Source organism: Hemiscyllium ocellatum, chromosome 15 (genome assembly GCF_020745735.1).
Source record: "Hemiscyllium ocellatum isolate sHemOce1 chromosome 15, sHemOce1.pat.X.cur, whole genome shotgun sequence".
Lineage (NCBI taxonomy): Eukaryota > Metazoa > Chordata > Chondrichthyes > Orectolobiformes > Hemiscylliidae > Hemiscyllium > Hemiscyllium ocellatum.
In genome coordinates, this window is record NC_083415.1 from 49537999 (window position 1) to 49610087 (window position 72089).

At 41.2% G+C, this 72089-nt stretch overlaps 2 protein-coding genes across 5 annotated transcripts; both read left to right on the forward strand.

Annotated features, from left to right (window-relative positions):
• The first annotated feature begins 534 nt into the window (after positions 1-534).
• On the forward strand, positions 535-35474 carry cables2b (Cdk5 and Abl enzyme substrate 2b). The gene is made up of 9 exons (XM_060835924.1): positions 535-1109; positions 13418-13510; positions 17640-17717; positions 23364-23472; positions 24541-24697; positions 25360-25463; positions 30866-30972; positions 31937-32141; positions 34885-35474. Exons 1-9 carry the CDS (start codon positions 535-537, stop codon positions 35023-35025), a joined length of 1569 nt encoding a protein of 522 aa, XP_060691907.1. The 3' UTR covers positions 35026-35474.
• Positions 35475-43856: 8382 nt separating this feature from the next.
• On the forward strand, positions 43857-60804 carry rps21 (ribosomal protein S21). 4 transcript variants are annotated; one of them, XM_060836108.1, is made up of 6 exons: positions 43857-43919; positions 50747-50862; positions 50942-51005; positions 53533-53604; positions 55063-55118; positions 60711-60804. In XM_060836108.1, the coding sequence occupies exons 2-6, from the start codon at positions 50813-50815 to the stop codon at positions 60718-60720; spliced, it is 252 nt and encodes an 83-aa protein (XP_060692091.1). In that variant the 5' UTR covers positions 43857-43919; positions 50747-50812; the 3' UTR covers positions 60721-60804. The 4 variants fall into 4 exon arrangements, with proteins under 4 accessions (XP_060692091.1, XP_060692094.1, XP_060692092.1 ...); XM_060836109.1 differs by having other exon boundaries at positions 43885-43970; XM_060836110.1 differs by having other exon boundaries at positions 43889-43915.
• The last annotated feature ends 11285 nt before the right edge of the window (positions 60805-72089 follow it).

The window sequence follows — 72089 nt, forward strand, 5'->3', positions numbered from 1 at the left end:
GCCGTCAAAAGACCCCACCAATGAAGAGCCCCGCCCCAGTCCACATGCCCCATCCTATATCACAAGCCCCTCCTCAGACCAAGTGACTCAAGCCACGCCCCCGTGCACAAACGCGCCCCTTGGCAAAGGCTCCGCCCCATGCCGTGACAAAACCCTGTCCAAAAGCCCCACCACCAACCGGGTCACCGCTTTCATACTGGCCACACCACCAGAGCAAGGGCCGCCCCCAAAACCGGCGAGACCACCCCCAAGAAACAGAGCCCGCCCCCTCGCGGGAAGGTCTCTTCGACCCCCCACAATAAATGACAGAGGGCCGGCACACTGGCCCCACCCCCTCACGGGAACCACGCCCTCTCAAACGGCCCCGCCTCCCCGGACAAGTGCCCGTGCCCAGGAAACAAGGACCGCCCCCACGCACGCGGGGCTCATCCCCCACAACGGCCGCAGACCCTTCTGCGCACAAGACCCGCCCACGCGCGCGCAGGCCACGCCCCCCGGTCCCGAGCCCCACCCCCCCGGCCGTTATTCCGGATAATGGCGGCCGCGACGTGGGGCGGTTCGTTCCGCTTCTCGAATGTGAAACACGGTGTTACCGGCGGCAAGGAGCAGCAGCAGCAGGCTCAGGGAGCGAGGAAACGGAGCGACTCCCGGCGGAGGCAGGCCGCCCTCAGCTTCCTGACGAACATCTCCCTGGACGGCCGGCGGCCGCTGGAGATCAGCAATGGGTACCGGCCAGAGGTGGAGCCGCTTCAGGACCAGGACCGGGACCGGGACAGGCCCCCGGTGGCGGCGGCCAGCAGCAGGAGCGGGCCGCTCGGGCTCGGCTGTATTAGCTGTATCTCAGGGGTGCCGAGCGCCGCGGTCATCACCCAGACCCCCCGGCTCGGGCCTGCCGTCGGCACCGTCTACGTGGGGCCCGCCATCGCGTTGCCAAGGGAGCCGGCCGCCGGGCCGGGAGCAGACACTCAGGGAGAAGGAGCCGGAGCCACCACCGGCGCCGCCGTCTGTGCCCAGCAAGGGGTTTCCGGCCCGGGGACACCTCTCCCCAAGAGCGGCCTGGCGTCCGCGCAAGCGCCCGCTCTCCTCGGACTCGACTTCCAGAAACAGAGGTGGGTGGCCGCGAGGAACCGGGCTCCCCGGGGCTACAGGAGAGAGAGAGGGAGGGAGACGCAGGGGGTGGGTACGGGAAAGACAGAAGGAGACTTGGGCGGGGGGGGGGGGTGGTGTGATCCGAGGGGGAGAAGAGGGGAGACAGTGAGGGGGATACAAGATAGAGAGAGAGGGGGGGAGGGGCCGGGGTACACGAGAGTGAGAAACTGAGGAGGATAGGACTAGGAGAGAGGGAGGACGAGGGAGCCAGTGGGCAAGGGAGCGAGGGGAGACGGGGACGGGGGAGCCAGTGGGCAAGGGAGCGGGGGGAGACTGGGGAGGGTGTGGGATCCAGGGGACGGGGGAGGGGGGGAGCCAGTGGACAAGGGAGCGTGGGGAGCCGGGGGCGCCAGGGGGCGAGGGTGTCAGGGTACGGGGGAGAGAGGGGAGCCGGGTGTGGGGGTGGCGCTGGGGGTGACGAGTGAGCTGGGGGAGCCAGTGGACAAGGGAGCGAGGGGAGCCAGTGGACAAGGGAGCGAGGGGGGACGGGGGAGCCAGTGGACAAGGGAGCGAGGGGAGATGGGGGCACGGGGGGAGCCAGTGGACAAGGGAGCGGGGGGTGCCAGGAGGCACGGGGGGAGCCAGTGGACAAGGGAGCGGGGGGTGCCAGGAGGCACGGGGGGAGACGGGGGAGCCAGTGGACAAGGAAGCGGGGGGAGCCAGTGGACAAGGGAGCCGGTGGCGCCGAGGGGCACGAGGGGAGCTGGGGGCACCTTAGGGCGAGGGTGTCATGGTACGGGGGAGACAGGGGTGGGGGTGGGCGTGGAGGAGTGAGGGGAGACTGGGGAGGGCATGGGATCCAGGGGACGAGGGAGTGAGGGGAGACTGGGGAGGGCATGGGATCCAGGGGACGAGGGAGTGAGGGGAGACTGGGGAGGGCATGGGATCCAGGGGACGAGGGAGTGAGGGGAGACTGGGGAGGGCATGGGATCCAGGGGACGAGGGAGTGAGGGGAGACTGGGGAGGGCATGGGATCCAGGGGACGAGGGAGTGAGGGGAGACTGGGGAGGGCATGGGATCCAGGGGACGAGGGAGTGAGGGGAGACTGGGGAGGGCATGGGATCCAGGGGACGAGGGAGTGAGGGGAGACTGGGGAGGGCATGGGATCCAGGGGACGAGGGAGTGAGGGGAGACTGGGGAGGGCATGGGATCCAGGGGACGAGGGAGTGAGGGGAGACTGGGGAGGGCATGGGATCCAGGGGACGAGGGAGTGAGGGGAGACTGGGGAGGGCATGGGATCCAGGGGACGAGGGAGTGAGGGGAGACTGGGGAGGGCATGGGATCCAGGGGACGAGGGAGTGAGGGGAGACTGGGGAGGGCATGGGATCCAGGGGACGAGGGAGTGAGGGGAGACTGGGGAGGGCATGGGATCCAGGGGACGAGGGAGTGAGGGGAGACTGGGGAGGGCATGGGATCCAGGGGACGAGGGAGTGAGGGGAGACTGGGGAGGGCATGGGATCCAGGGGACGAGGGAGTGAGGGGAGACTGGGGAGGGCATGGGATCCAGGGGACGAGGGAGTGAGGGGAGACTGGGGAGGGCATGGGATCCAGGGGACGAGGGAGTGAGGGGAGACTGGGGAGGGCATGGGATCCAGGGGACGAGGGAGTGAGGGGAGACAGGGGAGGGCATGGGATCCAGGGGACGAGGGAGTGAGGGGAGACAGGGGAGGGCATGGGATCCAGGGGACGAGGGAGTGAGGGGAGACAGGGGAGGGCATGGGATCCAGGGGACGAGGGAGTGAGGGGAGACAGGGGAGGGCATGGGATCCAGGGGACGAGGGAGTGAGGGGAGACAGGGGAGGGCATGGGATCCAGGGGACGAGGGAGTGAGGGGAGACAGGGGAGGGCATGGGATCCAGGGGACGAGGGAGTGAGGGGAGACAGGGGAGGGCATGGGATCCAGGGGACGAGGGAGTGAGGGGAGACAGGGGAGGGCATGGGATCCAGGGGACGAGGGAGTGAGGGGAGACAGGGGAGGGCATGGGATCCAGGGGACGAGGGAGTGAGGGGAGACAGGGGAGGGCATGGGATCCAGGGGACGAGGGAGTGAGGGGAGACAGGGGAGGGCATGGGATCCAGGGGACGAGGGAGTGAGGGGAGACAGGGGAGGGCATGGGATCCAGGGGACGAGGGAGTGAGGGGAGACAGGGATGGGGAGCCAGTGGACAAGGGAGCAAGAAGAGAGGGGGATTGCGGAGCCAGTGGACAAGGGAGCCAGGGGTGCAAGGGGTGACGGGGGCGCCAGGGGGTGGGGGTGTCAGGGTACAGGGGAGTGAGGGGCGCCAGGGCTGGGGGAGCTAGTGGAGCCGGGGTCGGGGGAGACCGGGGCGGGTGTGGGATCCAGGGGGCGAGGGAGTGAGGGGACCGTGGAGCCAGGGGGCTAGGGGGGAGATGGGGAGCGAGAGTAGAAGGGGACATCTGAAAATTAATTTACAATGTCCTCCAGGGCTCAAATAAAAATTCCCTGAACACTGAAAGTAACTTTTACTTCCTCAGATGCTGACAGACCTGTTTGTTTCACTCGATTAGCTTTATATTTTGATTACTATGGTTGGAGTAATTTTGATACTAGTTTAATGCTTGCAAAGAGAGCACATTTCTGTCTAAGGAAGTGTACAAAAAGGAGTAATAATTTAAAATTGCTGTAACATATGTAATTTCACAGTCAGGCAGCACAGTGGCTTTGTGATAGCACTGCTGCCTCTCAGCACCAGGGAGCTGGGTATGATTTCAGCATCCGGCAATTATGTGGAGTTTGCATGTTCTCCCTGTGTCTGTATGGGTTTCCTCCCACAGTCCAAAGATGTGCATGTAAGGTGATTTGGGCATGTTAAATTGCCCATCGTGTTCAGGGATGTGTAAGTTTGGTGCATTACTCAGAGATATAGGTAGAGTAATAGGGTGCGGTAATGGGTCTGGGTAAGTAACTCTTTGGAGGGTCAGTGTGGACCTGTTGGGCCAAATGGCCTATAGGGATTCTATGATACATAATTTAAGTATAGCATAAGCCACCACATGCTCATCTCTATTATATGTTGTGCTTAATTTTCATAAGTTATTTCTTGGATTTGACACTTCTCAATTCTGAGAATTCAGCAATTCCAACATCTGCAGTCCTCACTTTCTCCTAGATGTTCCTTTAGGTGACCTGTAAAAACATAGTTTGGGCACTCCTTGTGTACAAGTTAATTATGTTGTTCTCAGGCAAAAGTAGCTAGGAGGTCAAATGGCCCCAGAGAAATTTTTTTATTCCTACTTTGACTTTGAATTGGATTTATACTTGATATAGCATTGAATGGAAATGTTGTGAAATTTCTTTGTCCATGGAATGTTGCTGCTTCTGCTCAGAATCAAGTTAGTTCAATCTTGGTTGAAAAATTTTAGCATTATGAACTGGGTAACATTTCATATAGCTTTTTGTAAATGCATGACACAAACAACCACCATCACTATTATGCTAATAAGAGTTTGTCCTAATCTCATGGTCTTTTTTTGGAACAAAAGGCATCCATGGGAAAAAGATTACTACAATGTTGACCCTGAGAGTTTGTTTAGAAAGAAAGAATGTCTTTGGCCTGCCTTGGCCTAATTATTCAGCTGGTATTTGAAATTGTTGAGCTAAATTTAATTTATTTATAAGTAGGATCTGTGCATATTACATACTAACCAGTAAATAGCATGGGAAAAAGTACGGGAAAGCATAGCTTCAATCAATTTTTTTGACTTTTCTTTGCAAACAATGGCAACATTTTCCACAGCTTAAAAAAGCTACTCATATTTGCTGCCTAAAATTAGTTACTGACGTTTTTGTGGTTGGATGCTGTTAAGGAGCAGTTACTCAACTGTTTGGTTCCTCGTGTTTGCAATAAATAAACATGTTGAGGTTTCCAACTTTTAAAATACCATTATGAAAGAAATGCTTCTGTGTTGTCATTTTACTTGCCTGAATGCAGTCCAGGAAGAACGAGTTTAAAAATTGGGAAAACCTGAGGCCTCAGTCACCAAGCTGCGAGTCCTAACCTAGGGCTTCCCGAACTGGAGTTCAGGACTCTAAATGAGGTTATGAGCGATGAAATAGCAGTGGCTGATCACTATATTTCCCTCGCCCTAAAAGATCATTGTTTGTACCCCACGCCGTCACCTAAGAATTGTAACAATTTTCAAGCTTTGAAATCCTAACTTGTATAAATTTCCATTCACTCACCTCTAGCTTGTCTCACCTCAATTTAAAAAGTTTCATTCTCATTACTAAATACATCTATGTCCATTCTATCACTTCCAAAAATACGCACATGTCTAATTCTCTCTGCTTGTAAGTATTTGAGTGAGACTTTGGACATTTGATAAGGTTCCCCATGGTAGGCTCATTCAGAAGGTCAGGAGGAATGGGATACAGGGGAACTTAGCTGTCTGTATACAGAATTGGCTGGCCAACAGAAGACAGCGAGTGGTAGTAGAGGGAAAATATTCTGCCTGGAAGTCAGTGGTGAGTGCTGTTCCACAGGGCTCTGTCCTTGGGCCTCTACTGTTCGTAACTTTTATTAATGGATGAGGAGATTGAAGGATGGGTTAGCAAGTTTGCTGACGACACAAAGGTTGGAGGTGTCGTTGACAGTATAGAGGGCTGTTGTTGGCTGCAGTGGGACATCGACAGGATGCAGAAATGGGTTGAGAGGTGGCAGATCGAGTTCAACCTGGATAAGTGCGAGGTAATGCATTTTGGAAGGTCGAATTTGAAAGCTGAGTACAGAATTAAGAATAGGATTCTTGGCAGTGTGGAGGAACAGAGGGATCTTGGTGTGCAGGTACATAGATCCCTTAAAATGGCCACCCAAGTGGACAGGGTTGTTAAGAAAGCATATGGTGTTTTGGCTTTCATTAACAGGGGGATTGAGTTCAAGAGTCGTGAGATCTTGTTGCAGCTGCATAAAACTTTAGTTAGACCGCACTTGGAATACTGTATCCAGTTCTGGTCACCCTATTGTCGGAAAGATGTGGATGCTTTGGAGAGGGTTCAGAGGAGGTTTACCAGGATGCTGCCTGGACTGGAGGGCTTATCTTATGAAGAGAGATTGACTGACTGAACTCGGACTTTTTTCACTGGAGAAAAGGAGGAGTAAAGGGGACCTAATTGAGGTATACAAGATAATGAGAGGCATAGATAGAGTCGATAGCCAGAGACTATTTCCCAGGGCAGAAATGGCTAACACGAGGGATCACAGTTTTAAGCTGCTTGGAGGAAAGTATAGAGGGGATGTCTGAGGCGGGTTCTTTACACAGAGAGTTGTGAGAGCATGGAATGTGTTGCCAGCAGCAGTTGTGGAAATAAGGTCATTGGGGAGATTTAAGAGAATGCTGGACATGCATATGGTCACAGAAATTTGAGGGTGCATACATGAGGATCAATGGTCGGCACAACATCATGGGCTGAAGGGCCTGTTCTGTGCTGTACTGTTCTATGTTCTGTATGGCACATCTCTAGCATATAGGGAGATTTCTGTCCCACTGTCTGCTTGTATCGCCTTTTACTTTGCTCGGTCGTTGGTTATGCCTTCAGCATTTAATCACTAGACTCTTGAAAGGGATGCTATATAAATGAAAGTTGGTGCAAAATGAATTGCACTTGTCAGGAATGTACTTGTACAAATCTGTAATCTTGAAACAAAGCAGTGACCAACAGTGATCTCTAAGCTATATGCAGTTGTGCAGCAGCTCAAAGATAAAGTGTAGTCCATTCAAACTGTCACCTTTAGCTTATACATCTGTTATGGGGGATAAAGGGCACAATACATTCAAATTAACATGCTACGCATAACAGAATTTAAAGGAGAAATTCTATTTTTTTTAATTTTGCATTGTCAAAGCCAACATTTTTTGAAGCTAAGTCGTTATCTCACAGTGATCAGTGCACCTTAGCAGTTAAGATTTAAGTATGTTCTTGCCTGTGAATGGTAATGTCACATCTCAGTGGGGTAGTGCACTCAAAATCAAGACCCACTATTCCTCGATTCATCACAGATGTGAAAAAATTTAGTAAACTATCCAAAATCACCAATTTACCTGACTTTGAACTCGAGTTAAAAGAAAGCACTCACTGATACTTAACAGAAAATAATTTTTTATTATGAACAAGTTTTGTTTTCAGTCAACAGCAATCAGTAAATAAGAATTGCTAAGTTATAACTGTTTAAATCTTGTAAATTTTCCCACTTTACAAACAGACACAGACAAAAATCAGGGAAAGGCAGGTTGATAGGAATATCAGTCTGGACCACAGATATTAATGAGATTTTCTTTCTCTTCCTTTAGTTTTTTTTTATATATCTTTGTTGATACAAGGTTGTTTGCACATCCCTACACTCTAATTCATTGGTTGAGAACTTGTCCTTTCACTGTCTTTGAAGGTATCCCCATTTCAACAGGGAATTTAGAGAAAATGAGAGAAAGCCAGCTTGCTGTTACTGGAGTTTACTGGTCCTTTTCATGCATAAGGTAGAGTTTTTTTTTATGTTTTCTCTTTGAAGGCTGGATAGTTCTATCCTGCACTAGCCCCAAACGTGCCATGGTTACATTGTCAGGAGCCATTCAGAATATTGTTATCAAGCAATTCTCCCTTGATTTAAAACCATGTCTGCTTTTACTCTCCAGACTTTGTTCTCTGACCTTCCTCAAATCCTTTTAGGAGAGAAGCTAAGCTCTGATCTAAACGCAACGCTGGTGTTTTTTCAGCATTTTTTGTTTAAAAACTTGCTCATCCTGGATTCTTTTGATCTGAAGACCATGCTCATTGTCTTGCATGTTTACTCTACTGGTTATAAACGGAACAATATCAACATCTTTCCACGAACCAAAACAGATCCACAGTCAACTGTTATCTAACAAAAAGTTGGATTTAAATCGCTGTTCTGGTAGGATTCTCTGACATTTTCTTAAGATGAAAGCCCTTCTAAGAAGCATTCAATAACCATCTACCTCTATTTACAAATCCAAATTCCAAAGCTTGCCAATATATACAAATTATGCACCCTTCATTTCAATATTGTAGTCATTTAAATAAAGGGGAAGGGCTACATTAATGCAACAAATGGATAGAAAATCAATGACAGTTGTAGGAGCAAATTATTGCAGATGCTGGAACTAGTCTGGAAAACAAAAATGTTGAAAATCACAGCAGGACATATCGAGGAATATGGAGTCAACACAGCTGCATGAAGTTAGGACGTAGATAGAGTGTGATGTTATTTAGTGGAACAAGCTCAAGGGACTGAATAATCTGTTCCTAACGTATATGAATGATTGAAGTAACAAATAAAATCTCACTTTGCAGCATTTCAGATGATCTGAAGTTTATGGCTTAAACACCTTGCGGAGATTCTGGAATCGAGTGGGGTATATTGGTGAATTTAGAGATAACAAAAATGTGGATGGGGGTGGGTTGAACTGGAGATTAGCTGAGGCCGGTGTGGAACCAAGCAATATGACAGAGCTGATCAAAGGTGGTCTTAGTAATAACATTGATTGGGGTTGTAGGCTCCTCTATGTCAATTATGACAACCGTTTTGAACATTCTGGTTCAATCTCACACATATGCAAAGAAGTGGATTTTTAAAAAAAACAAAAATAGAACATGACAAGGAAATTCAAACTGAAATATAGATTAATCACTAAGAATGAAGAAAAAAATGTCATTTATTCAAAGCATAATTATCATGGCATTTTAGTAATAACAAATATTCCCCCTTGGTACATGTCATACAGAAGGAATAAGAGAAAAAACTGCCATGAGTAGCAGTGATTGCAAAAAGATTTAAATAGCATAATCACAAACTGGTTGAGCTAAAGAATTGGGCACAGTGTTCTGTTTTAATCGACTGAACTGTTTTTAGAAAATTGATTATATAAATGTCTAAATTAAAACTATGTATTAATAATACTTATTTATAGGAGATGTATGACTTCTATTTTTGCCAAAATTGTGCTTAGGGCTGTTTACTTAGTCAATGTGTTACTTTTCCAACTGTGGTTCCAGGTATAAAAACAGGTAATCTACAAGTAGGTGTAAGTGAGGACTGCAGATGGTGGAGATCAGAGTCACGATTAGAGTGGTGCTGGAAAAGCACAGCAAGTCAGGCAGTATCCAAGGAGCAGAAAAATCGACATTTCGGGCAAAAGCCCTTCATCAGGAATGAGGCAAGGAACCAGTTTCCTCATTTCCTTTCCCTTCACCACCCCCCCCCCCCCCCCCCCCCCCCCACCCCAAACCTTACCCCAGTTCCAACCTGCCAGCTCAGCACCATCCTCATGACCTGTCCTACCTGCCAATCTTCCTTCCCACTTATCCGCTCCACCTTCCTCTCCAACCTATCTCCTTCATCCCCACCTCCATCCACCTATTGCACTTAGCTACCTTCTCCCCAGCCCCTCCCCCTCCCATTTATCTCTCCACCCCGGAGGCTCCCTGCCTCCTTCCTGATGAAGGGCTTTTGCCCGAAACGTCAATTTTCCTCCTCGAATGCTGCCTGACCTGCTGCGCTTTTCCAGCATCACTCTGATCTACAAGTAGGGTAACTAGGGTAATGTTTGGGAAGTAGAGACCACAATATAGGCAGTATGAGCAAATGACTTTTTTTTTAAAAAAAGAGGCAATTTGGGGAGAATATAATTTGAGATTTAATTCCCAAATTAAATGTTGGGACAAGAGTTGCAGAGGAATAATGATTGGAAATGTTTTTACAGGATATCGAAAGGGTGTAAATACATTATCTATTTTCAAAACAAAAGTACAGTTTTGAGATTGAATAAGATGACTGAATCTAACTTGAAACACAAAAGACCAACTAAAACAAGAACAATCACCAAGAATGTTTTGAAAACGATTATAGGGAAGGAACTTAGGGAAAAATGAGGCATTTTTTCTTTATAAAGGGCAATAAATGAATAAGTATAAAGTGAATTAAAGGGAAAGGATCAGGGTTGCACAGTAATAAAAGAACAATAGTGCCCCAAGAAGTATAGAATAACTAAAATATTTTGTACTTTGATTAGAGGTGGGTTATAGAAACATAGAACAATTAGCAGAGGCTATTATTCAATACTAAATAATTTGTTTCGGGTAAACACGTTGATATCTGATAGTTTAAATCAAAAGGCTATCTGGGTAGCTAAAGAAAAAAAATTCTGGAAACACTTCGAACATTTAAAAGACCTAGATAGGGAAGGTTTGCAGGGATATAGGCCAAAAGTAGATAAGTGGGACTAGTTTAGTTTGAGAGGCCTTGGTCAGCAAGGATGAGTTGGACCAAAGGGTCTGTTTCCATACTGTATGATGCTAACTCTGTGACTGTATATCCTTGACTGTTCGGTTACAAAAGGTGGTAGAAAGGAAGAGGACTGAAATACCAGAGGACTGGATAGTGTGAAATATAACACCCCACATCAAAGTTAAGACTCAAAGAAATGAGAAAATACTTTGTGTTGTTGACGTGTTTTGTTGCATTTTTTTGTCTGTCACTAATCGATTCAATTCACAAGATTACTAAAGTACTAAATAAAACCAGAGTGCTGAACTGTATAGCATACACAAGTTAACAATGGCTAGCTGTTAACTGCGAAACTTGGTTTACATTAAACCAGGCAGATTGCCTCTGAGAGGCATTGTCCTGTAAGTTATCATCTATTAGTTGAATTAACAGGGCACAATATGCAATATGCTCTTTCTAGCTGTGAAGAAAATATAGCATGGCCTGTGTACTGCAATTCATGTACCACGTTACTCTTTTGCTTAACGGAAACATCCTTTTAATAGTGACCGCTCATGTTGCTATTGCGTAATAGCATTGACAAACAGCTGCATGGTGATGCTATGTATGTAGGCCAAAACTTCCAAAGTCAGGCAGATTGTGGCAAACAGCAGATCCCTTCAGTTGTTCGCAATAAACAAGTTACTGATTCCACAATTAGGCAACATGTTCTTATTGTACAAGTAATTACATTAATACCAATTTTTAGTATTATCAGTGGGGCAGACTTCCATGTACAATAATATATGCAAACTAACAGCCATTTTTTTAAAAATGGTTTCGGGGTTGAAATAATTTTTCCGCCTAAGAAATTTGCAAGGTGGATGGAATTGCAAAAAATTTACTTATTGTTTCTATGATAGGAGATTTATTCAGAAACTTTGCCAAGCTATTTTACATTTCCACATAAACTCTAGCTGTGTCAATGGAAAGCAGGTTGCTGCAGTGACCATTAGTGGCAAAACCTTTCCATGATGTAATGCCAGAAGAGTTGACAAATGTGGTGTAGGTGTCTCTGGATTAGCTTGGGCTTTTCAAGACTTTCACCTTAACTTTGTCGAGCTAGGCTAAGAATAAAATCAACAAATTGCCCTATTACCTAGGCCTAAGGAAAATTTTGGTTTATTTCTAAATGTACCTGCGAACTTAATTCCATCTGAATAATTGTGTCCCCAGCAATTCCTTGGCACTGCTCTGGAAATGTCAAGACTTTGTGCACGTAGAGCTGGGACTTTAACCAATCACTATCTGACTGGAAATAGTCCTAAGGTTAATAACGTGTTCTGACTTGAAGCAGTTATATGTCAAACTGCAACGGAACCTGATTGTGATGGGTATGCAGTGAACTGAATAATGGGAATCTAATCTAATTAAGTCAGATTCCATTCTATCATGATAGAAGAAAACCCAGTTGAAAGAAAACAAATCTATTAGAGGAGCAGAAAATACAACAGGGAGTTATACAGCTGCAGTATTAAAATTTGTTCTGGCTTATTCTAAGTGAATTTTGTATATTTACAGAGTTGTTTCATTTACTGTACTTGTTTATATTTTGTGAATGTATACAAAACCCAGCTGGCTGTTGAACTGTATGTATAATAAAAGACTTGGAGTAAGTGCCTTGGCCAACAAAAGCTGCAGTTCAATGAATTATATTAGTTTTTTTAATATTCTATCTTTTCTATTATAAACTCGCTATCTATAATTTTCAAGATGTTTGCAGGAATCAACCTGTCATGCCCAGATCATTTGTTTTCTATTGCCAACTTTTTTTTTAAATGCACAAGCTATAGTTTAAAGTTAATCTGGTAAATAGCAACCATGATTAGTAGTATATGCTTAAATGTATCTGCACGGCTTAAATGACTTTGATAAATAATTTAAGCTTATTCCTTCAAGACACGACCTGAATTGCTTAAAGCATCCACTATCGTATAAGTGAAGGGAGAGGAAAAAGACATGCCAATCATTTTTAAGCTTGGAATGTCTACAGTGTTCAGACTTTAGATGTTTGAGGTATAGTGTCTCACCTACTTTTAATAGGAGAATTACATTTTACATGATTTGGCTTCCTAATAATTCTAAACATTAGCTAAGCTAGATGGTGTTTAAACTGATACTAACGTTCGTGGCAGTTAACATAGTAATAAATGAGGTGTAGATTGTTCAATGAAAACATCACTAAACTACCTAACTTGTTATTGGCACTCCAACCACCATATCCACCACTAGCAAAATGCACATTAATAATTAAGTGAAATTATCCCCACCAATCTCAAGGGGCACACTGACAAAAATGATAGACAACTGAGAGTTATTACAAATTTTGGGATTTGCTGACTTAAGATTGTCAAGATTAGACTAGTGCTGCAAAAGCACAGCAGGTCAAGCTGCATCCAAGGAGCAGGAAAAGCAACGTTTTGGGCAAAAGCACTTCAGGAATAGATGCTCCCAGCCTCATTCCTGATTAAGGACTTTTGCCCCAAACGTTGATTTTCCTGCACCTTGGATGCTGCCTGACCTGCTGTACTTTTCCAGCACTGTTCTAATCTTGACTCTAATCTCCAGCATCTGCATTACCCACTTTCGCTAGTTGACTTAAAATTGTGTTGATTCTACTGATTCATTGTGTGACCTTTGCACTCCATATAAAGATATTTAGTTAAGTGTTCAGGTGTCGTTACAAACCATAGAACGTTCTTTTGATCTATAGTCAGCTGAATGAAGGATATTCAAAAATATGCTCATTTATATAACTTACTACTTTGCTGAGTTCCTCTTTTGGTGCTCTGTGACCTAAGTCTCAAAACTGTGGAATAAAAATGTTAGATAATGGGAATGATACATTGCAATAACTATCTCAGGAACTGCAATTTTTTATTGACTGTGTGGAAACATTTTGCCTGTTCAGTTTCAGAAAAGTAACTCGACGTCTTAACCAGTAAACCTTTCTAAAATATATTTTACAGGAGCCGAACCTCTTCAGGATCCCCCCATCCAAAAAATACAAAAAAAGTTCACTTTATCAAAAATATGCGGCAATATGACACAAGAAATAGCAGGTAATAAATATGAGTTGGCATGCAAAACTCTTGACTTGTGCAATGACGTGAGAAACAATAATCTTTGATTTGGTGTATTTTTCATCTTTGTTAAATGTATGTAATTTGCTGCTTAATAGTCTATGGCTTCATGAATGTCAAGGGTTATTTACCAGGACTGTGTTCACATTGCAAGGTAGTATTAGTGCAGAGCACTTGTTTTTCCGCCGTGGTCTTGGTGTGAATGTAACCTGAGATGGGAGATCCATCTGATAGAAAAGTCCGGATTTTTGTTAAAGAAAGGGCACCTTGTCCTGCTATTGCAAAGCTTCATCCTATTAGTATAAATGGACAAAGTTATGTGGTAAAAGTAGGGGAGTTTTGCTTCACCTTTTACAGGAAATTAGTGAGACTGTTTTGACTACTGAGAGATTTACAACTTCCTTGCATAAGAAGGATCAGATTGCATTTGGAGCAATCCAGAGAAGGTTCCCTTGATTGATTCCCTGGGTTGAAGTGGTTACGTTATGATGAAGGCTTGAGCAGGATATTACCTATATCTGTAGAATTTTGATCAATGAGAGGTAATCTTACTGGACTGTATACAGTCCTGAGTGAATTTGACAAGGTGGAAGCTGAGAAAATGTTGTCCCCTTGTGGGAAGTCTAGAACCAGGAGGCACATTTAAAGATGAAGGTTTCCCACTTAATTCTGGGAAGAGGATTTTTTTTTTCCCCTGAGTCTTAGTGGGTGAAATTATTTTACTAGACAGTGGGTAAAGACTAGGCCATTTAAATTTAGATGTTGTCATCAATCAGTTCAGATGTATTATGACACACTTCTGAATTGGGTGGAACTTGAAACAATACCTTCTGTCCTGAAGTTGGGATGCTACCACTGTAATATTAAAGCCATTGTTTCTGCCCAGTTTTGAACTGGGGACCTTTCAGTGTGAGGGGAATGTGATAACCACTGCAGTATAGGGCGGCTCAGTGGTTAGCACTGCTGCCCCTCAGCATCAGGGCCCCAAGTTCGATTCCAGCCTTGGGTGACTGCGTGGGTTTCCTCTGGGTACTCCGGTTTCCTCCCACAGTCCAAAGGTGTGCAGGTTAGGTGAATTGGCCATGCTAAATTGCCCATAGTGTTAGGTGCGTTAGTCAGAGAGAAATGGGACTGGGTGGGTTACTCTTCAGAGGGTCAGTGTGGACTTGTTGGGCCGAAGGGCCTGTTTCCACACTGTAGGGAATCTAAATAGGCAGTCGTTGAATCTATTAATAGCAAAATGAGAGAATTCTTTTGATCGATAAGGGAGTTGAGATATGGGCTATGTATCAGCCATTATCTTAGAGCAGGGTTGAGGGGCAGAATGACCTACTCATGCTGCTAATTCTTGTATAAATGTATCCTTGTTTGAAGCTGCAAATTTTAGAAATTCCTTTCCAGTGAGATTACTGACCACAACAATTATGAAAGCATTTTTGTATAACAGTGATGAAACCTGAACATTTATAGGTGTTCGGACACAATTAGTATCATGTTTCGTATCTTCGTGGATACTTAAAATTTAACCAGACGGCAACCATTTACAAAAACGTGTAGTTGGAGGAGGGAGTCAACATGTTGAATATGCATCTAGCTTTCTACTTTTACATTTGATCTGAACTAAGGTCAAACTAAGGTTTTCCTAGAACAGATATAGAATGCAATTGTTTATGATTACACTTGACTAATTGTTGCAGTGAAATTATTGCATCTTATCCACTTTGACCAAAACAGTGTGTGCTCATAATCAGTGTTTATTTTCGGCTAAAGTGATATGTACATATGCTCAACCCTGATTCCACTCTGAAGTTTTGCATTATTTGTGTGACATGCATTTCCTAAATGATACTGCACTTGGAAGCAAGACAATACTATCAAAGCCATCACTCAGCCCCACTAAGGAATAATAACAGAAATGTTGAAAATGTGCAAAAGTTTATGGCACAGAAAGATTCCACTTATCTCTTCATATTTGTAACATTTCTGTGGAAAATCTATATACTGTCATCAAATCTGTAGTTTTCTATTTCCTCAAATATTTCTCCACTCATTTTTAACAGCTACTATTGATTTTTTTTTTCACTTGGCTATGGAATTCATTAAAGCACTCTAAAAACAAAATATTAATTTTGCCGTGTATTCTTTTGATAATTGTTTTGCCCAGTAGTTACAAATTCACCAATCTGTGGATATACTTCTCACATTTGCCTGACCAAAGTCTCAGTCTCCTTTAAATTCATTATGAAAGCTGGATAAAGCTGAGGAGACCATCTTTTAATTAGTCTTTAGTTGGCCTTGAGATTTTATTTCTTTGTCCGACTGTAATGTCCAAAAAAAACTGTGCCCTTCCAGTTGGTGGCTTAATCTGAGGGTCACAACACAAGGTGAGGTTGAGAAGTTGGGATTTTTAAAAACTTATTCGTGGGATGTGGGCATCTCTGGTTGGTCGAGTAAAAAATGAGGTCTGCAGATGCTGGAGATCACAGCTGCAAATGTGTTGCTGGTCAAAGCACAGCAGGCCAGGCAGCATCTCAGGAATAGAGAATTCGACGTTTCGAGCATAGATGCAGGGCTTATGCTCGAAACGTCAAATTCTCTATTCCTGAGATGCTGCCTGGCCTGCTGTGCTTTGACCAGCAACACATTTGCATCTCTGGTTGGTCAGCATTTATTGCAATTCCCTGGTTGCCCTTCATAAGATCGTCGTGAGCTTGCCTTCTTAAAACTTTGTAGTCAACGTGCTGTAGGTTAATCCACAATGCTATTTGGAAGGAAATTCCAGGATTTTGACCCAGTAACAATGAAGGAACAGTAATAATTTCTGAGTCAGGATGATGAGCAGCTTGGAGAGGAATTTGCAGGTGCTAGTGGTTCCATATATCTACTGTATTGGGCGTTCCAGAGGGAGGTGGTTGTGGGTTTGGAACGTGCTGTCTAAGGAGCTATGGTGAATTTCTGATTTGCATCTACTAGACAGTGCACACTGCTGCCACTGAGCAGCAAAGTGGAGGGAGTGGGTGCTTGTGGATGTGGTGCTGATAAAACAGGCTGCTTTTTCCTGGATGGTGTCCAGCATATTGAATTGGAGATGCACCCATCCATGCAACAGGGAAGATTCCAGCATATTCCTAACTTGTGTCTTTAGATGATGTACAGGCTTTATGAAGTCCAAAAGTGATTTACTCGCCACATTATCCCTAGCCTGTGCCCTGCTCGTGTAGGCATTGTGTTTATGTGGTGAATTTCTGATCTATGCTAACCCCTTAGATGTTGATAGTGGAGGATTCAGGGATGGTTGCAACGTTGAATGTCGAGAGGCGCTGGTTATTAGAGGTGGTCATTACCTGCTATTTGTGTAATACAAGTGTAAATTCATGAAGGTTCATAGTTATCCCAGCTAGTCCTGGAATTGTACCATGCTGTTGGCATCACACTGTATTGCAAACCAGCCTCCAGTCAGCTGCACAAACTGACAATAATATTTGTCTAACATTGAGTCCAGAAATACCCCATTCTTTATCCTCTCTAGTCTGATAGAAACACAAGATAATGATGAATAGATATTTATCCCATACCGTTCCATGCGTGCTATCATGTTCCTGGTGCAATATTGTCCAGGTGTCTCAACAAAAAGTTTTGAAGACCGATATGCGCACATATACTGAATTTCATGGATCAGAATATTCCATTATTTCCTCAGAGCTCTGGAAACCTTGTAGAATAGGTTTGACTTTTACAAATCTGAATAGGCTGCTCTTAATTAATCCTTAAAAGGAATGATTTATCCTGCATCTAATGTTTTATGGGGTTAAGTTGGCTTGCATATTGTTTTCCCAATTCCATTCTTTGAGCATAGGGAATCTTACATTCTTCCAATGCAAGTTGCATTGGTAAATATGTTTAAGCTATGTGGTCAGATTTGTGAATGGTATTATATGGACAAATCATGGAATATTGCTTGTATTCTGTAGCTACATACTCTTGTTTAAAATAGTTGCTTTTGAATAGACTTCAGATTCAAATATAAATATTACACTTAAAATTAGTTTCTGGTACGTGTGACTGTGCAATTGTTTACTAATGCTGACTTTATTGATTTCTTTTTAAGGATAGTTCTTATCTGTGCTAAAAGGTCACTGTGCTCAGCTTTTTCTGTACTGCCTTATGGAGAATTCAACACTACTGGGTAAGAATATTTTGTTTTCAACTGAAGTTCAAATATTACAATTTTCTATTGTGCTGGATAAAATCATCATTTTTTTTCCAAAACTTCATTTTCCTCAAGTGAAACTCAACTAATTTATACAGCATCAATGTAGCATCAGTTGAAAGCAGTTTTGTTTGCTACTGAAACTCATTGTGTGTATGTATAGCCAGAATCCTGACTCTGAGCTGAGGCCAGAAAGCAACCACAGATTTGGATGAAGTAATGTTGCTTTGCTCCTTTTGTGAGTTTGGACCTTACTCATCGTGTAAATTAGGACAATGAAGTTGAAACCATTGTGCACCACCACCAAAAACAACAAAGCCCAGCATTTTTAAACCCCCTTTAACAAAATAAAACATTCAGATGAAATTTTGCAGATTCTTTAACAAAAGAATGTGTGACACAGAACCACTCAGAAAATACTAGAGTAAGTAACCCAAAAATCTGGTCAGAGTTAGTTAAGGAATATCTTGAAAGAGTAAAAAGAATTGGAAAGGATTGCAGAAAGGAGGACCTTTGGTAGCTGAAGGTGCAGTTAAAAACTCATGGGATGAAATTGGAAGGACTTATTTTTAATCAGGAGAATAGAAATGTGGAAGAAAGAGTTATTTGAGGGTAGGAATGACTATTTTAAAATCAAGCATTGCTGATATGGAAGCCAACATATGTCAACAAATACAGGGTATTGGATTAATTACTTAACATAAGGTGGCACATGGACAGCAGAGTTTAGATAACCTGAAACAAATGTGCAGGAGATGAGCCAGGACTGAAATATACAAGCCTAGAAAAGACAAAGATGTGGATAAAGGTATCAACGGAAGATGAACTGAGGTGCAAAAGTGAAGATAGGTGACCTGAGACATGGTGCAGAAATGTGATCAGAAATTCATTGGCTCAATTGCAACTTCAAGATTGGGAAGCATTTCATTCAACAGACAGTTGCAGTGGAAAGGAATATTTTAATTCGTGGGATGTGGACACCATAGGTAAAAACATTTTCTCTGCCAATCCCTAATTATCCTTGAGAAGGTGGTGATAAATGACTCTAGTTCCTGCAGTATACGTTTACCATGATGCTGTTACATAGAAAATTTCATGAATTTGACTGAGTGAAAGAATTGTTATATGTTTCTACAATGAAATGATATTTGATTTGGACAGTAATTTACTGATAGCAATGTTCTTATGTTAATCTGTTGGAGTTAGTGATTAGGGATGTCCAATATTATTTGGACAAACTTTCCATTCATGGAATACTAAACATCTGACAAGCTAGCTAACAAATTTGTTGACCATGGTAGGGCAAAATAGTAGTGAAAACTGTGTGCTCTCAGTAGTGTGCTTATATGGGATGAAGCCTTCAAAATTTCAGAATTCCAAATTGAAAAGGCTATTCAGACATATTATGGCAAGCTTCTGAACCAGATGAGACTTGATTCCCAAGTCGTCATGGCCCAGAAGCCGGCATATTGCCTCCATGCCCCAATGTGTTCCAAAGAAAAATTTAAGTTTTTAATCAATCTGTTCAGACACTTTTTCACAAAGGTCTGGAAAATTAGAGCTTCAGCTTAGGCCTTCTGGCCCAGAATTAGGGACACCAGTGCATTGCACCAGCCCCCTCAGAAAATTCAGATATGTAATGGCACACCTCTTAGAGTGGGTGGGACTTGCCTTGGCCAGAGGGGCAGACACTATCACTGTGCCACAAGACCTACCAGGAAACATTCAAATAGTTTTAAATCAATTTGTTTCTCATAGGAGTGCACATTGGCAGTACAGTGGGGTCATTTCATGACCATGCGGTTATTTTAAACAATCTGTGCAGAGATGTTAGTACAGACTTCTCAAGCGGGTCGAATTTAATCCTGGTTCACCTGGCTCAAAGATAGGTACATTACCACTGTGCCACACATGCCCCTAACAAAAGACATTCATTTCTGTGGTGGGATTTGACTCATAACTTCTGAACACTAGATGCAGCCTTTTGATTTCTGGTGCAGTGATATTGCCAATAAGACTGGATGTAAATAAACAATAGACACTAAATAGGCATATTTAGTAATCGCTCTGCTCGGATATTAGATGACAGATAACACACCTCTGGAAAAGTGGGACTTGAGCCCAGGTCTCCTGGCTGTGATGCTACCACTGTGCCACAAGCGCCTTATTAAGTTACATCAAATATCTCTTATTACATTACTAAAATAACCAGTTCGCAAGCTTTGGGAGCAGGACTTAAACCAGCAGCTTTCTGAGCTAGAGGTGGGAATGCCACCAAATGAACCATAGCTGCTGAATTAAGAGAACATCTAGATTTTTGTAATCAGCCTCTTCAGAGTTGTAATGATGCACCTCTGGAACAGAAAGGACTCAATCCCAGGACTCCTATTTAAAAGTTAGGGATACCACCACTGCACTATAGGAGTGTCAACTTAAAAAAGTAACATGCATTTTTGAAAATTATCTCTTCGTGTTATCTATTATTATACATATGGTGGCTCAGTGGTTAGCACTGCTGCTTCATAGCACCAGGGATCCGAGTTTGATTCCAGCCTCTGGCACCGGAATTTGCCCCATGTCTGCGTGGGTTTCCTCCGGGTGCTCTGGTTTCCTTCCATACTCCAAAGATGTGCAGGTTAGGTGAATTGGCCATGCTAAATTGCCTGTAGTGTTCAGAGATGTGTAGGTTAGATGCATTAGTCAGGGACAAATGTCTAGTAATGGGGAATGGATTTGGGAGGGATACTCTTTGGAGGGTCAGTGTGGACTTGTTGGGCTGAAGGGCCTGTTTCCACACTGTAGGAATTCTATGATTCTTTGACCTTTAAAACAGATGGTACTTGAACCCAGGTCTCTTGGTTAAAGGTAGGGGCATTACCACTGCACTATAAGAGCCCCAAATTTTAATAAAAGACAGTCAGATATTTTCTAATCAACCTGTTCAGATATGCTATGACTTGACTCTAAAGCAGGTCAGATTTTAACCCATATTCCCAGCTCAGAAATAGGGACACTCCATTTTGTCCATGATGTGCAGGATGTTGGTGAGGCCTATTATGGAATACTGTGTGCAGTTCTGGTTCCAGTTATAGGAAGGATATTATGAAGCTGGAGAGGGTTCAGAAGAGATTTACCAGGATGTTGCTGGGTTTGGAAGTTTTGAGTTATGATGAAAGGCTGGGACCTTTTTCACTGGAGCGTAGGAGGTTGAGTGGTGACCTTATGGAAGTTATAATGTAATGAGGGGGATAACTAGAGTTGTCTTTTTCCTAGGATGGTGGATTTCAATTCCATGGGGCATGTTTTTAAGGTGAGAGAGAGATTTTAAAAAGGTGCAAATTTTGTACACAGGGTGATTTGTGTGTGGAATGAATTTCCAGAGGAAGTGGTGGAAGCAGGTATAATTACAACATTTAAAATACATTTGGTTAAGTACATGAAAAGGAAAGATTTGGAGCAACGTGGGCTGAAAGCAGGCAGGTGGGACTAGATTAGTTTAGGATCAAGTTGGCATAGACTGGTTGGACCGAAGGGTCTGTTTCAAAGCCATAAGACTCTGAGCCCTGTAAAAAGAACTTTTTTTTATCTAATCAGTCTATTCAGTCATGTAATTATACATCTCTGGAGCAGTTGGGACTTGAACCCAGGCATCCTGGGTCAGTAATAGGGCCAATAAAGCCCTAAAAAGCAACATTCAGATGTTTCCTAGCCATGTGTACTCCACAAGAATCCGAAAAACAAAGTTCAATTTTGTAACATCCAGAAGTACTCTTACAGCCAATGGAGTGTTTTTTTCTCTATCACCGTATCACCTGTGACTTTTTTTTAACCTATTCATCACCACCAAGTAAATCATCCAAGTTTCCCAATTAATTAGTTTACATAAAGCCAGTTAAAGCAATGCCAACCATCGAAGATGAGGGAGTTGAATCAAAATGGAGTTGAAAGGGGAAAAATAGCATACAGATATTTTGAATTGAACAGTTGAGATGAGACACCTTTAGAGCAGCAGGGACTTGAATCTTGACACTCTAGATCAGAGGTAGCAACATTATCTTTGTGCACAAGACCCCTTTCGGTAAAGGAACTTATTGAAAAATTAACCTATTTTCGAATTAAACTGTTCAGAGGTGTTATTGCACATCTCTGGAGCAGGTGGGACTTGAACCTGGGTTTCTCAGTCCAGGGTTAGGAACATTGCCCCTGCACCACAAGATTCCCTCCCTCAAAGAACATTCATTGTAATTGTTTAAACTAAGCCATCTATTTCTAATTCATGAAGATAAGTGTGTACTCGTTGGCAGACCAATTCAAAGTTGTATAAAGAGGAACCAAAAAGTTGATTTGAATATTGAAAGCATTGTGGGTATTTGTTTACTCTCATTGATTTTTTTTGGCTAGTAGAAAATTGCTGATGACTAGTTTAAAAATATTTGTAGCTTCCATCAAATACATTGCCTTCAATTTACACTTTCTCATCTGAACTACAATGATCCATTATTTTGATTTCTAGAGGTAGTCTATTTTTACCACTGTGCTGGATTGAGTATACTGAGAGTAGCACATTGTACAAAAATTATAGCTAAATAGCGGATGCTTAGCATCTAGATTTTCACAACAATTTCATTTGGTTGTGACCAAAAGTCTACAGATTTGTTTTTCTGCTGCTGCAAGGTGATTATGGGTTTATATGTTTTGTGCTTGCTGAAATTGTATCCCTAAGTGCTTCAGATGCTGTTACACAGGCAGCAAGAACTATAATCCATGAAATAAGACAAAAATCTGCAGATACTGGAGATTTCAAGGAAATTCAGAAATTGGGAGAGAAACTTAGGTTTGGCAGCATCTGGGGGAAAAAAGCAGAGTATGCATTTCACGTCTGGTGACTCTTCTTCATGAGTTCTGATGGGTCATTGGAATCATTGTTAACTCTGCTTTCTTCCCATGGATTCCACTGGACCTGCTGAGTTTCTCCAGCAATTTCTTGTATTGTTTACTGTAATCAACTTTTTTTAGCTTTTGCACTGTTAAATACTGAAAATATTATGCAAGTGATGAGATCTTTTGTCATTTTAATTAAGTTTAAAATTTTCAATATTCACATTTTCGTTAGTAACTATCCTACATGGAAATGGTGGAAAGGAGATGCATTCAATAATAGTCTGCTGTTGTCTTCCTTTCTGAAATTTGAGGCCACTCTGATGTAAACGGATGCTTTGAAGAGGAAACTACAGTGAGCATTCTGCAAAGGCAGAATGGAAAATTAAAGCTGGCAGATTCATTGGAAAATTATATATTGTTTTCCTCTTATCAGGAAAAAGCCTTGTTTCAAAGAAAATCCTATTTCGCTCTGAACTGGGAAAGTTTATTTTGGTAGATTGGAGTCCAAAATAACTTTGGATCAGGCACTTGCAAATTGACCATAATGTTAGTTTGATTATTTTCTCAATATGTTTTATTGTTCTTTGTGAAAGCATTTCCTGTTGATGTGCAGCTTTGATTTCTGACTGATTTGTAAAGGGAGCAAGTTCCTTTCATTGTGCATTTTGTAGCTGGTGTATGCTTTGACCACTCAGTATATTCTAGCTGCGGCAAGATCTGGATTTAACATTGTTTTCTCAGAGACAATAAGATGGAAGGACCCAGGCAACGTAACCCTTCTGGTGGCATTTCAGCTTCAACCGACATGCTGCTTGGGCTTGATGGAGTTGAACTTGGTGCAGACGTAAAGGTAAAAATTATCTGTATTGTATAAGATATTGTGGTGTGAACTTTTTAATATGATTATATTTCTGGAAGGATTTCATTCAATTGTTGAACTGTTTATGGCAGTAAAACAAATTTTCGTTGATTGTGGATTGTACTCCTCCGAATTGCCTTAACTTCCTAACTTTTACAATAACTTTTGTGCAAAATCTATCTAAGTTGACATAACTTCCTTGTTAATTATTCTAGAATGAGCTCCACTGAAAGTCTTCTGTAAGAAATGAGTTAGGGTGCAGAATGCTGATTTGTTTAAGACCCTTCAATGTCACCGTGTTTGTCTAAATTGCACTTTGAAATATTTCCCCTTGTAAAAAAATATTCAATGGTAATTTGTTTTTTGTTCTTTGTTAAAAGTTAATTGTTTCAACCTAATGGGCTGCCAAATTGTGAGGGCTCTAGGAAGAATAGTTGGGAGAAACTGTTCCACTCTTAAAGGTTTGGGAATGAGAATGCATAGATTTAAAATAATTGACAAAGGACCTTTGAGAAACTTTTTTTTTCCCTCAGTAAGTGGTTATAGTCTGAAATGTGTAGCCTGGGACTAGAGTTGAGAAAGGTTCAATTGAGGCATTCACAAGGAATTAGATTGTTATTTGAAGAGGAACAAATGTGTAGGGTTACAGAGCAAGGACATCAAAGTTTACAAAGTGAATTGCTTATTTGGAGAGCCTGTGCAGCCACAATGAGTTGAATAACTTACTTATGCACTGTTACAACAACTGCAAAGATGGTAGCTTTGTACAATTAATCAAATGTAGTTTACCAATCATGAAGTATTGAAGGCTATGAATTCCAATATTGGGTGATAATGTCCAAAATTTGTGGGTTTTTTTTGTTTTGCACTAACTTGTGATTTATAGTCAAAATGTTTTGATGTGAAAAATTTGATTGCATGTTATGACTAATGACCTTGTAAAATTAATTCTGTAACTTGTTTGTAATGTACAAAACTTCAAGTGCCATTTTTGAGGCATTGTAATAGATTGGGGAATAATATTTAATTTTATTTACTGCAAATTTCTTCCTGTTTCAGTCAGTTTCATATGCGCAGTTCCTTTATCCAACCAATGCCTTTGTCATGCCAAAAGCTCTCCCTGAGGTTCCAACTTCAATAGCACAGGTTCGAAATAGCATGCATCGGAGCTTTACACCAGGAAGACATGGAGCTGCAGCGATAGCAATGGAATTAGGTAAAATAAAAATAGTATTCAACTAAAGTAGTATTTGGAAAGAAAGTATGCATTCAGTTGCAGTTTAGAAGTTTTAACTGCGTTCACTATTTAACCTTTGTTTTACCTTTTTAAGTTGACATTGATAATTATTCATATCAAGTTATTTTTGCTGCCTGAAAATTACTAAATTCTGTTTCTTTCAAATGGGAAAAGTCATGTTTTGTATGACTGACATATAATGCTGCATATCTTGCAAGCTTTTAATACAAACATTACCTCCTCCGCTAATACCAACTTGTATCTGCACTGAAAGTTGATTTCCCCAACTCTATTCAAAACTGATTTATTTTTCCTCCTACATGTGCCAAAACTTTGCATTCAGCACTAAGCTGACCTATAGAAATTAGTAAATGCTGTCACCCGCACAGACTAAACTTGAAGGATGTCTTCATTTTCTGATTGTGATTATTTGATTCATTTGCAAACATTATTTAGTGGTGCGACCAACAGAAGAGACAACTTTGAATTTCACTAAATTACTTTTCTATTGTCTGACATTTGGCTGTTTGTGTAGATTATGCTGAAAACCAATTATTCTGGCAATGTTAAACGCATGTATAATGAGCATCTAAAAATAAAAGTGCGGTTTCAGGTCTCTGTTGTTTTTTGTCATCATCTAGGTAGTGAAGCTGGAGATTTGATAGAATATGATCCGAATCTTCTTGATGACCCCCAGTGGCCATGTGGAAAACACAAACGGGTTCTAATCTTTGCATCATATATGGTAAAATTCCTTTTGAGCATTCCTTTTCCACTTCTAATTCTAAGAGTGGAGACATAACGCTTTTTTTCTTTGATCCATTGTATGACTTCTAAACATTTTTAAGCACCAAATATCCATAATTCTGCTTTGGCTTGTTAAATACTAATTATTGAATAACTCAGTGAGGGTAGAAAAACTGATCTACATAGATTTAAAATGAAAAGTGATGTGTGATTTTGCTTTTCTTGGTGTTTTTACCATATGCGTATTATGGTAAAACTGAAGTGTAGAACATCACAACTAAAACTTGCCATGGTTCGTATAACATTCCTCGAGTAAATGATGGTTGTCTATTTCTTTGAACCACAATTATTTCACTCGAGAAAATGTACTTCAGGATGTTAAAATTCATTGAAAGCAACGAAATGCACTTGCAAAGTAGCTGAGAGCTGGCAGGTTTTGCTTTTCCAGTATTAGTACTTTAATTTGAATGCTGACCCTTCTAGTCTTACTGATAAACCACGCCACAGTGGAGAAATGATATTGCTATTGAAATCTTGAATAAAATATGAATCTTGTCTGTTTTGACAGATTCTGTAGAGTGTATGCAAATAATATTTGTTCTAATATTTTAATAGGGATTCATAATGACAAAGTCCCCAAATGCAACTGTTCTACCATGACAGAATACAGAATCACAAATGTTACATGAACCCTGATCAGCTGTGAGATATTAATTGTATTTTGTTGATTGCAATTAATGTGAATGTACAGCTCAATGTATTAAAAATGGTTGTACTAAGGAAATAATTTTGTGAGATTGAGTTTTTGTTAAACCTTATTCTTCAAAGGGCTTGAGTGATAATCTGGACTTGTCCTAGGGGAGTTGACAAGCAATTTGCTGGGGTTTTTTTCTCTCCACAAACTAGCCTGGATTTTTATCCAGTAGATCACATGGTTTTGAGAATATCTATTTGGATTGTGTAGCGCAGATGGTTTTGATCAGTGGCATTTCCCTGTTAAGTCATTGTTTATAAGCTCGAGGGCTCACTGCTTTTTATATTCACAGTAAGCATGCTGTAAAGAATACACTTTTGAAATGGAATAGTTCAGCTTGTAAGGGCTTTGTCGTACAATGGGGCATCAGTTTGTAATCCATTCAGATCAGATAACCTTTTCTTTAAAAATGTGCATTATTGAGCATGAAATTATTATTGTTTCAATGGAGGGAAATAAACTTTGTTTTTCTTCAATTATGGTGTGTTATTGGATAGATATGAATTTATTTTAGATGATTTCCTGCAAAGGAAGAATATTTAGGGTTACAGGGAGAAGGCTAATTGCACAAATTGAAAGCATTCTACTGCTTGTATGTTTTGCCACAGTAGACAATAGGTGCAGGAGTAGGCCATTCTGCCCTTCGAGCCTGCACCACTATTCAATATTATCATAACTGATCATCCTAATCAGTATCCTGTTCCTGCCTTAACCCTTGATTCCACAATCCTTGAGAGCTCTATCCAACTCTTTCCTAAATGAATCCAGAGACTGGGCCTCCACTGTCCTCTGGGACAGAGCATTCCACACAACCACCACTCTGGGTGAAGAGGTTTCTCCTCATCTTTGTCCTAAATGGTTTCCCCCCCCCCCCCCACCGTATTTTTAAGCTGTTTCTGCTGATGGGTGAGTGCTGAACCAGAGGACACATGTTTCCTGCCTCCAGAGTGTCCAATCCTTTAATAATCTTATACATCTCAATCAGATCCCCTCTCAGTCTTCTAAACTCAAGGGTGTACAAGCCCAGTCGCTCCAGTCTTTCAGTGTAAGGTAATCCTGCAATTCCAGGAATTGACCTCGTGAACCTACGCTGCACTTCCTCAATAGCCAGAATGTCTTTCCTCAAATTTGGAGACCAGAACTGCACACAGTACTCCAGGTGTGGTCTCACCAGGGCCCTGTACAGCTGCAGAAGAACCTCTTTGCTTCTATACTCAATCCCTCTTGTTATGAAGGCCAGCATGCTATGAGCCGCCTTCACTACCTGCTGTACCTGCATGCTTACCTTCATTGACTGGTGTACAAGAACACCCAGATCTCTCTGTACTGCCCCTTTACCTAAATTAGGTAAATTTAGGTATAATCTGCCTACCTGTTCTTGCCACCAAAGTGGATAACCGTACATTTATCCACATTAAACTGCATCTGCCATGCATCTGTCCACTCACCTAACTTGTCCAGGTCACTCTGTAATCTCCTAATATCTTCATCACACTTCACCCTGTCACCCAGCTTAGTATCATCAGCAAATTTGCTAATGTTATTACTAATACCATCTTCTATATCATTAACATATATTGTAAAAAGCTGCGGTCCCAGCACTGATCCCTGCGGTACCCCACTGGTCACTGCCTGCCATTCCAAAATGGAGCCGTTTATCACTACTCTTTGTTTCCTATCAGCCAACCAACTTTCAATCCAAGTTAGTACTTTGTCCCCAATACCATGCGCCCTATATTTGCTCAATAACCTCCTATGTGGGACTTTATCAAAAGCTTTCTGAAAGTCCAGGTACACTACATCTACTGGATCTCCCTCATCCATCTTCAGAGTTACATCCTCAAAAGATTCCAGAAGATTAGTCAAGCATGATTTCCCCTTCATAAATCCGTGCTGACTCTGACCTATCCTGTTACTACACTCCAGATGTGTTGTAATTTCATCCTTTATAATAGACTCCAGCATCTTTCCCACCACTGAGGTCAGACTAACTGGTCTATAATTTCCTGCTTTCTCTCTCCCACCTTTCTTAAAATGTGGTACAACATTAGCCACCCTCCAATCCACTGAACCTGAATCTAATGAACTCTGGAAAATAATCACCAACGCATCCACGATTTCTAGAGCCACCTCCTTCAGTACCCTGGGATGTAGACCATCAGGCCCCGGGCACTTATCAACCTTCAGACCTAACAGTCTCTCTAACACCAATTCCTGGCAAATATAAATTCCCTTCAGTTCAGGTCCTTCAGCCACTGTCACCTCAGGGAGATTGCTCGTGTCTTCCCCAGTGAACACAGATCTGAAGTGCCAATACAATTCTTCTGCCATTTCTTTATTCCCCTGTTTCTGTCTTCAAGCCCAATTTTAGTCTTGGCCATTATTTTGCCTTTCACATACCTAAAAAAGCTTTTACTATCCTCCTTTGTATTTTTGGCCGGTTTACCTTCGTACCTCCTTTTTTTTTCTCTCTCTACGTATTTCCTTCTTAGTAATCCTCTGTTGTTCTTTAAAAGCTTCCCAGTCCTCCATTTTCCCACTTATCTTTGCTATGTTATACTTTTTCTCTTTTAACTTTATATGTTTCTTAACTTCCCTCGTCAGCCACGGCCACCCATGCCGCCTCCTAGGATCTTTCTTCCTTTTTAGAATGAACTGATGCTGCAACTTCTGCATTATACACTGAAATATCTACCATTGTTCCTCCACTGTCATCCCTGCTAAGGTATTGCACCATTGAACTCCTCCCTCATAGCTCCATAGTTCCCTTTTATTCTACTAAATAATTGTCACTTCCGATTGTACCCTCTCCCCCTCAAATTGCAGATTTTGAAGCTTATTGTATTATGGTCACTACTTCCCAATGGCTCCTTCACTTCGAGGTCCCTGACGAATTCTGGTTCGTTGCACAATACCAGATCCAAAATTGCCTTCTCCCTGGTCGGCTCCAGCACCAGCTGTTCTAAGAATCCATCTTTGAGGCACTCCACAAAGTCTCTTTCTTGAGGTCCAATACCATCCTGATTCTCCCAGTCTACCTGCATGTTGAAATCCCCCGTAATAACTGTAGTATATCTTTGCGACAGGCCAATTTCAGCTCCTGATTTAACTTACATCCGACATCCAGACTACTGTTTGGGGGGCCTGTAGATAACTCCCAAGAGGGTCTTTTTACCGTTAGTATTTCTCAGTTCTATCCACACTGACTCTACATCCCTTGATTCTAGGTCCCCCCGCGCAAGGGACTGAATATCATTCCTTACCAACATGGCCACCCCACCCCCTCTGCCCGTCAGTCTGTCCTTACAATTGCACATGTAGCCTTGAATATTCATTTCCCAGGCCCTGTCCACTTGAAGCCATGTCTCAGTTATTCCCACAATATCGTATCTGTCAAATTCCAAAAGAACCTCAAGCTCATCCATCTTATTTCTAATGCTTTGTGCATTCATGTATAGTATTTTTAATTTGTTACTGCCCTCACCCTTCCCATCAACTCCTTTTTCACTCAACCTTACAGCATGATTCCTTTCTGAGTTTTTTGCCTCATTGATACAGTTGTCTTTCTTGACTTCCCTTGTTCTAACTTTCCCTCCAACTTCCTTCTTAAACGTCCAGTTTGTCCCCTCCCCTCCGCTACTTAGTTGAAACGTAGCTGTGTTGCAGTAGCAAACCTGCCTGCCAGAATGATGGTCCCTAACCTATTAAGGTGCAAGCCATCTCTCTTGTAGAATTTATGCTACAAAACATACCCCAGTGATCCAAGAATTTAAATCCTTGCTTCCTGTACCAGTTCCTCAGCCACACGTTCAAGTCCATTATCTCCCTGTTTCTGGCCTCACCAGCCCGAGGAACTGGAAGCAAACCGGAGATAACCACCTTGGACATCCTGCTTTTCAGCCTTCTTCCTAGTTCTCCAAAGTCCCACTGTGATATGTTCCTCCTCCTCTTCCCGACGACATTTGTGCCAACATGTACCACCACCTCTGGCTCTTCGCCTTCGTCCTTTAAGGATTTCCCGCACTCTGTCTGTGATGTCTTTAACCCTGGCACCAGGAAGGCAACACACCATCCTTAAGTCCCGTCTGCTGCCACAAAAATCCCGGTCAGTCCCTCTCACTATGGAGTCCCCTATTACTATGGCTCTGTGCCATGTCTGACTCTTCCACTCTGTCTCCACGACAACTTTTGATTGACAGACCTGGCCACCTCACGGACTGGCAGTGTCCTCAATCTCTACTGTTTGTTCCTGACAAGTACTTTCCCCGGGGTCTCTTGGACCTGTCTTCTCTCTGTGGTAGTAGTTTATCTAGCAGTTTAATTGACAATGAAATTATTTTGTCTTTGAAACTGAGGAGAAAATATAACTAGGAATGACTCAGTGTGTATTTTTTGGTATTTATATCAAAATTACTCAAGGATTAATTAATTTTACATTCTTGAAACCTGAAAACATTCAATTGCTGCTCATATGAGGTAATTTATTGGGCAAAATGTATTGTTACTAATTATACATTTTTACTAATTCCTAGCAAAGTTTATACCTATTGCTATACATGTGCAATATTTAATCATGCAGAGTAATTAAAATACACATTTTGTTCTGATAGTGATTGGCTTCACAAATGAATTTTTTTTTTCCCCAGACCACAGTGATTGAATATGTAAAACCATCAGATTTGAAAAAGGATATGAATGAAACATTCAAGGAGAAATTTCCTCACATTAAGCTGACGCTTAGTAAGATAAGAAGGTAAATGAACCAAATAAAGAAAGACCAGTGCAGTTAATGACATTTTAGTTAGTTACATACTCAAGCTGATTTAAGGACACATTTTATTTGCCTTCCATCAATTTTAGAACTTTTTATATTTTTCTTGGTGATTTTCCCCCATTTCCTAATTGTCTTGGAACCTGCTGGGTTATGGTTTCACAGGTACCAAATTTGCTTCAGTATCCATCCGATCTCGGTCCTGTCTTCTAACACCTGATTTAAGCATGTGTCTCTGAATTGTGAACCATTGTAATAGCCTTAGCTATGCACTGTGCATGGAACAATTTATGTGTAGGCTCCCAAATAGCTTTTGTGTAACTCCTCCCCTTAATTGTTTTTTAGGACATAAGGCAAGTAAATCTCACATACAGCTAAAAATTAAACTGATGAGCTTTAAATTATTTCTATCAAAGCTATCAATAAAACATTGACTTCAAACTGTATCTACTGAAATTTGTTTGTCACTAGCCTTTTTGTTTGCTATTTGCTATCAAAGATAAAAGCATTATCCCAACTCTAGTAGTGTTTCTACTCTCTCGATTGAAGTTATATTTCTATTGAGGTTGTTGTCAACATGTGTTTGATTAAATTTATGATTACTGTTTTTATGCAGTGAATTAATGGCCTGTGGTCCATATCAACTTATTCCAGCTAAATACACACTTTTTGATCACTACTGATCTATTGATTATCTCATTCTAGGTTTTTAGTGCCTACAGAGGTACATTTTGTCGACTATAGTGTCAATTGTAAAGTCAGCAATCTTGTATGTCTGTGAAAACAGTCTATCATGTAAAATAGAATAACCACCTGATAAAGCTGTAACACTAATTTTGGAGCGAAAATGTAGAAATAATAACTTAATAGTTTGATGAATTGCTGTTAATCATGATATTAAAGTTACCAAATGGTTTTATAACGCATTTTTCTGTTTCCTTCGCAGTCTGAAACGTGAGATGCGAAACCTGGCAGAAGAGTGCGCTCTGGAACCTTGTACTGTGGCTTTATCATTTGTTTACTTTGAGAAGCTTGTACTCCAAGGCAAAGTCAATAAGCAAAACAGAAAGCTTTGCTCTGGTGCTTGCTTACTGCTAGCAGCCAAAATCAGCAGTGATCTCAAGAAGCATGAAGTGAGACATCTGATTGATGTGAGTATAATGCTTTACATCAGGTTAACAACTTTTTCTTCTTCACTAGGAATTCAAGCTTCAAAAATAACTAGTAAAAAGCATGTAGGGAGGGAGAGGAAAAGCCTCATTTCAAAAATGTTATTTAGACATTTGTTGATGAAATAGCCTACATTAGTTTTTGTTTAGAAATATTCAGATAGTTATCTAGCTATACATAAAACTTGTCAAAACGTGCAGCGCTGGAAAAGCATAGCCGGTCAGGCAGCATCCGAGGAGGAGAGTCGACATTCAAGCGTAAACCCTTCATCAGGAATGACACTTTTTGACTCCGATCTCTAGCATCTGCAGTCCTCACTTTCTTCTATAGATAAAACTTGTACTTGGTTACAATTTATCACTTGAATATTTCCACCTGTGTTTTGATACTTCGATCTTTCACGCCAACATAAAATCACTGTGGATGTGGTCTTAACATCATGTCAATGTAATTTTCAGTGTAGTTCTAAATTAATGGGGACATCTAACAATTGAAGATCATATATGAATATTCAGACCTAAACCCCTCTTAAACCTAGTATTTTTTTTGTACCCAATGGCAGAATATTTGGCTGATACTAAAGTTTACAATTTTTTTTCTCACTTTTGCTTGTTTGTTACCGAGTTGCTGCTGTGGTGTTGAAATCTCTCTTGAAGAAAAATAGCTGTCCACTGGAGTCAGTGAAATTAATAGATGGGGTCCAATCTTTGTTAATTATATGGAAAGTGAGGAAGGAAGGAAGAACAGATGCTCCATTGACAACTTGCTGCTGATTGAGCTCTGCCCAGAGCCTGTGCTAAAACCATGCAATTTGATTGGTAACATGGTCTCTTTCTAGTTGCTAGTAATTCAAACTTAAATCTATATTCCAAGTACAACTCAATTAGACAGAAAAACACACAGAACCGCAGATGCTGGAAATCAGAAAAAAACAAATTGCTGGGAAAACCCAGCTGGCCTGGCAGCATCTGTAAAGAGAAAGTAAAGTTATCGTTTCAGATTCAGTGATCCTTCTTCAGGACTAAAGGTCTGTAGAAGGGTGACTGGACCCAAAACATTTACTCTGCTTTCTTTCCATAGATATTGCCAGACTTGCTAAGTTTTCCCAGCAATTTCTGTTTTTGTTTGCAATTCGATTTAGGTTTTCTGGAAAGCTAACTTGAAAGTCAATGCCATTTTAACCAAGCAATTAGCCTTCAGATGTTCATCTACACCTTCAATTGGTATCTTGTCAATAACAAATGAAGAAAGGACTTTCATAGTTCTATGACTCTGTGAGGATCATTTTCTTTGAGTTTTATAGATTTTGTCTTCTCTCTGTAGGGTTAGAATGAGAACTGTATATAGTAATGCAAAATAGTATCGGCCATCTTTTACCTAGGTTGAAATCTCTTAATCTGCTTCAGTAAGGATGCAGTTTTCTTCAATGCCACTGCTAGATGGACTAATGGGCTGCACAAAAACAGTGCTTTGTCACTATCAAAAATTAAAGTTGAGAATTGCATCAATTGATGTGGTTACATATGAATCTGAATTTTATAATGTGTAACATGAAGAATATTCGTGATCAATATAATGAGAAACTGTTAATATGGATTTCGATGAGAAAAGTAGACATGCAATTTGACAAAGTACAGGGCAACCTTGATAATCTGAAATTCAATTAATCAATGCTTGGATAATCTGAACAAGATCTCAAGGTGCCATAAAAATGGCATTAGGCAACTCCGCATTCAGTTATCAGTTAAACGTCATTATGAATTGCACTGCCGGATAACCGAGGCATGTTTTGATAACCGGCACTCATAAATTACTGCTTGTTTATGATCAGATCAGTTATCCAAACGATCAATTATCCTAACAAAATACTGCCCGCCCATCTCGTTTGGATAATTGAGGTTGTTCAGTATAGTGATCTCTTAAATGTAAGAGAAGTTCACTGTTGCAAATTGTCAGCTGTTCCTCCTGAATGACAAACCATTCCAGTCAAGTGAAATTTATAAATTATGAATGAATACTTCAGGGAAATTCTAGTGACACTCAGATGGTATTTATGCTGATGTCATCACTCACCACGAACATTCCTGCATGTGTTGAGACTGACCGACAGAACAGGTTCTTTGTCCTGACTGATCAATGTCATGGGTGTCATTGGGATGACTCTCACTGATGGTGGTTTACAGTGGGAACATGCACACTGTTTTAAAAATAAACTTGTAAAAGTTAAATTCCTGTTTCCACAAAATGAAATAAAAATCAACAAATTGTTGGAGAAACTGCAGATCTTGAGGCATCTGAGAAGAGAAACAGTCAACGTTTCAGATCCATTGACCCTTCTTCAGTGCTTTGTTCGTTAACAAAATAAATTACTTGAATATGCACACTTTCATAAAGCACAATTAAAAATTAAATACACGACAAACCATAAATCCTATAAGGATTGTAATGGGTTTTTCTGATTGTCAGTAAAAATACTAGTATTACTGATCTCTGCAATATTAAAATTTCTAGTTGGTTCATTGTGCTTTTCCAGTACCTCCTAAACCTGGCTGGTCAGATCTTCTGATTCCGTTTAAATGTGTCAACAGTTTCATGTATTTGTAAACGTATTAACATATCAAAAGCTGTCTCTTAACAAAAAACTTGTTTTTGAAGATTGGCACAATTTGGTCTGTTTTTACAACAGCTTTTCTATTTGCTTTCTTTTTTAATTTTTGCATATAGAAACTGGAAGAACGATTAAGATTGAACTCAAAAGAGCTGGTTTCGTTTGAGTTCACCACACTTGTGGCTTTGGAGTTTGGACTTTATCTTCCTGAGAAAAAAGTGTTACCTCACTACAGGCGACTTGTTCAACAATCCTAAATGCAGTTACATTCCTCCTGAAGATGACAAGCACTTGGAAGAAGCAAGCAGTTCTTTCTAAAATGCTGTATTCTTGTATTGTGATTCTGTTAGCACAGGAAGTATTGTACCAAAGTAACTTCTACAGTGCTAATTAATGACAGTCACCAATTTGTCCAATTTCTTCAAAACTGATTTGTGCTACCTTTTTTGAAATTAAAGCACCTTTATTCAAAATTGGATGAACCTTGTAAAGGAATATGTTTGGGTGATGGCCTGTCATATGAACAATGGCAATTTATAGTAATAACTTATTACCAAAAATTCATTATGGGCAACAGCACTTTCGTACATGTTGACTTGTCGTTGCTGTAATATTGTGTTATATGCTATCTGTTCTTCCAAGAATTGTCCTACTGTAATTATAAAACTGACTCTGCTGTTAGTTGCACATATGTCACCACTCTATGTTAGAGATTCAAATGAAGCACGTTTATAGTGCTATGCAGTCAATATTTAAACTTTTTGAATTTTCTGTTTTCACTGTGTAGTATGTTAAATGTATGCAATCTTTGGTGATAACATGTTCCTTTCAATCATCACCTTTGTAGAATGAAAATGTCTAAAAAGAACTGTTTGGATGTTCTATTGTGAAATTATTAACCTTATCAATGAGGTGCTGGTTAGTAGATGCACTTAATGACTTTTGTTACAGCTTGTGTGTTGAAATGTCCATGTGCAATTCATCTTTTAGTTTCCTCTTTAAGCAGAGTAATGCTAGCTTTGGCAATTATTTAATATTTAAATATCAAATGTGTTTGTCTTTTTTTTAAGAGTTTATGTTCCACTTTAAAATGTTATTTTCTATCTGTTTCTTCCGAGAAACTCTGTCTGGTCAAGCAGCATGTGTCGAGTTAGGAACAGTGTTTCAGATTGGTGATCTTCCACAAAAGAAATTTTAAATGTGGCTTCCTACCCTATAGATTCTGCCTGGCCTGCTGACTTAACGTTTTCTGCTTGTTTCGGTTATCAGTAGTATTGTTGCTTTTTGTCTTTTTTTTTTAAATGTACTTGCTTCACAGTGTGAAGCCACTTCAGGTATTGACAGTGGAACTAACAATGAGCAAATTATTCTGCTCACATAGAATGCCACTTTTTCATGAAATATGGATCAGTCAGCAATTTCAAAAACTGTGAAAAGAGCACAATACCATAAGCTTCTGTTCTATTTTCAATGACTTTGTCTTTTTTATAAAAAAAACTGTAATAGGCCATTCAACCATTTAAGCCTCCTCAGCTATTCAGTAACTTATGGCTGATCTGTACCTCAACTTCCTTTACCTGCCTTTACTTCATATCCATAACCTTTACCTAACAAGTCCATCCATTTCAACTTTGAAAACAGCTCAACATCTAATCTTTTGACAACTTCCAGCCATCTTCCAGACTTTCACCACGTTTATGAATTGTTACATGCAAATAGCTTGCTCTAATTTTAAAATGATGTCCTTTTGATTTTCACTTTATTTTATCAATTAAATGCCTTGATTAGATGACCGTTCAAGCTGATTATAAGAAACAATTACAAACCAAACAGTCTTGATGGTTTAAAACTCTTTAAATCCTAGTTCTACTCTATTGATAGTGTGCTGTGCATTCTTTGCAATTCAGACATCTTTCTTGAGATGCAGTATTGAAAGTCAGCACAGTATTCGAGATGGTATCTAAAGAAAGGTTTGTACTATTGATTAACTTTTTTATCTCAACTGCTTTGAGATAAAGTCACCATTCCATTAAGTTTTTGAACACTCTGCACTAGCTTTTAGTTTACATGAACACCCCAATGCCTTTGCTCCTTCACAACTCTCATAGCGCCCTCGACTGGGAGTATTCCATCTGCAGTAGTTTACTACTTTTGTTGAATATAGGCTTCTGTTTCTTCTCTTTCCCATTTGTTCTATTTTAATTGTTAATTGAAAATGTGGATTGTTTTGCTACATGGGTGCTGTAAAGCAAATTTGTTTATAAAATAATATGCTCATTTATTTATTTATATTATATAATAGAAAAATGGAACTGGTTATTCCTGTAATGGTACTTGTCTTTGTTTTGTTTTAGGTAAATGGGAAGTTTTCTGGGTAATTCTAAATAGTCTGTCTTTTTATTGTCTCATTGCACAAGTGACTTTGTTTAGAAACTTAAAAGCTTCTGTATTATAAAGTTTATGCATATTTTTATTCATTTTTGTATTAGTAGAACTTAAACTTCAAGTAAATTTTTTTGATTTTAATATAATCAGGTCTGTGGTCACTTTTCTCAATTCTAAAAGACAGGATTTTCCAAGAGCAAAACTGAAATAAAACCTGTCGTAGTATTAAATGTTAGATTTAATCATCAGAGTATTTTGTTGGTTTACAGCAATGTATCCTACCTTTATCAATGTTTGCAGGTCTGTGCACTACTCCATCAAATGACTTTTTTCCTTTCCCTGTCTACTGCACCAATATTGTCGTTAACTAACAGCTGAGTTAGCTAACTTTCTGAAACATCCTGTACCTTCAAACATAAGCGCCAATCCATGATATCCTGAAGTCATTATTTGTATAATAGTTGCCAGATTGTACTCATTTCTGTATTCTCAGTTCACCTGTTTAGTTTTGAATGGTCTGTGCATTCAAAAGCTATTAGTTTTACCTTTTAATGCTCTTTGTAAATTCTAGTCTTTTCTGCTAATTAACTCTTAATTCATACCCTCTAATCTCGCTTGCCACAGTCTATCGTTTCCCATATGAATGACTTTGTCCTTGATTTTGATCCTGCAATTTGATTTACCACCACCTTCTGAATTTGATTCTCTTCTCCACTATTTAATTTAATATCCTCTATACTTTCTTTGTCAAGAGGTTGGCAAACATGCCAGCTCCAGCATGGTTTTGATAGAGCACAGATCTCGTAAGATGTACTCTGATACCAAATATTGAGCAAACACACTTAGAAATATAGCCAGTCTTGAGGGGCAATAACTGGGTGTAACCTCTCCAGTCTTTTAAACTTAAGACAGGATCTGTCTTTATCATATGAATTGGGTAAAGCAGATTTTAATAAGCTTTTACTACTTGTTCAGTTTAGGCTTTTCTATAAGCACCTTAAATTTTACTGTTATGGCTGCTGTCACCAAAATGCTTCTCCATTGTCAATTCTGTCATTTTCACAGTTTCACTCCCTAAAATTAGACATACTACCAATCCCTTTATCACTGCTGGCTTAAAAAGCTTTCCTGGATAGATTTTAAGATTTCCACCTTCTGTAAGCCTTCCAGTTTGTCGATCCAAGTTGAGATTGGGGAAGTTAAAATCTTGTTATTACTCTTTTTATTTTACAATTCTCTGGGATTTGTTGACATTTCTATCCCTGACTGGGGGTCTACAGTAAACTGCTGAAAATGTGTTGCTGGTTAAAGCACAGCAGGTTAGGCAGCATCCAAGGAACAGGAAATTCGACGTTTCGGGCCAGAGCCCTTCCTGATGAAACGTCGAATTCCCTGTTCCTTGGATGCTGCCTAACCTGCTGTGCTTTAACCAGCAACTCATTTTCAGCTCTGATCTCCAGCATCTGCAGACCTCACTTTTTACTCGAAGGTCTACAGTTAACTCCAAACATTGTGATTATCCTTTTTGTTTTGTTTTTAAGTTCTACCTCTGGCCTCATTTGAGGAATCCTGTATGATATCATTTGTTCTTGTTACAATAATTGATTCCTTTATCTATATTGCAGCAACACCTCCTATAAGACCATAACAAATAAGAACTGGAGTAGGTCTTTCAGTCCCTCAAACCTGCTCTGCCATTCGATAGGATCATAGCTGATTCAATGTTCTTCATATACATTTTTCCTGCCCATTCTCCATAACCAGGGCGATGCAGTGGCTAGCACTGTTACCTCAGCACCAGGGTCCTGGGCTCAATTCCAGCCTTTATTGACTATTTGTATGGAGTTTGCACATTTTCCCCATGTCTAAATGTGTTTCGTCTGGTTGCTCCACTTTCCTCCCACAGTCTAAAGATATGCAGGCTGCGTGGGTTGGCAATGCTAAGCACCCCAATAGTGCCCAGGGATATGCAGGCTAGGTGGAATAGCCATGGGAAATACAGGGATAAGGTTAGGGGCAGGGGTTGGGTCTGGATGGATGTTCTTCAGAAGTTGTGGACTCGATGGCCAAATGTCTGGCTTTCACATTATAGTGATTATATGATGACCTATGATTCCTGTACTGGTCACGAATCTGTTGAAGCCTCAAATATACGCAATAACTTTGTCCCCACAACTCTTTGCAGCAAGGGCTTCTTCTCAACCCTCGAGGGGAAAAAAAATTCTCAATATTAAATTAGCATTTTGCTATTTTGAAACTGTCCTCTGGTCACAGACTCTTCCATGAGGGGAAACATCCTCAGCATTTACCCTGTCAAGTCCCTTAAGAATCCTGTATGATTAAAAGAGATGATGTCTCATTCTTTTTATCATCAGTGAGTAAAGTCCAAAACTCTTTATCTTTTGCTTATAAGATAATCCCATGGATCATAATGAATCTTTGCTAAGCTGCCTTCAATTAAATGATATTATATCTTAAAGAAGGTGATCAAGACTGCAGATATGATCTCACCAGAATCGTGTACAGATGCAGTAAAACTTTCCTGCTCTTATACTCCAACTCCTTTGAAATAAGAGCCAATATTCCATTAGCTTTAAAGTCTGGTTGAAGATTTGTAGCTCGGGTGTCCGTTGTTGAGGTTCTGTTCGCCGAGCTGGAAGTTTTTGCTGCAAACGTTTCGTTCCCTGGCTAGGGAACATCATCAGTGCTATTGGAGCATCCTGTGAAGCGCTGCTTTGATATTTCTTCCGGTATTTATAGTGGTTTGTTCTTGCCGCTTCCGGGTGTCAGTTTCAGCTGTAGTAGTTTGTATGTGGGGTCCAGGTCGATGTGTCTGTTGATGGATGTTCTTGCCGTTTCCGGGTGTCAGTTTCAGCTGTAGTGGTTTGTATATGGGGTCCAGGTCTATGTGTCTGTTAATGGAGTTTGTGGATGAATGCCATGCCTCTAGGAATTCCCTGGCTGTTCTCTGTCTGGCTTGTCCTATGATGGTAGTGTTTTCCCAATCAAATTCATGTTCCTGGTTGTCTGAGTGTATGGCTACTAGGGATAGCTGGTCGTGTCGTTTTGTGGCTAGCTGATGTTCATGGATGCGGATTGTTAGCTGTCTTCCTCTTTGTCCTATATAGTGTTTTGTGCAGTCCTTGCATGGTATTTTGTAAACTACGTTAGTTTGGCTCGTGCTGGCTATTGGGTCCTTTGTTCTAGTGAGTTGTTGTCTGAGTGTGGAAGTTGGCTTGTGTGCTGTTATGAGTCCTAAGGGTCGCAGTAGTCTGGCTGTCAGTTCTGAGATGCTCCTGACGTATGGTAGTGTGGCTAGTCCTTTTGGTTGTGGCATGTCCTCGTTCCGTGGTCTATCTCTTAGGCATCTGGTGATAAAGTTGCGTGGGTATCCGTTTTTGGCGAATACCTTGTATAGGTGTTCCTCTTCCTCTTTTCGCAGTTCTGGTGTACTGCAGTGTGTTGTGGCTCTTTTGAATAGTGTCCTGATGCAGCTTCGTTTGTGTGTGTTGGGGTGGTTACTTTCATAGTTTAGGACTTGGTCTGTGTGTGTTGGTTTTCTGTGTACCCTTGTGGTGAATTCTCCGTTGGGTGTTCTCTCTACTAACACGTCTAGGAATGGGAGTTGGCTATCCTTTTCCTCTTCTCTCGTGAATCGGATTCCTGTGAGTGTGGCGTTGATGATTCGGTGTGTTTTTTCTATTTCTGTGTTTTTGATGATTACAAAGGTGTCATCGACGTATCTGATCCAGAGTTTGGGTTGGATTTGTGGTAGGGCTGTATTTTCTAACCTTTGCATAACTGCCTCTGCTATGAGTCCCAAGATTGGTAATCCCAAAATACCATGCAAGGACTGCACAAAACACTATATAGGACAAAGAGGAAGACAGCTAACAATCCGCATCCATGAACATCAGCTAGCCACAAAACGACACGACCAGCTATCCCTAGTAGCCATACACTCAGACAACCAGGAACATGAATTTGATTGGGAAAACACTACCATCATAGGACAAGCCAGACAGAGAACAGCCAGGGAATTCCTAGAGGCATGGCATTCATCCACAAACTCCATTAACAGACACATAGACCTGGACCCCATATACAAACCACTACAGCTGAAACTGACACCCGGAAACGGCAAGAATATCCATCAACAGACACATCGACCTGGACCCCACATACAAACTACTACAGCTGAAACTGACACCCGGAAACGGCAAGAACATCCATCAACAGACACATCGACCTGGACCCCACATACAAACTACTACAGCTGAAACTGACACCCGGAAGCGGCAAGAACAAACCACTATAAATACCGGAAGAAACATCAAAGCAGCGCTTCACAGGAGGCTCCAATAGCACTGATGATGTTCCCTAGCCAGGGAACGAAACGTTTGCAGCAAAAACTTCCAGCTCGGCGAACAGAACCACAACATTCCATTAGCTTTTCTGATTGCCTGTTGCACCAGTGTACCAACACTGTGTTTCATGCACAACTATTCCAAGTCCCTTTGTGCTGCAGCTTTACGATTTTTCTCTTTTAAATAACTTTCTGTTCTTTTGGTCTCTATTCCAAAATGAGCAACTTTACAATTTTCCAAATTATACCCAGTTTGCCAATTCTTTGCCTGCTTAGTTAACTTATCAATTTCACTTTTTTTTATTATTCATTTGCAGGATGTGGCTGGGTCACTGGCTAGGGCAGTATAAATTGCACAGAGAGCCGTTAAGAGTCCACCACCTTGCCGAGAGTCTGGACCCTGCTGTGGATTTGTTGTGGGTTTGTATCCCTCTCGCTTCCAGCCTTTTTACCTATTTTTGTTGTCTGCAAATTTGGCTACAGTACATTCACTTCCTCCTTATTGTAAAAATTGTGGTCTCAGCATTGATCGCTGTGGAATGCCACTAGTCACAAGTCTCACCAACCTGAAATAGAACTCCTTATCAAATAAAACCAAAAGACCTGTGAATGTTATAAATCGGAAACAAAAATAAAAACAGAAGTTGGTGTTCTGAGGAAGGGTTGCCAGACCCAAAACATTAACTTTGATTTGTATTTCCAATAAACCTGCTGAACTATAACCTGGTGTTATGTGATTTGCAACTTTACTCTATATATTGAGCCTTCTAGAGTGACTTGTCTCCTCTATATTTGTATGTGCATCACCCCCTACTTCCACTCTGAAACTGGTCTCCCTATGTAATTTAGGTGCTTTGCCATTTTTTTGCTATGATGAGTAGAAGAGCCTGATCTTATTTCATCTTTTGTGTATGTTCCCCAGCATTATTGTTGTAATAATGTTTTGCTAACATGGATGTCATTTTGTGTTGTTTCAAATTAATTAGCACTGTTCCAAACGCTATTCCTTTTTCTGCTTTAGGGCTGGAGAATAAATGTTGGCTCAGTGACAGCTGCATTACCAATATTTTTTTAATGATTGAATAGGATCCAAGGGATAGTCTAATCTAAGAAATGCACAATGAAACAATGAATGGCATGAAAATTGAGTGGGCATGTTTCTGTTGAAAATGAATTATTGAATGAAAACAAATGTCTTTCCATTTAATAAGAATTAAAGCTCATTTCAAAATAAGATGTGTGGAAATGAGAGATTGGACTAATCATAGCTCTTCTGGTATCTTAGTGCTTTCCTAATTCTATGAACTTCAAAAGCAAAATTATATTGCTGCTTTTAAATGTGTTTGTTATTTCCATAACTTAATCATGTAGAGGTGGGAACCCTCAAGAAATCTTTTAAAATATTTTTAAGGTGAGCACTGAAAATTCCATTGTGTTCAAGGCTATAGGTCCCAGCATATGTGTTGCAGTGATAATGCTTCTACCTAAATCAATCTACCTAAATGCTTCTACCTAGTTCAAGTCCAACGGCTGCACCAGTGGAAAATAGCATCTCTAAACCGGTTGATTCGAAAAGTATCCTCAAAACGTTTAGACAACTAGTTGCAAATCCTACCTGCTCCAGATTTGTGGAGAATTTGGAGCCCAAAAAAAACAGGTCCATTATGCCCACGATCAGGGAGCAATCTATTGTAATCCCATTTTCCAGCACTTGGCCTGTAGCCTTGTAGGTGTTTTCTAATCAAGCTGTTCAAATATGTTATTAAACGCTTCTGGGACAGATGGGTATTGAAACCGGTCCTCCTAAGCCAGAAGAAACGACACTACCACTGGAGCACCCAAGCCAGTTGGTCGTGAAATTGAAATTAAAATTAACGGGCTTTTGTGGTGCAATGCTAGTGTCCCTACTTCGGGGTCAGGAAGCCCGGCTTCAAGTCCCACCTGCTCTACAGGTGCCTAAACACATCTCTGATGAGAAAACATCTTAAAAGGCATAGTGTTCGAGGCTGACAGCTGGATGCACTGGAGAAGAAATGAGGACTGCAAATGCTGGGGATGAGAGCTGAAAATGTGTTGCTGGAAAAGCGCAGCAGGTCAGGCACCATCCAAGGAGCAGGAGAGTCGACGTTTCGGGCATGAGCTCATTCCTGAAGAAGGGCTTATACCCGAAACGTCGATTCTCCTGCTCTTTGGATGCTGCCTGACCTGCTGCGCTTCTCCAGCAACACATTTTCAGCTGGATGCACTGAACCTGCAGCTGCCTCTCGGCCCCGCAGAGCATGCGACAACTTTGCCCCTCAGTGCGCGCGCAGCACCGGAAGTCTTGTTCTCCCGTGACGATATTTCCGTTTGCGGCTCCACCCCTCCTTCCTTTTCGGCGGCCGCCATTCTGAGCGGTGGGTGAGTGTGGCCGGCTCTCGGGGAGTCGGCGCCTCCGCGGGACCCGCGTGGGTGAGGGTCGTGGCCCCCCTCGTTGTCGGGAGTTCACGCTGGGGCCTCGGCTTGGTTGGGGGAGGGTGAGGGGTCGCGGGGAAGAGGACTCCCCACAGGGAGAGGGAAGCGGCCGCGTGTGCGGGGGCCCAGAGGGCCTCAGGCTCTGGGCCCGGGCCTTGGAGACGGCGCCCTCGGTTCACCAGGAACCGGTTTGTCGCCCCGAGAAAGCCGTCCCGCCATAAAGCGCAGAGAGTGCGGGAGAAAATTAGCGCTTGTGGTATATAATGTGTGAGGAGAGAGGTGTCGAGATGACTTCGGAGGAGTGCAGGCACCCCATGTACAAAATTAGCAAAATATACACCATTCAAATAATTACAGATATTCTACAAGAATTAATAAAGCGGCTGATGCAAAACTAGAATCCCCACAGTGTGGGAACAGGCCGAGTGGCCAGCACTGCTGCCTCACAACGACAAGGATCTGGGTTCCCTTCTACTCTCAGGCGACTGTCTGTGTGCAGTTTGCATATTCTCCCCCTGTTTCTGTGGCCACCTCCCCCCAGCCCAAAGATGTGCAGGTTTTTTTTTGTGGATTGGCCATACTAAATCACCCATAATGTCCAAAGATAGGTGTATTGGACATGGGAGGTGCAAGGTTGCTGGGATAGGTGTGGGATGCTCTTTGGAGGGTGGTGTGGACGAGTTGGACAGAATGGCCTGTTTCTATGCTGTAGCGTCTACATCAGCTCTCCAAAGAGCGCACAACTCGGGCCCATTATTTTATTCATTCATGGAATGCGTGTTGTTGGTTTGGCCAGTATTTGTTGCTCATCCCTAATTGCCCAGAGGGCAGTTAGTCAACCACGTTGCTGTGCGTCTGAAGTCACACGTAGGCCAGACCAGGTAAATATAGCATAACGTTAGTGAACCAGATGGTTTTTTTCAACAATCTGCAATGGACTCATTGCCATCACTAGACTCTTAATTCCAGATTTTTTTTGAATTCCACAACAAATGTTGGAATTTGAACTTGGGTCCTCAGGACATTACCTGGGTCTCCAGAATAACAGTCCAGTGGTAACGCCACTAGGCCTTGCCTCTATATTGTCAATATCCTATCCAAATCCCCTTATCCTATTTCTGCATTTCCTAGAGCTATCACACCAAACCTACATATTCCTGAATACTATGGGTAATTTAGCATGGATAATCCACTGCACTTCTTTAGACTGTGGAAACCAGAGCACCTAGCAGAAACCCATGCAGACATGGGGAGAATGTGCAAACTGCACATGGACAGGTTGAACTTACCAACACATTCCACCCTGACCTTAAATTCACCTGGACCATCTCTGACACCTCCCCTTCCTGGACCTCTCCTTCCCCATCAGTGAATACCGACTCAACATTGACATTTTTTACAAATCCACCAACTCCCACCCTGCCTTCTGCAAAAATGCTATCCCGTAGTCCTGATTCCTTCGCATCTGCTCCTAGGAGGACCAGTTCCACAGCAGAACACACCAGATGGCCTCTGTCTTTAAAGACTGCAATTTCCCCTCCCACATGGTTGAAGATGCCCTCCAATGCATCTCATCCACGTCTGGCACCTCCGCCCCCAAACCTCACCCCTCCAACCACAACAAGGATCGCCACCCCACACCCCCCACCCCACCAACCTCTGCATAAACCGCATCATCTGCCGACATTTCTGCCACCTTCAAACGGACCCCACCACCAGGGATATGTTTCTTCCCCCAATCCATCAGAGCTTTACCTGCACTTCCAAACATGTCATTTATTGTATCCGTTGCTCCCGATGCCGCCATGTCTATATTGGGGAGACCGGATGCCTTCTCACAGAGTGTTTCAGAGGACATCTCCAAGACACCGGCACTAATCAACCCGACTGCCCCGTGGCTCAGCATCATCCTCATGACCTGTCCCACCTGATAGTCTTTCTTCCCACCTATCCACTCCACCCTCCTCTCTGACCTATCACTTTTACCCCCACCTGCATCCACCTATTGCACTCTGCTACCTTCTCCACACCCCCATACTCCTCCCATTTATCCCTGCACCCCAAGGGTCCCAGCTTCATTCTTGATGAAGAGCTTTTGCCTGAGACGACGATTTTCCTGTTCCTCAAATGCTACCTGACCTGCTGTGCTTTTCCAGCACCAGTCTAATCTTGACTCTAATCTCCAGCATCTGCTGTATTCACCTCTGTGTAGACAGTAGCATCAAGAGTGGAATTGAATCCAGGTTCCTGGTGCTGTGAGACAGCAGTGCTAGCCACTGTGCTGTCCCTGGGCTTATTTGTTGTGCAGTGAGATAGAGGCAAGCTGTGAACTTGAGTATGTGAAAGTTTGAGTGCAGAAAGGATTGATGTGAATACTTGCAGTGATGGGAGGGACTTTATTTTCCTAAATGGACTGGGTGAGCTGGGATTGCTTTCTGTTAGAGGTTATTTGAGAAGTCATTGATAATCTGTACCAACCAGACATCTCAATCTTACGTAGTTCCAATTGCCAGCATTTAGCAAATGTCCCTCTCAACCTTTCTCTTCATATACCAATCAAAATGAGCAATTCCAAAATCTAAGTGCACAGAGAGAAATTGTTCCGGTCAAGAACTAAAGGAAACAAAAGTTAATATGTTAGGAAGGAAGAAAATTTTTTCACTTGCTTGTGGTTAGAATCTGTAGTGCTTAACCTGGGAGTGGAGTGGATTCAGTCATGGTTTTTAAGGGATTTGGATGAGCAGCTAAAGGAAGAGGAAACAGGAGTAAGCCATTCAGCTCCTCAAGTCTGTTCCATCATGCAATAAGATCATGGCTGATTTTGGTCTTAACTCGTTTACCTGCCTTTGGCCATAGCCTTTCTAGCATTGAAGCAAGGGTGGGAAAGTTTTCGGCAAAATACGTTGCTCTGGCAAAGAAGTGGCTCAAACATGATTAGCCATTTGGTTGTATCTTGTGCTGAAATTATTTTGATAAAGGAACACTGGTCCTCTCATTCTAACTTTCTGTGAACTTTACACTAAAACCTGTAAGAAATAGGAACCAGAGTAGGCCATTCAAGAGGATTGTGTCTGATCTGTCATTCTTTCCTGCTTTTTCTCTGTAATACTGATTTCTGTACTGCAGTCCTCACTTTCTCCTAGTTGATCATAACCTGATTAAAGCCTCTTTCCAAGGATAAAGTGAGGACTGCAGATGCTGGAGATCAGAGCTGAAAAATGTGTTGCTGGAAAAGCGCAGCAGGTCAGGCAGCATCCAAGGAGCAGGACAATCGACGTTTCGGGCATAAGCCCTTCTTCAGGAATGAGGAAGGTGTGCCAAGCAGGCTAAGATAAATGGTAGGGAGGAGGGACTTGGGGGAGAAGCGTTGGGAATGCAATAGGTGGAGGGAGGTTAAGGTGAGGGTGATAGGCCAGAGAGGGGGTGGGGGCGGAGAGGTCAGGAAGAAGATTGCAGGTCAAGAAGACGGTGCTGAGTCTGAGGGTTGGGACTGAGATAAGGTGGAATGCAGATTTCCCCAGCTTCCTCATTTCTCCCCCCCCCCCCCCCCCCCCCCCCCATCTTATCTCAGTCCCAATCCTCGAACTCGGCACCGCCTTCTTGACCTGCAATCTTCTTCCCGACCTCTCTGCCCCCACCCCCTCTCCGGTCTGTCACCCTCACCTTAACCTCCTTCCACCAATCGCGTTCCCCAAGTCCCTCCTCCCTGTCTTTTATCTTAGCCTGCTTGGCCCACCTTCCTCATTCCTGAAGAAGGGCTCATGCCCGAAACGTCGATTCTCCTGCTCCTTGGATGCTGCCTGACCTGCGCCTTTCCAGCAACACATTTTCAGCTCTGATCTCCAGCATCTGCAGTCCTCGCTTTCTCTCAGGAGGTTGATCCCCAATACAGAGGGATTGTCTTATGAGCAAGGCAAACCAGCTCAGGACTTTACTCACTGCCTGACCTGCTGCGCCTTTCCAGCAACACATTTTCAGAGCATCTTCCTGAACCTTCTCTGAACTGCTCCAATGAAATGATATCTTGGGCTTAAATAAAGGACCAAAACTGTTCACAGTACTGGTATGGTCTCTATTTAAATAATACCTTTCTTTTGGTCTCTCTTCCAAAATAAACAACGTTGCATTTTTTCACATTATACTCCATTTGCCAACATTTTGTCCACTTAACCTATCGCTATCATTCTAGACTGTAACCCATTCACAACCTGACTTTCAACCTATATTTGTGTCGTGTGCAAGTTTGAATACATCTTTTTAGATTAGATTACTTACAGTGTGGAAACAGGCCCTTCGGCCCAACAAGTCCACACCGACCCGCCGAAGCGCAACCCACCCATACCCCTACATATACCCCCCACCTAACACTACGGGCAATTTAGCATGGCCAATTCACCTGACCCGCACATCTTTGGACTGTGGGAGGAAACCGGAGCACCCGGAGGAAACCCACGCAGACACGGGGAGAACGTGCAAACTCCACACAGTCAGTCACCTGAGGCGGGAATTGAACCCAGGTCCCTGGCGCTGTGAGGCAGCAGTGCTAACCACTGTGCCACAGTGCCGCCCAATCTTCTTTCCTCCTAGCTACTAACATATTGTTAACAATTGTTGTCCCAGCACTGAATCCCTGTGGAACCCCACTGGTTACAAGTTGTCAACCTGAAAACAAAAACCCTTATCTGCACTTGCTGTTTACAGCCCTCATGCCAGTATATTAGTTCCAACAACATGAGCTCTTATGACTTAATCTTTTGTGGTGACCCTTGTTGAATGCCTTCTGGAAGTCCAAATACAACACATCTACAGGTTCTCTCTATCCTCTCTGAAGGAGATGTCCTAAAACATAGGAAATAGGCATAATTTCCTTATGCAGCCGTGCTGACTCTACTTGATTAAAGCAATTTTACAAATGTGCTGCTATGTCTTATTTAATTGGTTCCAACAACAGCCATTAGGTTAATCCACCTATTCTCTCTACTCCTCCCCCCCCAACACACACACACACACACAATTTTTGGGGTATGACATTGGCAGTTTTCCAATCTCTGTTACTTCTTAAGAATCTAAGGATTTATGAAAAATTACAACCAATACATCCACTATCTCAGTAGCTGCAACTTTTCAGATCCTAGGTTGCAAGCCATCAGGGCCAGTGGATCTGACTGCATTTATCCCTGTTAGTCTGGCTAATGTTCCATCTGTAGTGAAGTTACTTAATTCCCTCCCAATTTCTTTACTACTAATGGAATGTTTGAGGTATTTTCCACCATGAAGACTAGTGCAAAGTATCTGTGTAACTCCTCTGCTATTTCCTGGATTCCACATGCTAAAAGTTGCGGAGGTTTTATTGCCTATTAAATGTGCACCCAAATACTGCTTCAACATTCTATACATGGCTTTTACTCACTTTTGTCAGAAAAAGACTGAAATGGAGATGTGATTGAAAACACTTGACTGACTTTAATCTTTTCACATGATCTTAAGCAAATGTCTCTCAGCAAGCTTTGAAAAGATTTATAGATAAGGTTGAGGTTCTTGATGTAGTTTTGCTCGATGAGGTGGGAGGTTCATTTTTAGACGTTTTGTCACCATACTAGGTAACATCTTCAGTGAGCCTCCGGACGAAGCATTGCTGGTGTTTCCTGCTTTCTGTTTATATGTTTGGGTTTCCTTGGGAAAACTTAAAGCTATTTTGGATCGCTACTCCAAACCTTGTTCCATAGTTTCTGACTCAATTCCGCTCTTGCAACAATCACTGAGATTAAATCAGTTGGTTAGCAACCTGTGTCAAATATGACCCTGAGATGAGCTTTCAACCACCCTTTTGTTCCAGCAATAAGACTGCCCGTTTCCGTCTCTGACATTGCTTGCCTTTACCTTGTCTCCGATCATATCTTTATTGCATCTAGACGTACAGTGCATGTCTGGCTGGTCTTCCGTGCACTTAACAGTCTTGTATCCAATTTTCTTTACGGCTGTGCAGTTCTCCGAGGCCTGTGCATGGCAATGACTGGAAGTCTCCCAAAGCTACGATCAGTGTGCCAGTGCCATGGAGCAGCTACAAATGTTCACAGCTTAGAGGAACATTGAATCTGTTTTCTAAATTTGAAGTTATTAATGCTCCACTGCTAATGTCTTAACACCCCCGTGTTCGCTTATTTACAGTCAGTGTCGTGATTCTGAAATTGTCATTTCCTACTATCAAATCTTCCATAGCCTTGACTGTCACTTTGTTTTTTACAATTTCCTGTAGTCCCACCACCCCCTCATGATTTTGAGCTCAGTTAGTTCTTAAGTGTTCCTGATTTTAATCACTCCATCCTTGATAGCTGTTCCTTCCGTTGTATTAATGGTAAACTTTTTGCTCCACTTTGCCTCTACCTTTCTTTCCTCCTTTTACAGCATCCACTTTGACCAAGCCTTGGTCATCACACCTCATATCTTAAGCAACTCAGTAATTTAATGCTTATGAGAAATACCTCGAGATTAATTGTATTAAAGATGCAGTATAAATGTTATACAATTGCTGTAATTAGCATCATGAATTTAAGATGAGAAAAGGTATTCTTCATCCAGAAGATGAGTTTAGTTACTATGTCGTTAATGTAATTTTGATCCCATGTTAGAATAATATTGTTGATTCATCAATGTAATGGAACTGTGTCAGTCCTTCTATTTCTAAGCTGACTAATTTCTAGTTGAAATTGAGTATCTAATTTCATATTTGATACAGTGTGCTGAAGTTTTTTACTTTTTTTGTATGTGTCTAGATCTCTGCGTAACAGCTGAATTAAAATCCAGCCTCTGAAGAAAATCACAATTTGTAAAAATCCAAGATGCAGAACGATGCTGGTGAATTTGTTGATCTTTACGTTCCACGTAAATGGTGGGTAGCAGATAAGAGCACGTACTGACTTTCGTGTTGCATGCCTAAAAGTTAGCTAAATTGTTATTGTTTCTTTCAGCTCTGCAAGCAGCAGAATTATTGCTGCAAAGGACCATGCTTCCATACAAATCAACATTGCTGAGGTGAGTTAAGTTTTAATAAACTAGCATGTAAATCTGAATTATCAGTGAGGATGGGTGGTGTATTGGCATTGGCCTTTATGTTTACTGGACAAATTTGGGAGATATTACAGGACTGTTCAAAATCCTGTGGTTTTGTTCGAAAGAGAGAGACAAATGACTGAGGTCAGAAACCAGAAGCCAGATTTAAAGTGAATGACAAAAAACAAGGCACAATTTTTCGACAATGAATCAGTGTCAGTCTGAAATGTGCTACCTGAAAAAGCAAAAGATTTACTAGTTAAATTCAAGAGAATTGGAGTACTCTAGTTACCAGGGGAGTGGAATCAAATAGATAGCTCTCACAAAGGGCTGGTATGAAGAATGATTAGTGTCCATCTGTGTTTGTGATGTTGCAGCACTTAAATATGTTAAACACCAGCAGTGGAATGATGCCTACTGGTTCCCAAATCTTGACCCGTACAACTCATGAGAGCGCATTGCATGAAGTTGGGAACTAAAATTGCAATGGAAAGAACAGTCATTTGAAGATTTCCAGGCTGTATGCAGAGAAAAGACAGTTTAAAAAAAACTTCCTGCTATGCTTTTCATTATGTGCCTGAAAATGGAAGGGGAGGGGTGGAAACAGGAATTTTTATAGAGCTATCCTAAGAGTTCCGCTCTCCTGCACTTGCCCATCACCGTTTAAGTTACACGTTTAATGAAATAAAATGTCCCAAACTCCGCACTAAGGAAGCACTGGGGCAAGTGACCAAACACTTAATCAAGGGTTTAGAATCTTAGGAGCACTTTAAAGGAGCAGTTAGGTCTAGGAAGGGAATTTCTAATTTTGTGGTCCAGGAACTTGAAGGCACAGCCAACAATGATGGAGTGATTAAAATCATTATGCATAGAGGTTACTAAAAGGGTATGGTTTTATAGAATGTCATAGGCTTTGAGGAAGTTTTAGAGCTAGGAAGGAATGAGGTTGTGATGAGACATGAAAGTAGGGATTATGATTTTAAAGTCAGTCTATTGATCAACTGAGGAGGTTTGTCGGTCAGGAAACACGAATGGAACTTGATACACATTAGAACGTAGCCAGCACCGTTTTTGGATTTTTCTTCATTCATGGGCTTTAGACATCACAGGCAAGAGTGGCATTTGTTGTCCATACTTAATATCCTTTGGAAATGAGTGATTTACTAAGCAATTGAAGAGTCAGCCATGTTGAGGAAACTTGGTGGCCTAATGGTACTGATATTAGACCTAACCCAGAGACCCTGGTAATGTTCTGGGGTCCTGGGTTCAAATCCTACCATGGCAAATGGTGGAGTTTAAGTTCAATCAATATCTGGAATTTGTCTAATGATGACCACTGTGAGCTGTCAAAAAAACAATCTGAAGTCCTCCAGGGAAGGAAATCTACCATCCTCACATGGTCTGGCCTGTCTGTGACTACAGGCCCTCAGCAATGGTGGTTAACTCTCAACTGCCTTCTGGGCAATTCAGAATGGGTAATAAATGTGGTCTGCCCCACATTAATTTGAATTCTAGAATTTTAACCTAGTAACAGTGGTATAGCTTAAAGTAGCAGTGGTTTGTGGCTTGAAGCAGAATTTGCGAGGAGTATTGCTTTTTTAATACACCTGCAGCTTTTGTTCTTCTGGGTGGTGGAGGGTCTGTACTGTCTTTGCATCCTTTCTAATGTGTGGATCAGAATTGGAAATTACTGTAGCTGTGGCCTAACATTTAGGTCTTTCACAACATTCTTTGTATCTTCTGAAGAAAACATGCATGTCATATGCTGCTTTAATATCTGCCTTAAGTTTTCCTGCCACCTTCAAAGATTTATGTACATGCACTCTCTTGGAAAAATGTGTAAATTCACCTTTGTATTTGTTGTTCTTCTGAAGAAAGCAGGCATGATATATGCTGTTTTAACAGCCTTAAGTATTTTGTTGCCTTCAATGCTTTATGTATATGTACTCTCTGGAAATATATGCCATTTAATTCAAGTTACCTCTGTTTTTCTATTTCACACTTCTCTGCATTAAATATTATTTGTTGTGTGTCTGCACATTTCACCAGTCGTCATCCTCCTGAAGTCATCTTCATTCCTCATTGTTCAAAATTTTTTGTTATTGCAACTCTTAACTCAAGTCCAGGTCATTATTGCATATGAAAACGAGCTATGGTCCAAGCACCATTCCTAAGGAACACCACTAGTGTTTCTAGCCTGACAAATGCCCGTTCACTACTACTTTCTGATCTCTGTCCTTTATGTTTCAGATTCACATTGCCACTGCTACTCTAAGCCCATTGGTTCCTCTTTTTCTGCTAAATTTGTGGTATTTTGCCAGCACCTTTTAAACATCTATATCTACAATATCAACTACACTACCCTTCGTGTATTACCACAATTGTTTCTTATTGCATTATGATAAATGATGGAAATATTAGTGTTAAGTTATGGAATCTGTTTCTAAGATATCTGAGATATCTGTTGGCCCTTTCGAATGTTTTAATCTCTTGATTAATTTTATCTTAGGTTGACAAAGTAACAGGAAGATTTAATGGTCAGCATAAAACTTATGCTATCTGTGGAGTTATCCGTAGAATGGTATGTACGCATCCTAGGGGCACTGAATGAAATATCTTCCTACCTCGGCATTGTACCTTCCATTTGTCTTGTCGTGTAGACTCTAGTGATACTGAAGGACACCAGTTCTATCTACCTGCAGATTTAAAGTTGTTACTGTATAATAACTTTATATAGAGCACTGTCTATCTTAACATTAAATCAAATTTATTTACATTTTGTACCTAATGGGAATTTTGAGGGCTTTTAAACATTTCCTGAACTAAACTCCTTTCTGAAAGTACTAAGCAGTTTCATTTGCAAGAATTAACCACTGTTTGGATGTACTGAATCCACAGTTTCACCTTTTCTACATATTAAACCAATCTGGAAAAAATAGGAAATAGACATTTTTGAACAAATCTGGTTCTTGTCTTTCATGTAAAATATCCCTCTAGATTTACATAGGCTTGTATCCCAAACGGCTTGTTAGTTTATTGTGCTTGACTAAGAGTGAGTGACTGTAAGAAGTATTTTTCCTGGCTTAGCTGACTCTTGGTCAGTACACTGATTACAGAAGCATGCAGTCCTCTGGAAACATTCATTGATGAGACGGACACTTCTAGAATGATGCAGCTCAAAATGATGGTACTCTATAGGAGAAAAAAAGACTAAATTTTACCCTCCCAAATGAGAGTTTGATATTTTCCTGTCTGTCCCATTTAGGGGTAATGTTTTATTTCCATATAATTGCATTTGATTGGATGTGAGGAAAGGCTGTTTGTAACTAGGGTCCTTCCATAATTAAATAGATTATTGATGATCCTGTGATAAATAAGACTTGGTCACAGTGCTACAGTGTGACTGACATCAGTAGAGTTGTATCTCAGCGAAAACCCCTTCAGCTGGTGACTTAGTGGTTAGCAATACTGTCAAACAGTGCCAAGGACCCAGGTTCGAGTCCAGCCTCAGGCGACTGTGTGGAGTTTGCACATTCTCCCCGTGTCTGCATGGGTTTACTCCCACAATGGGAAAATGTGCAGATTAGATGAATTGGCCATACTAAATTACCCATGGTGTTCAGAGATGTGTAGGTTAGTTGCATTAGTCTGGGCTAAATGTAGAGTAATTGGGTAGGGGAATGGGACCGGGAGGGTTGCTATTTGTAGGGTGGCTGTGGACTTGTTGACTGAAGGGCCTGTTCCCACACTGAAGGAATCCAGTGATTTTTCAGCTACAGGGGACACAGGCTTCACTTTTGAGAGACTATCTTCATACCCAAACCAACAGAATGAGTACTTTTAGTTTGATACTTGAAATCTGTTTCAAATGTTCTTGTCTTTCAAGTATCTGACTCATAGTGAGCTAACTTTATAAATTTGTCATTTAATCTGTGGCTGCAATATATGCAACGTCTGATGCCTTTTGGTGACTGGAAAATGCCCTTAAAACTGGTGTGTGTATTTGAAGAGCGATGTTACCGTTTCTTTTTAATTACAGGGTGAATCAGATGATTGTATCTTGCGGCTGGCTAAGAATGATGGCATTGTGGCCAAGTAAGTTTAATATTTGAGCCTTTTAAATGTCCTGATTTTTTTTGTGGTTGCGTCATTTTATTTCTGAACTTAACACATGGGCGATGTTGGTACTGAGGAGTGAAACATGTTTGTTGCACATGCTGTACCAAATTAATAGTCCCTTTCCGAATGTTTTAATCTCTCGATCCAAGCCCAACATGACATTTATTAAAAACCGAAAAATGGGAATATTAGATCATGCATATGTGAAGAGAGAAAATCGACTTTTCAGGTTTATGATTTTTCACCAGAAAATAATTGAGTGCTCAACCAGATTATATACAGAATGATTACAGCAAATTGATTGAGGAAACGTTGATTCCTCCAGTACAGAGACATCGTTGGAACAATAGGTGAACTAGGTAATAAAAATAGTGACACGAACAGGAGGAAGAATGTGTATCAGGATGGGCTGTGTAGTGTGGGGTAGGTAGCTTTGAACTGGGGTATTTTTCCAACCTCTAGAGAATTAAGCTAATTCAAAAGAAGCTACGAATAAATAACATATGCATGAAGCCATCAGTGAGACCACTGGGAACTAGCTGCAGAGTTGTAATTGAAGGGGTAAGTGGGAGAGCAAGATCTTCTATTCTAATCACAACTAACAGATCAGGCTAGTAGGAATAGTTTGTGTTGATCACTGGTGGCTAAAATCTCAGGAGCAACAAGAGTGGGAGGGAGGTATCTGTGAGCGGTCAAGGAGCAGTAAAGTGCTCAAAGTGTGCTGTTCTGATGTTAGTACATATTTCATCCTGTATTAGATCTAACTGCATTAAATCCTGACACGCTGGGGTCACTTTTGTGATGTTGTACAAGTACATTGGTCCATAGCTTGATCGTAATCGAAGGCAAACAAAGAGAAAACTACTTCGCCTCTTAGTTTCACCTATTGAAATGGTCTGCAATATGTTGCATCCACTACAGTTTTCAGTGATAATTATGTGATTCCTTTTCTCACAAAAAATCAGACCTTTTATAACTTCAGTCACTCGTCCCCAAATACAGGGAGATGCTAATACACTTGTCAGATACATATTTGACAACTGAACTTCAATATAGGTAAATGTGTGAGATAAAATGTTTTAATAGATTGAGGGGGGCACATACTCTGGAAAACAAGTATCTAAACGGTATAGCAATGAGGGACCTGGAAAGAGCCATTTGGTAAATACAAAGAAAGGACTTGGATTCATTTCTGGAAGGATGGAATTAAATATAATGTTTATATGAAACGTGGATGGAATCTTAGTTGAACTAAGTACAGTAAACCTTGCTGTAATAGGGGGCATAGTTGCACTGGGGAAGGTTCAAAAAAAGTCTTGTTGGATGCCAGAAATTAGAGGAGAAATTGAGGGAGCGTTGATGCTGGAGATCAGAGTTAAGAATGTGGTGCTGGAAAAGCACAGCAGGTCATGCAGCATCCAAGGAGCAGGAGAATCGATGTTTCTGGCAAGACCCCTTCATCAGGAATGTTTACAGATGAGAACAGAACTAGCTCTGTAAATGTAAGATGGTCGTTAATAAAATCAGTCAGGAATCCAGGACAAGCCTCCTCTCACTCACTAGTTATAATGTGGTACAGTCACACTAGGGGAGGCAGTGGCCTAATGATAGCAACACTAGATGATTAATCCAGAAACTTAGCTAACGTCCTGCGGACCTGCATTCAAATCCTACCACAGCAGGTGGTGGAAGTTGCATTCAATTAAAAACAAAAATAACCTGGAATTAAGAATCAAGCACAGAAATTACTGGAAAAACCTCAGGTCTGGCAACATCTGAAAAGAATTCAGAGTTAACGTTTCAAGTCCAGTGTCGCTTCCTCCAAACTGGTGGTAGCTAGGAACATGTCAGTTTTTATGCAGAAGATAGGATGGGGCATGGAGAAAGAGTAAATGTTATGTGATTGGGAATAGAGCCCAAAGAGAGAAAGAAGAACAGTTGGATACACAAGGGACTGGATTTACTCTGTATTTCCTTGCTCCACCCTACCTTCTGCATAAACACTGACCGCTTCCCAGCCACTATCTCACCGGATCCGAAATATTGTCTCTGACCTCTCTTCACAGTTGCTGCCAGACCTACTGAGCTTTTCCAGCAATTTTTGTTCCTGATTTACAGCGTCTGCAGTTCTTTCAGTTTTTATTTGGAATTAAGAATCTACTGATGACGATATAAGAATTTAATGATGACCATGAAATCTTTGGAAACCCGATGTGAGTCACTGAAGTCCTTCAGGGAAAGAAATCTGCTGTTCTTGTGTGATCTCACCTATGTGTGACTCCAGAGCCACAGCAGTGTGGTTGACTCTCAACTGCCTTCAGAAATGGCCAAACAAACCACTCAGTTGTGTCAATGACTAGGAAGTCTCAACAAGAAATGAAACTGGACAGACCATCTGATGTCCACAAATACACCAGAAAAACCAAGTGCAGAAACAATCCTATCGACCCTGCAAACTAACATCTTGCTAACATCTGAGGGACACTGCCAGAATTGGGAGAGCTGTCTTAGATTAGTCTAGCAAGAATCTATCATAAAGGTATAGTCATATGTGACAGAAGATATCCCAGCCATCACAATCAACATCCCTGCGTATGTCCTGTTCCATTGACAACATAGTGGTATACAGTCATGAGGGAGTTGCCTTGGGTGTCCTTAACATTGACTCTGCACTCCATAAAGTCTGATTTCAGGTTAAACATGGAGAAGGAAACCTCCTGCTGGTTACCACGTAGTGTCCTCCCTTGGTTGATGAATCAGTACTCCTCTATGTTGAATAACTGGTCAAGGAGGGGGCAAAGGCATAAAATTTACTCTGGGGGATTTCAAATGTCTTGGCAGGATCATTATCGATCAGGCTAGTCAGGTCCTAAAGAACAAATCTGCTTGACTGGGTCTACAGCTGGTGGTGAGGAAACCAACAAGAGAGAGAGAAAAAAAATACTTGACCTCAGCCTTACCAATCTGCTAGTGCACCTGTCCATGACAGGTGACCAATGCCTCAAGTCACATCTTGTCATTTGAGAATAACCGCTGTCATGTTGTGAGGCATTATAATCATGCTAAATGGGACAGAGTTCAAACAGATCTAACCACCCAAAACTAGGCATCCATGATGTGCTGTGGGCCATCAATAGCAGCAGAATTCTACTCCAGCGCAATATACAACCTAATGGCCCGGCATATCCTCCACTCAACTATTACTATCAAGCGAGGGATCAGTCCTGGTTCAGTAGAGAGTGCAGAACGGCATGCCAGGAATAACATTAACCACACCTAAAAATGAGGTGTCAACCTGGTGAAGCTACCAAACAACTTGGATGCCAAACAGCATGAGAAACAAATGATAGAGCTAAGTGACAACAGATCAATCTGAGCTCTGTGGTTGTGCCACATCTGCTGTGAATGGTGGTGGATAATTAAGCCACTCACTGGTGGAGAAGGAGGCTGCACAAATATCCTTATCCTCAATGATGGCAAGATTCCAATACATCAATGCAAAAGTAAAAGCTGAAGCCTTCGCATCAATTTTTGGCCAGATGTGCTGAGTGGATGATCCGTGTCAACCTCCTCCAGTGGGTTCCAACAATCACACTTACCTGTCTTCAGCAAATCTGATTCACTCCGTGTGATATCAAGAAACAGTTGGAGGCACTGGGTACTGCAAAGGCTATGGGCCCTGACAACCTCCAGCATTAATACTGAAGACTGGTGCTCCACAGCTTGCTGCTCCTACCCAAGCTCTTCTAGTACAGATACAACACTGGCATCTACCTGCTAATTGGAAAATTGCATAGGTTATGTCCAGTATGTAAAAAGTAGTACAAATCCAACTCGGCTAATTATTGCCCCATCTGTCTAATCTCAATCATCAGTAACATGACAGACGGTGTAATCAACAGTGTTTTCAAGCAGCACCTGCTCAGTGATGCCCACTTTGGGTTCTGCCAGGCCACACAGTTCTTGACCTCATTACAGCCTTGATTCAACATGGACAAAATAGCTGAATTCCAGAGCTGAGGTGAGAGTGACAACCCTTGACATCAAAGCTGTGGCCTCATGGGGCCCTCGCAAAACTGGAATCACATTGGAAGATGTTTATGATTGTTGGTGGTCGGTCATCTCAGCTGTATTTAGAAATCTCTGAAGGAGTTCCTCAAAACAGTGGGCTGGGCCAACAATCTTCAGTTGCTTCATCAATGATGTTCCCTCCATCATAAGGTCTGAAGTGAGGATATTTGCTGTTGATTGCAAAACTCCTCAGATACTGAAGTGCTCCGTGTTCAAATTCAACAAGATCTGGACAATATCCACGCTTGGGCTGATGAGGCAAGTAACATTTGCACCATGCAAAAGGCAAGCAATGACCATTGTCAATAAGAGATCATCTAACCGCTGCCCCTTTACATTCAGTGGTTTTATTATGACTGAATCCCCCACTTTCAACATCTTGGGGGTACTACTGACCAGAAATTCAACTGGCATTGCCACATAAGCTCAGAGGTTTGGATTACAGTAGTGAGTAACTCACCTAACACTCCAAAGTCTGTCCACCATCTACAAGGCACAAATCAGGTGTGGAATGGAATATTCTCTACTTGTACTGGATGTGTGCAGCTCCAACAATGTTCAAGAAGCTTGACACAATCCAGGACAAAGCAACCTGCTTGACTAACACTGCATCCACACTCCTCCACCACTGCTCAGTAACAGCAGTGTGTACTACCTACAAGATGCACTGCAGAAATTCACCAAAGTTCTTTTGCCAGCACTTTCCAAACCCACAATCATTTCCCTCTGGAAGGACAATGGTAACAGATTTTTGGGAACATCTCCAACTCAAAGCCACTTAACATCCTGACTTTGAAATATCTCTCCTGGAAACATATAGTTCCTTCACAGTTGCGTCAAAATTGTAGAATTCCCTCCCTAAAGAGCACTGTGGGTCAACCTATACATGGACTGCTGTGATTCAAGAAGGCAGTTCATTACTGCCTTCTCAAAGGCAACTAGGAATAGACGATAAATGCTGGCCAGCCAGTGATTCCCATGTCCCACAGATGAACTGAAAACAAAACAAAGGGTAGTTGAGGCAAATAGTGTAGACACCCTTAACAGAGAGCTGGATAAACAGATGAAGCTGAAAGTAACAGAAGAAGGTGTTGCTGGGATGGTTGAAGGCTGGTGGGAAGAGGTTCACGTACAGCATAACGTTGCAAGTGTCATTTGAGCCAATTGGTCTGATTCTATGCGTTAAATACATGATAGTGCTTGTGGTAAAATGTTTATGTATTTCACCTACATTATTAAAACTTCAAAGGTTTGTGTGTTGGAGTGGGCAATGTGAAAAATTCCTTAAGTCCATGTAATTATGAATTGCAATAAAGTACAAGATATTGAGATAAGCTTATGACTACAGTGAAAATGCAGATTGAGGTCTATTTCTTGTTAACTTGCGATAAATTGCAAAATGTTAAATAACTTAAAGTTCTAGTGGGTTTAACATCTTTATTTGCATTGCCTTTATGCTGAATGTCTTTTAAACTTTGCTTTTTATTTTTCTTTCAGAGTTGTCTAACAAGCTGAAGACTAGTTATGAAAAGTTTCATGTTTGTATAGAAATAAAAATTTGAGCAAAAAAAGGTGCTTTTATGTTTTTATTACTAAATGACTAAAGTGACAAATTAAATCACAACAATTCCACTTTTACACTTGGATATCAGCACATCGCACCATAATACATCTCAAATTATTCGTTAAAATGAAATGTAATTTTCCCAAATTTGAACTTTTTCTGTGGTTTTAAAAACTGCACAAAAGGTTGTGTACAGCATTCTCCACATCCTGTGCCTGCTATGTATGCTAGTTATTTGTAATTAAAAATCTAAACACTCAGGTCTCAGTTGCAAAAGAAGAATATGTTAGGTTTTGTAGTAGCAAGGGCTATCGCAGACTGAGACACTGATGTTGAGAATTGAGCTTAATATTGACCTTCAACTAATGGATGGAGTTAAATCTTTTCAGACTGCAAAGTGGAAGCATGTGCAAGTATGCCAATGAACATAGTACTTCCTGATCTAATAAAACATCCTGATTCTAATGAGAAAATTGGTACATGTGCAGTCTGGTAATTAAATTGGTACATGTGCAGTCTGGTAATTAAATTGCAATTTTCTAAGAAGGTGAAAATTTTAGGTTGAAGAAATCTGTCGTCTTGGGATTCAGTTCTTTCTCATCACTGAAAGGACTCGAGCTATGCATCAACACAAGCATTTTGATCTAATTACATTGTTGTGACTAGGCAACTTGAGATACTTTCCACAAGGCCACGGCACAACATGAAGCTACACTGGTTGCATTCTTACTTCAATCCAGTACAGATGTCCGGATTGAATCTCAGATACATAAGAAACTTATTAAAAAGTGCTGGGGTGAAGGAAAGCAAAACTATGTTGTCACTGCAGTTTGAGACCTGTAATTCTGAAGGATAAGAAAGTGATTAATCAATAGCTGTTAATTGTAACAGTTGATTTTCAGTTTCCATTTTCTTGTTGGCACATGAGATCTAATAAAAGGTGATCACCTCTGTGAAAGGATATTTCGGGACCAGTGTTTTCAGATGTTCATTGTTTTTAAAAGTCTGATAATCACTGGAAGAATGCATGTTTCCATGGAATGTTGCTCTGGTGTGTATTTTCCCTAGGACTATCTTGTCATCAAAGAAAAATTCTTGTAAACAATGTAGTGGTTATAGTGAAGGGGTCTTGAGTGATAATTTGAGAGCAACAAGGAACAAGGGATTGCACTCATTAACAATGCAATTGGCTACCTTCAGTATTGAATAGATCATATTGAGATCTATACAATATACTAAGTTGGAGGTACTAGTAGTTTGAATGTCATATTGCAGCTGTACAGGACATTGGTTAGGCCACTTTTGGAACACTGCTTACAATTCTGGTCACCCTTCTATAAGACGGGTGTTTTAAACTTGAGAGGGTGCACATAAGATTTACAAGAATGTTGCCAGGGTTGGAGTTGAGTTATAGGGTGAGGCTGGGGCATTTTTCCCTGGAGTTTGGAGTCTGAGGGGTGATCTTATAGAGAATTATAAAATTCAGGGGCACGGAAAGGGTGAAGAGCCACGGTTGTTTTCCCACAAGAGTCCAGAACTAGAGGACATAGGTTTAAGGGGAGAGGGCTAAGATTTGAAAGGGATAACGTTTTCAAGCAAAGGATGGTGCATGTGTGGAATGAGCTGCCATAGGAAATGGATATGCGTAAAATTACGTTTAAAAGGCATTGGTTGGGTATATGAATAGGAAGGCTTGAGAGGGATTTAGGCCAAATGCTTGAAAATGGGACTAGGTCAGATTGGGATGTCTAGTTGATATGGGCGGGTCTGTTATGTTGTATGACTACATATGAATCACGTTTTCAGGAGGAAGGGGTGCTGAACAGAAATATTAGAGGTGTTAAATTGGTAGTTTTTTTTAAACTGCTTGTGCAGGCCATTGGAGAGTGAGCGATGGAATCCAGCAGAAAAAGCTCCTTCAAAAAGGAGAATGCAGTTAGCAGCAGGATCACACTGAAGAAGATAAGTGATCTGATGAATCCAGAGAGCAATGGAGTGGAAAGTAAAGACATGGTAACTCTATCACAGTTGGGATGAAAATGAATGCTTGAGAAATGGGATAATTTATCTTTAGTGGAGGGGGAATACCCAGATAAAGTCTCAAAGAACATTTCATCAGAAGAAATGTTAAAAATCACACAACACCAGGTTATAGTCCAACAGGTTTAATTGGAAGCACACTAGCTTTCGAAGCGTTGCTCCTTCATTAGGTGAATTGACAATCACCTGATGAAGGAGCGTCGCTCTGAAAGCTAGTGTGCTTCCAATTAAACCTGTTGGACTATAACCTGGTGTTGTGTGATTTTTAAGTTTGTACACCCCAGTCCAACACCGGCATCTTCAAATCATCAGAACAAATGGTCAGGTAACTGTGGGGAATTTGCACATTCTCCCCATGTCCGTGTGCGTTTCCTCCGGGCGCTCCAGTTTCCTCCCACAGTCCAAAAATGTGTTGGTCATGCTAAATTGCCCATAGTGTTGGGTGCATTAGTCAGGGGGAAATACTGGATAGGGGAATGGATCTGGGAGAATTACTCTTCGGAGGGTCGGTGTGGATTTGTTGGGCCAAAGGGCCTGTTTCCATACTGTAGGGAATCTAATCTAAAATGCCTCAAATCTTTGCAAGTATTTTGTGTGTTTTCCTATTGCCCCATGTTAATATATTATAGCTATCCATTCAATTTTCTTTTTCAGTCTATTTTGCATGTTATGCTACATCCAATGCCCCATCTCTCTTCCTAGCCTCAATACATTTGAATTTTGCTGTTTCTTATTATACATGCAGTGTTACACATGGAGCATTGTCGTAGGTGGTAGCATGGCACTGATTCTTCAGCACCAAAATTCATGTCTAGGTTAACACTCAACACACAAATCAATGTTGTTTTTCTATAAAGACATAGCTAGGTTGAAAATTTTGAGTGCAATGTAGAAAAATAAAGATACTCAGCATATAATTTGAGTCCTGTTTTAGAAGGAATTTCTGAGATTTCAAAGGTCGACTTGTATGCTGCAATTTACAGTAACCTGTCTGTGCTATCTGCTAGTGATTGCTGGTTCTGACATTTACTGTTTTGGTGCTGTACCTAGCTTTGCTAATCACGCTGCAATTGCGAACTTGGAACTTCAATAAACATTGTTTTGGGTTATAGTGGGATTGAACTGCCAGCGTTTCCTCACAGCTAAATTATAGTAATTACTGAGACTCTGAAGAAATTTCTACATTACCTTTCCTGTCTCTTATTTCCTACAGAAGCTAGAGTTGAGGCCAAGATCTGATTGTTCAATGAATGGTGGAGTAAGCTCAAAGGAACACATAGGGTATCCTGTTCCTATGTTCACCACCAGGTGGTGCTAAACTATTTGTGCTGCAAGTTCAATGTGTGGAGATGAATTCTCGGTTAGGAAAGGCGCTAGATCTTGCTGGATAAATGTATTAAGTGCTTTCTATATTCTAATTCCCTTTTATTTGATATTATACATAGCAATAATGTATAAAACTATGAGTACTCCTCACAGGTATTTATGTTCCAAAACATCATAGCTGAGCACACTGCAAGAGCTGTGGGTTGAGCTGCCTAATTGTATGTTGGAAACACTGGTTTGACTTGGACAAACTTTGTATCTGTCCCTGTCCCCTGGTGGTGTTTGTGCATGTGGCATGTGAAACACATGCTAAGGAAATGGTGCCTGTCACATAAGTGTGCTGGGGAAAGGGCGAGAAAGCCTGTTTTCTTATGGGGAGGTTGCATTGGGGGTTGGTCACAAAAAGTCAGTAATTGTTAAAATGGCACACAGGAAAATTGTGGACAAAGCTACTCATTTTGAGGATCCAAGTTCACCAAAATACATCACTCAGAGCAGACTAAAAGAGCTCTAATCTGTCCAGTAAAATCCCAGCTGTTAGGAGGGAGGCTACTCATTGAGTCAATGTAGTGGCTTTGATCACATAGCTGGCCATAAGTTAGGTAGCAGGAAATAAGTGAAAATGGGTGCATGCTTTTGCATATACAGAATTATTTATTTCAATATTGTGTACTGGTTATGTTACTAGTAATCTAGAGAGCTGAACTACGATCCGCAGACAAGAATAAAAAGCAATCACGCTGTGGGAGTTGGGGAAATTAAATGCAGTTATTTAAATTCATCAGGCGTTAAAAGCTATGATCAGTAACTACTTGATTGTCCAAACAAAAATCTCTCTGGTTCACTGAAGTCCTTTTGGGAAAGAAATATGCTGTTCCAATCTAGTCTGCCCTTTTTTTGGAATGAGGCTGACAACGATGGGGTTGATTTATAACTGCCCTCTGCAATGGCCCAACAATCCACTCACTGGGCATGAAGGCAACTCATTCTCACCTGTGTTATGACAATACAATTGCCCAAGGAGGGCGATTAGTGATGCTTCAATCCTGTGAATAAATTTAAAAAGTGCCATAAACCTGAAGTTTGGAGTTGGCTTCAGTATATACCATTCAGCATAGAGTCTTGTGTCAAAGCTGTACATATACAATTCTCTTGTACATGTTGCAGAAAGAGAAATCCAATCCCCCAGCCTATCACTCCCTCAATGGTAATTACTTTCACGTTCGCATTAGCACCAATGGATCCAGCCAATAATCCACCTCCTGATAGACAAATTGTGGATTACTGATTTAAGGAGGCATCACTGCTTTTAGTGAACAATATGACTTGTATCACAATGTTCCTGTAGTGAGATATCAGTTGGATGCTAATTGAGTGAATTCCTTTTCTGTTCATTTAGGACATTGGGTCTATATCAGGGTATTGTTCTCACATACATGCTATTAGAGATGACGCCCACTTAAATCTTGCTATGGCAGATGGTGGAATTTGAATTCTATAAAACTCTGGAACTCAGAGCTCTATCATAAGCGTGAAACCTTTATTAAATGTCAGGAAAAATCCATCTGGTTCACTAATGTAGAGAAGAAAACTGCCATCCTTACCTGACTCCAGATCCCAGACCCACAGTAATGTGACTGACTCTCTACTGTCCTCTGGTTCAAATAGGATAGGCAATAAATGCTGGTCTGGTCAGTGACACCTACATTGTGAATGATTTTTTTAAAAAAACACACTAAGTCCCACATAAAGGGGTCTTGTGATACAGTGGCAATTTCCTACCATTAGGTTAGAAGGTCACAGTGCAAATTCTACCTGTCCCAGATGTGTCACTACAGTTCTGAATACGTTGATTAAAAATAACTTGTGTTCCCCTAATGGGTTCTTGTAGCACAGTGGTAATGACCCTCCCTCTGAGTCAGAAGGCCCAAGTTCAAGTCCCACCCTGTTTGTCATAACACATGTGAATAGGTTGATTAATAATGTCTGAAGTGTCCATTCTTACTCACTTGTTATAAGTGTGCGTTTCAGACTGACTGACATTTCAGTGCAAATGCTGAGGCAGTTATTTCAAACTCAGTTCAAATAATACTGTCCATTCTCAGGCAAAACTCTATAGATCTTTTGGAGTTTTCTTGGGGTAACCTCATTTTGTGTTGAATCTGAATGGATGTATTTTACTTCTTGTCGTGAATTCTGAAGCATTAAGGATTTACTTTTCAAAATTGGGGTGTTTTGTTGCATCTAACATTTGGAGGAGGAGGAAGAAGAGTAGAAGGTCAGAGGGAGATCATGTAGAAAGGTGCAAGTTTGAAACTGTTAAGAGTCCCTACTGAGACTACAGGTCAGGAACCAACACGTTTTGCTGCTGTCTGAGAAATAACGCAGGTGAAAATCCTCAGTTCTGCAGAGACAGTGACATGCTATAAAGAAGATAGGCTGCTACTGCCAGTCCATCACAGCTGCCAATGTCTTTCTGTCCCACTCCCTCCAGACAGCTATTGGAAATAGCAAAAAGTCTATTACCTATAACCCCAGCAATGGGCAACCCATGGCCCTATGGCATTGGCAACTGAAAAGCATCATAGTTTCAGAGGCTGCCCTCTCACTGGTGAGGAGTTTAACATGATGGTCACCACACAGCAAACGTGGGCCAAGGTTGAAAAAGCAGGCCTCTGTGGTGGTCCCAGCCAGTGCAAGGATTTGAACCTGCGCTATTCACAGCATTCTACATTACAAACCAGCAGTCCAGCCACTGAGCTAGCTGACACCTGAGGTTCCTAGCTGACACCTGAGGTTCCCAGCTGAATGGTGTGCTGTCTCCTCACCACCTGCTGCCAGGAGGCCTCACACTAGCTCTCTCCCCGTCCATTCAGCCCATGTTTGAGTTGGCTTGTGGCTATTTGCCAACTGGACTGTTCCAGTTGGCATCTTCAATGTGGCTTTAACAGCTTCTTCAATTGGCCTAAGCAGTCTTTTACAATTGTTTCTTACCCATCCTCAAATAACACCACTCCAGGTGGGAGATGGTAACGCAGGACAGCATTAGAAAATTATTGGCCTGAATCATTCCGCACCCATCTCTGCAAGCAAATGAAATTCCAGCCTCTCGATCCAATCCTCCTTCCAAAAGTGCCGCCTGACCTGCTGACTATTTCCAACATTTTCAGTTTATTGTTCAAATTTCCAACATCTGCAATATTTTGCCTTCATCGTACATTACTTGTGTCTTTTGACTCCCTTGTGGCTTTAGTTCGTCATTTTGATAGACAGGTTGAAACTAATCCACAAGTTTGTCTTTGTTAAGGTGCTGACCTCTTACTTCCTGAAAGATTTTGCTGATGATCTAATGTTTGGCAATCGGCATCATTAAAATATTCTGTGAAACAGTTGTACATGTTTCAGCAACTGCATGTTTGTAATATAGTCTGAAGCATTATCATTTGGCTCCAAGCAATTAGTGTGGTGTAGGGGGAAGTGTTCATATCAGTTGATATAAACTCCTTTGAAATCATTGAAATACCAAGGTCAGTTTGCTTGCTTAAAGCAAGCTGTCATTTGAACTATGCTCATGTAGTTTACACTCCTTCAAGTCATGCATACATATACTAATAATTGATTCACAAAGACAAAATGAGAGGCTCAGATATAAACATTCTCACTTAAACGAGCTATATTAGATTGCAGCTTTTTTCAGCGATTATGATCCTCATTTCATAACAGCACTCATAAAAGATAACAGAATATTATGCATAAGGAGTCACTGAACTTTCAAAGGGACAAGCTATATTTAATTATGGAACTTGGACTTATTCATGCACTAACATGAATGAAACATGACATCATTCTGAACTTACCTGCCATTATGCTTTTGAAAGGACAGTTTGACTGATAAATCCACTCTGTTTGTGTTACTAAACAATGACTTAACAATGACTTATTTATTTAGAAAGGTAGCTCATGGCCATATAATTTTCAAAGCTGCTCTAAAAGAAGATAGTGTACCTCAGTGGAATCTTGCCAATTGGAAAAAGAACAAACCTTGTGTTTGTGCTCCTGTCTCCTTTTGGTTTCCACTCTTTGGCAACATTCCCATCCATTGCACTTTTGACCTTGGGGCTGGAACAAGTTCTGTGCTTTATCAGACATTGTATTGCTAATGGCCTTATGGGCTGCCTTTCAAATCTGTCAGCTCAGTTTGCTTTTCACTTTTATAGCAATTATAATTTTTTGTGAAAAGCTTTTCCTGCTTGTAGATAAGCAAGAAGGCTCTAACTTAAATGTTGTCAGGGAAATCTTTCACTTCTTTTGATACTTAATCCACCCACTTTTTTTCTTTTATTAGGGGATGGTTTTGAGTTCCCTTCTTTAAGCCGTCAAACATTTTCCAAAGGATTCTCATTCTTCTTTGAGAAATATGTGGCTTGACCGTGAAATATTGAATTGCTGTCTTTAATTTCTAGCCAAGTTAATTTGTTGCTCCAAAATGATTGGAATGAGCTAAAACACTCAAACCCCGGTGTAAAGACAATCACACGCCCAAAGCAACTTGGGACTACAACTGAAGGTGATAAGCAAAGAACTCTGAATTAGTTTAATTCAAATTAGTACATCTTATGGCAATCTCATATTGGAGTTGATAGTTTCGCTGGAAAGGGATGATTCTGTAGTATTCTTCAACAGCACTCCAGGTCATTACAGAGCAAAAGCCACATTCAGGGCTTTGGGACTTGAGGATATGAGAGGAGATCGTCGTTTTATTTTGAGAGCTTTTTGCTGAAATGTGTTTAAGATTATATTAAAAATACCAGACAGTATACAGTTAACTTAAATATTTTAAGAGCTATCTCCAACTGCTCAAAACCTCTGCTGTAGCCTTATAATGTCTGCACCTAAGTGTTCTTCATGCTTGGTTTCATGCTGCACTGACATCTTACTCCACATGGTGTCAGGCACAAGCAACATAAGATAGCTCCCAACACTTGGCTTTTTGCACATTCCAAAAACTTGTTGGAACATGGTTCTGGTCTTATGCTTTTGTGAGGCTTTTCCATTGATCTGTTTGAACAACTTCTGTGTCAGCTCCATAGAACTGGCTTTCTTTCAGCTGGCACAATGAAAACCACAATGCGCTCAGTCCAAAGAGTATATACTTCTTCTTTCAGGTGATAAATTACAAAGGGTTTTATCATCATCCACAAAATAAAAATCAATATTTAAGTCACTGATTACCTTTCATTTCAATGGTATTCTTTTGAAGATACCAATTAATCTTGGTGATCAGAAGGCTTTTGGAAATGATAATCCAGGGCAAATTTAAAAGTGATTTAGGCAAATGTGATTTGAAGATGCCGGTGTTGGACTGGGGTGTACAAAGTTAAAAATCACACAACACCAGGTTATAGTCCAACAGGTTTAATTGGAAGCACTAGCTTTCAGGGCGCTGCTCCTTCATCAGGTGGTTGTCACCTGATGAAGGAGCAGCGCTCCAAAAGCTAGTGTGCTTCCAATGAAACCTGTTGGACTATAACCTCGTGTTGTGTGATTTTCAACTAGGCAAATGTGGATTAATTAAGGGAAGTCAGCATAGATGTGTGAAGGGAAAGTTGGCTTTAAATAATTTGAAGGAGCAATGTCATGAGGATTGATGAAGGTAATGTTGATGATGTGCTGTATCTGAACTTCGAGAAAGTATTCAATAAAGTGTCAGATAACAGTCTTGTCAGCGAAATAGAACCCCATGGTGTAAAAGTGACGATAGCAGCTTGGAGACAAAGGTAATTGAGTGACAGGGATAAAAATGAATAATTACATACTGAACTGGAGGAGAATATATAATGGAAATCCCCAGGCATTGACATTATGAACGCTACTTTTTTTGATTTCAGTACCAAAGAATTTGGTTATACTGGGCACCAATTCAAAACTTCAGATGACCCAAAGTTTGGAAGTATTGCAAACTGAGAGGAAAATAATAGCAGACTTCAAAAGGACCTAGACAGGTTGGTTAATGGGAAATCTATTGCAAATAAGATTTAACACAGAGCCTCCGATGAAGGGCTCCTGCCTGAAACATTGATTTTCCTGCTCCTCGGATGCTGCCTGACCCTCTGTGCTTTTTCAGCACCACTTTAATCTTGACTCCAATCTCCAGCATCTGCAGTCCTCATTTTCGCCCAGTTTACGTTTGATGTCACTAATGTCTCTGCCTAGTAAAACCAGCAATCAACTTAATTCCATCAGTTTCCCACTGGGTCAAATGCGTGAAAATAACCCCCTTAAAATTTTGTACAGATGTATGGTGGTTTCCAATTCACTCCAGAATTAAAATAATTTTTAAAATCCTTATCTGAAGCTGTTTCTGGAGTGTAGTGGGACCCTTGTCCAGACAACATGCCTCACTCTGCTTTACATCTCATCAGATGAGTTCCTACTTCAAGCAGAAATAGAATAGTAACTTTGTGTTGAAGCCAAACTATTTTACATTGACATTTAGAGTATAAAAACTAAACAGCTGAATAAAGATCACCATCTCGTGGCAGCCTTCCCTTGTTTAAGCAAATTCTCACTTTCTTTCTCTTTAATTTTGTTCAACTTGAACTGATAACCTCGCTGTGATTGTGTTGAAATAAAGGGGGAATAAGGAAAGCCCCCTGTGGAATTGGCGATCAATGAAAATCACTGGTCTCCATGGCAGGAAGTGTTGGCTGCATAAGACAAGCGCAATCTTTTCCTTAAATGTCTATGTTGCACCAACTTGAGAAATTCTTTTCAGTAACTGTTTGGGACTTGGCAGAGGAATCACAACAACATGTGAAGTGCTGATGGTATGTCCTCAGTGAGCTTTCTAAGAGACATTTAGCTGGAATAGTTGCCTGGGTCTCCTGCCAGATTCTAGTTCATTTTTGAATTAAATATATCCTTTGTATATTTTCAAACTACAACTTTTCTATCATTGAATTAAAGAAACAATATTCCAGAAATGATTTTATCTTCAGTGGAGCTATTTTTCAAGATTAGTTTTCTTCCCACACTCCTAACATTTCTCCTTCTTTTGTGAGTTTGCCTGAACCACTTGGGGAGGGGTTAATGCAGCCATTTACTGACTCCGGGCTTAGAATGTGCTGCAGTTAGTTGGTGTGTACAAGATGAAATCAATAATTTTCTTTGCAGAATCTTCATGGTGCCAATACTCACAGGTAACTATTGGCAAATAATAAGTGTTTTAGTTGCTTGGGAAACATTTTATTAACAAGTTTAAGAGATCTGCTTTATGTTTCAGGATCAGCCCATGTGCTGATTTCTGTGTACTTTGATCACAAAGTTGAGTGGGATCATTCTAAGCCAGGCACAGGCTATGTTTTTGTCTGGTTCACATTTATAGTCAGACAATGATAATAATTAACATTCAACCTGTCTGGTACTTTCGACTTGAGAATTACAAGACTAATTGAAATACTGCCACTTACTTTGCGGTAAATGTTGACTTTTGTCTGAATTCCTCTGTAGAAATCATTTATAAGATAAACAGGCCCTAAGTCCCAACTTGGTGTGGAATTAAGCTGTAAGCATGTTGAATATCAATGTTCTTTCAGCACAGAGAACCCCCAGAGATAGCAGGTGTGTAGCTTTAAATAATGTGAACTACTTTTAATGTAAATCTTTTAAAGGGGTGTTGCAATCGTGAAAGATATTGGGCCAAGTTTCCCTTGAGGCAGAATGGTTAAAGGCACTGACTGATGAAGTACAAAACATTATAAATCTGACAGGTTGACAATTTGGTCTTGGAGGTATAAATTTACCATGGGAGGCAATGAAAGACCGGTGGTATCATATTAGCCCCTTGTTAATGCACCCTGTTTGATATTCAGTTTCATTGGTATCAAGAGAGCTGTATATCAGACAGGATATATAATGGGCAGCCCATATGCAATCCTGATCTTATT

Coding starts and splice junctions, on each gene's coding strand:
- cables2b (XM_060835924.1), top strand. CDS start 535: ATGGCGGCCGCGACGTGGGGCGGTTCGTTCCGCTTCTCGAATGTGAAA. Junction 23,473..24,540: donor AACTTGGTGCAGACGTAAAG/GTAAAAATTATC, acceptor TTCCTGTTTCAG/TCAGTTTCATATGCGCAGTT. Junction 25,464..30,865: donor TAATCTTTGCATCATATATG/GTAAAATTCCTT, acceptor TTTTTTCCCCAG/ACCACAGTGATTGAATATGT.
- rps21 (XM_060836108.1), top strand. CDS start 50,813: ATGCAGAACGATGCTGGTGAATTTGTTGATCTTTACGTTCCACGTAAA. Junction 50,863..50,941: donor CTTTACGTTCCACGTAAATG/GTGGGTAGCAGA, acceptor TGTTTCTTTCAG/CTCTGCAAGCAGCAGAATTA. Junction 51,006..53,532: donor TACAAATCAACATTGCTGAG/GTGAGTTAAGTT, acceptor ATTTTATCTTAG/GTTGACAAAGTAACAGGAAG.